Genomic DNA, 57,816 nt, shown 5'->3' on the forward strand with positions numbered 1-57,816 from the left:
GAAGGGATGGCAGGAGGGATGGCAGGAAGGGATGGCAGGAAGGGATGGCAGGAAGGGATGGCAGGAGTTGGGATGGCAGGAGGGATGGCAGGAGGGATGGCAGGAGTTGGGATGGCAGGAGGGATGGCAGGAAGGGATGGCAGGAGTTGGGATGGCAGGAGTTGGGATGGCAGGAAGGGATGGCAGGAGGGATGGCAGGAGGGATGGCAGGAAGGGATGGCAGGAAGGGATGGCAGGAAGGGATGGCAGGAGTTGGGATGGCAGGAGGGATGGCAGGAGGGATGGCAGGAGTTGGGATGGCAGGAGGGATGGCAGGAGTTGGGATGGCAGGAGGGATGGCAGGAGTTGGGATGGCAGGAGGGATGGCAGGAGCGGCTGCCTGGCGCTGCAGCCAGGGCTGCCAGGTTGCTAAGCAGAGCTCTTGGAGAACTCCACGCAGGCAGGAGCTGGAGCGGGGCAGGACGTGGGAGAGCACAAAGAGGAGCTCAGGCGCTGTTGCTAAATTTGCAGCTGGGGCTGTGGGGAAAGCAGGAGCAGCAGAGCCCTCCCTGCCTGCCTGCCTCCCTCCCTGGCAGCACGAGTGACAGCAGTGACATCCCCGGGCTGCCCACGTGGAGCTCGTGCTGGCTGCTCATCCTGCAGGATGAGCCAAGGGCAAATCCTGCTTTAAAGCCCCCTTGGAAATACAGCCCTAAGATGGATCACAGCACGAGGAGGTTCTTTCTTTCTTCTTTTTTGTTTTTTTCCCTAATGAAGTCAGAATTGGATTTTTATTAATGATTCTTCCTTTCAGGTTTCATTTTTATCAGGGGGAAATGCAGTTCTTGGAGGAGTTCCTGCTGCTCGCAGTGCTTCAGCAGCAGAATTTTGCTTAAGGCGGGGAGAAAATCAGAGTTTGGGTTTTCCTAGAGGAGCCCAAGGGAAGGGCCTTTGTGGGAATGGGACCTGAAAATCAGAGAGGGACAATTGAGAGCTCCTCCAGCCACCAGCTGGGCCAGATCCTGGCCCTGCGTGACAAAAGGTGGAAATCTGCTGTTAATGGGTCATTAATTATTAATTATCTTCTGTCCATGGCCACTGAGTGTCCCTGCATGGCTGATCCAATTCCAGCATCCCATGGGAGATGCTCCGCCCAGGGGAGGAGCCAAGCATTCCTACCTGGATACAATCTGAGGTTTGGGACACCAGCACAGCCTCTGCCCCCTGCATTCCCACAGGAGCAGCTTTCTCCTGCCCCGCATTCCCACAGGAGCAGCTTTCTGCTGCCCCGCATTCCCAGAGGAGCAGCTTTCCCCTGCCCCGCATTCCCACGGGAGCAGCTTTCCCCTGCCCTGCATTCCCACAGGAGCAGCTTTCCCCTGCCCCGCATTCCCACAGGAGCAGCTTTCTCCTGCCCCGCATTCCCACAGGAGCAGCTTTCTCCTGCCCCCATTCCCACAGGAGCAGCTTTCTCCTGCCCTGCATTCCCACAGGAGCAGCTTTCCCCTGCCCCGCATTCCCAGAGGAGCAGCTTTCTCCTGCCCTGCATTCCCACAGGAGCAGCTTTCTCCTGCCCCGCATTCCCACAGGAGCAGCTTTCTCCCGCCCTGCATTCCCACAGGAGCAGCTTTCTCCTGCCCCGCATTCCCAGAGGAGCAGCTTTCTCCTGCCCTGCATTCCCAGAGGAACACCAGGCCCATCCCAGCAGCGCTGGAGCTCCAGAGGAAAACTCCCCCCTTGTGCAGGATCCCTGCTGCAGCAGAAGCACAGCTGGCACTGCAGGAGGCTGAGCCACCATGGGATGGGGCTGTGCCACCCCCTGACCCCAGGGGCAGCTCCTAAACTGACTCTGGCAGGGTTGTTTTTTGGGTTTTTGTTTGCACTACTGCATTTGTATTTTAATTTTCCTAGTAAAGAATTCTTATTCCTTCTCCCATACCTTTGCCTGAGAGCCCCTTAATTTCAAATTTATAACAATTCAGAGGGAGGGGGTTTGCATTTCCCATTTCAGGGGAGGCTCCTGCCTTCCTTAGCAGAACCTGGCTGTGCAAACCAAGACACCCCAGGCTCACCTTCTGGATCTTGGGCTGCTCCTCTTCTGACTCTGGCAGGGCTTTGTTTTCTTTTTTTTTGCACTATTGCGTTTGTATTTTAATTTTCCCACTAAAGAACTGTTATTCCTGCTCCCGTACCTTTGCCTGAGAGCCCCTTAATTTCAAATTTATAACAATTCAGAGGGAGGGGGTTTGCATTTCCCATTTCAGGGGGTCTCCTGCCTCCCTCAGCAGAAGCTGGCTGTGCAAACCAAGACACAGTTCCACGTGCTGGAGCAGGGCCCTGGCGGGCTGGGATCGGCTGCTGCAGAATGTTCTGGCTTTCCCTGTGCTTCCCATTCCCTCCTGCCCCCCTCTCCAGCCAAAGGCCGTGCAGGGAGGGTTGGGAAAAGTTTTGGAATTCTCGGTGCTCCCCTGCTCTGTGTTTTCCTAGAACTGGGGGCTCTGTATCCCTTCAGGATTCTGTCCTTGCCTCGGAAATTGCAAAATCCATTTTCCAAGTGCTGCCACCTGATTAACATTCACCAGAAATCCCCAATTAAATATGTTTATTTTCCCTTTTCTGCTGCCTCTTCCCCGTTAAAATGGGAGCTGTTTACACGGGAGCCGCTTTCCTAAAATCTCTTTGCACATGAGCTTTTTGTCTTTTTTTTTCTGCCTCGTTCCCTGCTTGATTTTTATTCCATCCCTTTGTCTGTCCTATATTTTTTCCCCTGGCTGATGCTGTCTAAGATAGGAACAAGCCCACGTTGAATTGCAAACACCCGGCAGTGGGAGCAGAACAAAATGGGAGTTGCACGAAGTAGGAAATTTCTTATCCCCCTAAAATAAAAAAAGGTTGATTGTCACTGCAGCCACCCCCGTGATGCAGCTTTAGGAGCCTGGGGTTGATTTTTGGGTGCTGCCCCTCTCTGTGCTCCTTTTTTTGGTGGGGGTTCAGCTCCTGTATTTTTTCCCCTGAGTGCCAAAATTTTGGGTGGTGCTGGTGGGGAGCGGAGACAAATCCAGGAGAGGATCTGGAATGGTGGAGATTTTTCCCAGAGGAGATTTTTCCGTCCCCAGGGAGCTCCTGGAGGAACCAGCTGGATTTGGGAGCGAGCTGAGCACAGCCAGGTGCTGGAGCTGTCCCAAAAAAATGGGATTGAGCTGGAGGTGCTGGCAGAGCTCCCACCTGTGACTCGACAGGAAGAGCCTGGGAGGGCTTTGCTTCATTTCCCTCTTTGTTCTGGGCTTTGCTGGGGGAAAAGGGACCCCAGGGGCGGCAGAAAAGAGGGGTGGGCACGGGGAAAAGCCTGGGGGGTTCCTCAGCAGGGGAAGGGGGGGCTGGGGAGGAGCCCCCGGAGCTCCGGATGTTCCTGGCTCGGGCATTCCCCTGGGAAAAGCAGCTCTGATCATGTGGAAATACTGCCTGATGCTTTCCACAGGAAAAAGGGAAAAGGGAAAATGTCCAGGCTTTCACTTCAGAGGGGTTTCACTAGTTTGAAAGCTGAGGAAACTGATTCTGGAGGAATTTTTGTTTCTTTTCCTCCTTTCATTCTCCTCCCTGCCTGGTCCCTTTCAGGGTTTATTTTATTTTATTTTATTTTATTTTATTTTATTTTATTTTATTTTATTTTATTTTATTTTATTTTATTTTAGGTTGTTTTGTTTGGTTGTTGTTTGGGTTTGTTGTTTTTTGGTTTTTTTTTTTACAGTGGGGCTAGGAAAAACACAAAAAGCTCTCTTAACTCTGCTGCATTTTAAAAGAAAACGAGCTTCTGTAAATGAATAACCAATGGTCAGCCTGGCTGAAAATTTCCTCTCTCCCTGTGACAACATGCTTTGGGGGAAACCCTTGTCCTTCGTCAAATCCTAAATTCTCTGTCTTTCCTTGTTCTTATCTCCCTCCTGCTTTTTTTGTGCAGAAAGTTGTGACCAAGGAGAGCTGGAGAGCAGCTTTGGACGAGGGCCTGCAGTGCCAGGACACAGGGAATGGCTTCCCACAGAGAGGGCAGGGAGAGGTGGGATTTTGGGAAGGAATTCCTGGCTGGATGGAACTCCCAGAGAATCTCTGGCTGCCCCTGGATCCCTGGGAGTGCCCCAGGCCAGGCTGGCGCAGCCTGGGATGGTGGCAGGGGTGGCACTGGGGGTCTTTAGGGACCCCAAACCTCCCCAGGGCAGTGCAGGGGCAGCTGAGATGAGCTCCAGCATCACCAGCTCTCCTGAGGCTTGGGAAGGCTGAGCTGGAACAGGGACCAGGAGAGCGAAAGAATAAAGCAGGGATTTATTAGGAGGCCTCAATGGATCCAACTTGGGCAGCACAACCCAAAATGGCCACAAAATTAACCCAAGATGAACCCAAATGGCCACAAAATTAACCCAAGATGAACCAAAATGATCAAAAAATGAACCCAAGATGAACCAAAATGGTCAAAAAATGAACCCAAGATGAACCAAAATGGTCAAAAAATGAACCCAAGATGGACCCAAAATGGGCACAAACTGAACCCAAGGTGAACCAAAATGGTCACAAAATGAACCCAAGATGGACCAAAAAGGCCACAAAATGAACCCAAAATGGTCACAAAATGGACAATGGTCACGGGGTCTCTCACTTTTATAATTTCTGTTCCATTTGCATATTGGAGTTAATTGTCCAATTCCATCTCCAGCCCATGCAATCCCATCCTTGTTTCTCTCTCTTCATTTCACGCTGTTTGTGCTCTTGGGCTGAGATTTGCATCATTTGTCCTTGGTGCCCAGCTAGAGCAGGAATTGTTTTGACTCCCTGCTCTGTGAGGAGCGCTCACACCATGTATTTCCTAATAAAACACAGAGGTTTATTTTAAAATTTTGAACCATTTTGACGTGCTGAGCCCTGTTCTCCCTCAACACTGCGTGAGGGGAGCGAGAAGAGCCTGAGGGCTTTCCCCAGAGCCGCTGAGGGCAGCCGGGAGCTGGGGGGCGGCGGGGCCGCTCGGGGCCGTTCGGAGCCGGTTCGGGACCACTCGGGACCGGTTCGGGGTCACTCGGGACTATTCGGGATCGGTTCGGGAGCATTCGGGACCAGTTCGGGAACACTCGGGACTTTTCGGGATCGGTTCGGGGACTATTCGGGATCGGTTCGGGGTCACTCGGAACTATTCGGGATCGGTTCGGGGGCACTCGGGACCATTGGGGGCCGCTTCGGGACCACTCGGGGCTGGTTCGGAGCCGGTTCCGGAGCCGTTCAGGGCCCGTACGGGGCCATTCGGGGCCGGTTCGGGGCCGGTTCCGGAGCCGTTCAGGGCCCGTACGGGGCCATTCGAGGCCGGTTCGGGCCGGGCCCGCGCACATGGCCCGACCCGGGCACCGGGACCGCGCGTCCCGCCCGCGCCCCAAGCCCCGCCCCTAACCCCGCCTCGCGCCCGCAGCGCGCCCTCCCATTGGCCCGCTGCCTCTCGGTGCCGCGCTCCGATTGGCCGCCTCCCTGGAGCTCGGCGGGCCCGTGGGCGGAAGCGGCGGTACGGCGGCCGCCGAGGCCCCCCCCGCGCGCGCGCCCCCGGCCGTGTGGAAGGCGGCCGCCCGCGCGCTGCCCGCCCGGGATGCGGCCCCGGCGGCCGGGCCGGGCATGAGGGACGGCGGGGGGGCCGCGCCCAGCACCGGCACCCGACGGCACCCGGGCACCGGCGGGGCTCCTCCTCGGTGAGCGGGGGAGGGGAGCGGCGGGCGGTGCCCCCGGCGCGGCCCCTCAGGGCTGGGAGCGGGCACGGGGAGCGGCGGGGCCGGGCCCGGCCCGGGGCTGCCTGGGATCCCGGCTGGAGCGGCTTCCTCGGTCCCGGGGGTGGCTGGAGGGACCCTGGGGATCTTTGGGTCCAGGAATTGGCTTTTTGGGGTTCAGGGGGTGTTTGGGGTCAGAGCTTGGTTGGTGGCGTCCTGAGGATTTTGGGTTCCTGGGGATGTTTGGGTGCGGGAATCGGTTTTTGGCTCCGGGGGTTGTTTGGAGGCAGAGGTTGATCCGTGGGATCCCGGAGATTTTGGCATCCAGGAATTGTTTATTTGGGTCCAGGGGTTGTTTGGAGTTAGAGGTTGCTTGGTGGGATCCCGAGGTTGGTTCGCGGGACCCCGGAGATTTTGGGGTCCAGGAATTGGTTTTTGGGGTCTAGGGGTTGTTTGGAGCCAGAGGTTGGTTGGGATCCAGGAGATTTTGGGCTCCAGAGGTTGATCCGTGGGATCCTGGAGATTTTGGCAACCAGGAATTGTTTATTTGTGTCCAGGGGTTGTTTGGAGTTAGAGGTTGCTTGGTGGGGTCCTGAGGATTTTGGGATCCTGACGTTGGTTCGTGGGATCCCGGAGATTTTGGGGTCCAGGAGTTGGTTTGTGGGGTCCAGGGGTTGTTGGAAGTCACAGGTTGGTGGGATCCAGGAGATTTTGGGGTCCAGGAATTGGTTTTTGGGGTCCAGGGGTTGTTTGGATCCAGGAGCTGTTTGGATCCAGGGGTTGCTCGCTGGAATCCCGAGTTTCTTTGGGTGCAGGGCTTGCGTGGTGAGATCCAGGATGTTTTTGATGCAGGAATTGGCTGTCTGCATGCAGATCTTCCTTGGTGGGCTGCAGGCAGTCTCTGGGGGCAGGAGATTTTTGGGTGCAGGGCTTTGCAGGCTGAGCCCAGCCGTTGTTTGCATCCAGGCTTTGCTTCTTTGGCTCCTTGGATCCAATGGCTGCTGGGGTTTTTTTTTTTTTTTGGGGGTTTTATTTTTTTAATTCCTCACCACTATTATATTTTTTTTTTCATCCTCCCGCACTCCCCTGTCTGAACTGGGTGGATTCCTGCCCACATCAATCGGGGAGGCAGAGGAGAAAGTATGCAAATCCTGCAGATCCTGCTTTTTATTTGCTGTTCCCTGGTGCACACACACACACATCCCGTACCTGGGTTCCACCTCCAGCTCCCTCCCTCCCTCTCCATCCCAAAAATCCCCAGCAGGGCTGGACAGCCTCCGGAGCTGGCCTGGATTTGTGGCTGCTGAATGAATATTTTATCTGGATTTTCAGAGGAGCAGCTCCTGAGCGAGGCAGGGCTTTGCTTTGGAGGCTCCAGCCCTTCTCCACTAAGGGAGTGTAAAATTCTGCATCTCTGGTTTCAATTTGTTGTTTAATTCCTTTATTTTACACTTGTGAGAGGCTTTTAGCTGGCATTTCACCTGTGTGTGCTCTGGAAAAGGTTTTGAACAGCAGGTTTGTGGATTTTTTGTTGGTTTTTTTTTTTGACAGCAGGCTCTTTTTTCAATTAAATTTAAAATTATTTATTCAATTTTTTTTTTGACAGCAGGCTCTTTTTTCAATTAAATTTAAAATTATTTATTCAATATTTTTTTTTTACAGCAGGCTCTTTTTTCAATTAAATTTAAAATTATTTATTCAAATTTTTTTTACAGCAGGCTCTTTTTTCAATTAAATTTAAAATTATTTATTCAATTTTAATTCAATTCAAAAAAAATTTATTCAATTAAATTTAAAATAATAATAAAATTATTATTAAAAAATATTAAAATTGATAAAATCCTAAAAGTGCCAATTCAGGTGGGTCACAGCCCTGGGGGCTGGAAAAGCTTTTAGTGAAGGTTTATTGGGAATTGGGGTTTCTCTCCCACCCCGTCCCCACTCATGCCTGACACGGGGATTTCGCCTGGGCTCTTTATTTTTAGGGTCTCTGTGCCTGTTTGCAGGGAATAGTTGTTCCATCGCCATGGCAACGGGGCTGCGTGTACCACAAACATCCTTCAGGGGAGCTTTTCCAGCTCTCATCACGTTCCCTTTCCCCAGCCGGGAGGAATTTCAACCTGGGATTTTTGGTTTTTTGGGGTTGTTCTTGCTGTGAACGGGATGTTTTTCCTTGTGCCTGTGCAAGGCAGTTTAATCTGCTGTTGGTAAACACGGCCAGATGAGGAGGAAGTGAGTGTAATCTCCTTAGGAGCTTCCAGGAAATCAGATTTTTTTTTCTGGCTCTCTGGGGAACAATCCCAGCAGGGTCACAAACCCATCAAAGGCTTTTTGGTTTTGAAGTTTCCCATCCCCTCTGTGTGTCCCAAACCTTCCCTGGGCTCTCATATCCTAAAAATAAAAATATTTAGGGAAGGAATAATGCTGATCCAAGTGTGGAAAATCAGGGAAATTTGGGCTGTCCATGATCAGTGGTGCCTAGGCAGGGATGGAGGAGCAGAGGGATTGCAGCAGGAATTACACAAAACCTGCTTTAAAATCCCCTTTTCCCCCTGTTTTCCATCAGGTTGAACATTAAAAGCCATGTGTGATGATCCAAGCTGGTTTTGATAACAAAAGGGGCCCCTTTTGTCAGGATGAAAACCCCCAGAAATGTGCTTGGCTCCTCTGCTGCCAACCTGAGGCTGCAGCGAGCCCGTGGAAATCCTGATGTCATTGTTGTCCTTCATGGTGTGTTCCTGCTCTTGGCCAGTTCACAAGGGCCAGAAAACACCGAGGAAAAACTGGAAAATGCAAAGAAAAAGAAATATTTCTTTCTCAGGACTCAGAAGCTGAAACAGTTGGTTCCTAACCCCCCAAATTTTTGCTAAAACACCTAAATTTCGTCTCAAGCAACTCAATTTTTGAGCCAGCGAGACAAAATTTATTGCAACATTTGTTTTGAGTTAAAAAAAAAAATAAAAGAGAGGCTTGGAGTGGGATTAGGCAATGAAAGCTCTGGAGCAGCTCTTATCATGAGGACATCCTTCAGCATTTCCTTCCAAGGAACTTCCTGCCTTGATAACCACGGCTTCTCCTGCACAATAATCTGATTTTCCTGCCTGGGTTGGGAGCCACGGTGCAGGGAATGCCAGAGGCAAGGGGAAAGCAAGAATTTCTTAGAGGTTGGGCTGCTTTTTCCTTATTTTTCCTTGATTTTTGGTGCTTATCACAGATGGTTTGGTTGGATTACTACTTGGAAAGCTGCCAGGGGTTGGGATTTTTTAAGGGAGTGTAGAATTCTGCATGTCTAGTTTGAATTTGTTGTTTAATTCCTTTATTTTACACATTTAAGAGGTTTTTACCTGGCATTTCACCTGTGTGTGCTCTGGAAAAGGCCTCAGTTCACATCAGGTTTTGGACAGCAGGTTTGTGGGTTTTTTTGGGATTTTTTTTCACAGTAGGCTCTTTCTGAAATTAATTAAAATTGATACAATCCTAAAAGTACCAGTTCAGGTGAGTCACAACCCTGGGAGGTGGAAAAGTTTTTGGGAAAGGTTTATTAGGGATGGAATATTGCTGATAAAACTGTTGCTTGGTTTTATTTTGATATCCATTTTCACTGGACACTTATCAACCATATCCCACAACAAAAAAAAAGGATGAGGATGATTTATTTACTCATTTATTAATTGAACAAAGAGGGGGGAAAATCCTGCTAGATTTTGATGTTTTCACTGTGGCTTTGGGCCTGTGACCTCCAAAGTTCTCCTTCAGCCAGGAGTGTTGTTTTCCTGGGGCAGCCCCCAAGGCCCTGTGTGCAGAGCAGGGTGCACAAGGAGCAGGGACAGCGGCTGCTCAGTTCCTGCTGCGCTCCTGCGCTGCCCCGAGTGCTGAAACCCTGGCGTGCCTGCGAAGGGCTGCAGTCACAGCGGGTCTGCTCTCCTGCCTTCCTCCTGCCTTCCTCCTGCCTTCTTGCTGCCTTCCTCCTGCCTTCTTCCTGCCTTCTTCCTGCCTTCTTCCTGCCTTCTTCCTGCCTTTTCCCTGCCTTCCTCCTGCCTTCCTCCTGCCTTCCTCCTGCCTTCCTCCTGCCTTCCTCCTGCCTTCCTCCTGCCTTCCTCCTGCCTTCTTGCTGCCTTCTTCCTGCCTTCCTCCTGCCTTCCTCCTGCCTTCCTCCTGCCTTCCTCCTGCCTTCTTCCTGCCTTCTTCCCGCCTTCTTGCTGCCTTCCTCCTGCCTTCTTCCTGCCTTTTCCCTGCCTTCCTCCTGCCTTCCTCCTGCCTTCCTCCTGCCTTCTTCCCGCCTTCTTCCCGCCTTCTTCCCGCCTTCTTCCCGCCTTCTTCCCGCCTTCTTCCCGCCTTCCTCCTGCCTTTTCCCTGCATTCTTCCCGCCTTCCTCCTGCCTTTTCCCTGCATTCTTCCTGCCTTCCTCCTGCCTTTTCCCTGCCTTCTTGCTGCCTTCTTGCTGCCTTCTTGCTGCCTTCTTGCTGCCTTCTTCCTGCCTTCTTCCTGCCTTCTTCCTGCCTTCTTCCTGCCTTCTTCCTGCCTTTTCCCTGCCTTTTCCCTGCCTTTTCCCTGCCTTTTCCCTGCCTTTTCCCTGCCTTTTCCCTGCCTTTTCCCTGCCTTTTTCCTGTTTTTTTTCTTTCCTGTTTTTTTTTTTCCTGTTTTTTTTCCCTGTTTTTTTTCCTGGTTTTTTTTTTTGTTTTTTTTTTGTTTTTTTTTTTCCCTGGGTTTTTTCCTGGATTTTTCCTGGAACTTATCCTGAATTTTTTTTCCCCCCCTGAATTTCTTCCCCCCCCCCCCCCCCCCCCCGAATTTCCCCCCCCCTCCCCTGGATTTTTTTTCCCCCCCCCCGGATTATTTTTCCCCCCTTGGACTTTTTCCCCCCCCCTGGATTTCCCCCCCCCCCCCGGATTATTTTTTCCCCCCCTCTGGATTTTTTTTTCTCCCCCTGGATTTTCTTTCTGGATTTTTCACTTGGATTTTTTTTTTCCTGGAAGTTTTTTCCCTTGGATTTTTTCCCTGAATTTTTCCTGTATTTTCCTATGATTTCCTGGCATCTAAGCCTTGATTTTCTCACCTGCACCACGAGCTTCCCCAGACCTGTACCTGCCTCTGTCCCAGTTTTTATTGCGGGGCTGGAAGCCCTTTCTGTGTCCCCAGGGCCCTTTCTGGGCTGTCCCCTGGCTGTCACCCTGCCAGCCCAGCCCTGCTGGGGGTGCTTTTGCTCCGTGCCTGGGACATCCTTTCCCTTTCCCTTTCCCTTTCCCTTTCCCTTTCCCTTTCCCTTTCCCTTTCCCTTTCCCTTTCCCTTTCCTGTTTTCCTTTTCCTTTCCTTTCCTTTCCTTTCCTTCCTTTCCTTTCCTTTCCTTTCCTTTCCTTTCCTTTCCTTTCCTTTCCTTTCCTTTCTTCCTTTCCTTTCCTTTCCTTTCCTTTCCTTTTTCCTTTCCTTTTTCCTTTCCTTTTTCCTTTCCTTTTTCCTTTCCTTTTTCCTTTCCTTTTTCCTTTCCTTTTTCCTTTCCTTTTTCCTTTCCTTTTTCCTTTCCTTTTTCCTTTCCTTTTTCCTTCCTTTCCTTCCTTTTCCTTTCCTTTTTCCTTTCCTTTTTCCTTTCCTTTTTTCCTTTCCTTTTTCCTTTCCTTTCCTTTTTCCTTTCCTCGGGGCTTTCTTCCTGCCTGGGGGCCTGACAAGGATTTTTTAGTTCAGCCCATCTGCAGAAGTCATCAGGCTGCAGATGCTTCAGCAGAGGCTGCTGCAACAAATGGAGGTGAAAGATTCTTGGAGATTATTTGGGGTTGAGTCAAAGCACAGGAAACGTGCCAGGAGACCTCGAAGGAGGGGGTTAGGACAGGCCTAACCCCTAATCCTGCCTTTAGTCCCTTCCCAGGCCATACAGAGGGTGAATATTTGGATTTTTTGTGCCGCTTCCTCACATTGCCAGGAAAAGCCAAACCTGCAGGCCCTGTAATCCCACAGAGGGGAAGAGGCAAATCCCAAATGCTGCTTTTTCTGGATAAACTCCTGCGAAGGCCCGGCCTCCAGCAGAGCTGCAGCAGCAGGGCAGGCTCAGGTTTTTTGGGAGCTCTGTGCCAAACCTGGCAGCTCCTGCTGAGCTCCCAGGGGTCACCCGTAGGCGTCGGAGAAGATCTCAAGACAATAATAGTGCTCTATTTTAGCTCCCTCATTACAAAGCAGAGCTGCCCTCTGCCTCTAGCAACTATTTTTTCCTCCTGCTCACACGGTGCAGGGAGGGAAAGGCTCTCAGCTTCATTCCCTTTTCCTCTTAGGAGGGAAAAGCACCTTCACAAAAGGATGGTTTTAGCAGGTTTGGTAATTTGTTTGTAATTAGCGGTGTGCTCGTCCTGGAGGAAATGCACTTGGGCTTGGGAGGGGATTTTGTGCTGCTGGGAGCTGTGAGGGGAGCAGAGTGGGGCTGTTGAGGAAATGTAAAAGTTGAAATGCTGTTTACAGACTGAGTCGTGTGGGGCAGGGGGTTCTTGAGCCGTTTCTCATCCCTGGTGCCAGGGGGAGGCTCAGGAAAGGCAGAGCTGCCTCCTGCCCTGGCTGCTGGAGGAGCAAAAACCTTTTCCTCACGTTGGTGGTGCTCAGCTCACCCGTGCTGGTTTTCATTTTACATCTTGTGTGATGGGTTTTTTTTTTATATTCTGCTTTTCCTGGGAAACAAGAGGTTTTTAATGTATTTTTCTAGTTTGGTACTAAAGTTAATGAGACACAACATTGTCTCCTGGTACACATTGGACTTTGCCAGGTGACAGCTCTCTGCTGGACTCTGAAGGGGCAAAATCCACCTGTGATCCCCTGGCTGTGACCAAGGTTGTTTTCTGGCCATCCCTTTGGACAGAACCTCCAGAAAAACTCCACCTTTCCATTTCTTTGAAGTCTCCATGAGGTTCCACTGCGGGATCTCCATCATTCCCTGCAGATGAATGCAGTGAACATTTAATAAAGGGGAATATTCCTTCTGTTTTGTGCAGTAAACCCATCCATGAACAATTCCAGAGTACTCTGTGCTCCTGTTCAGTGACAGCCAGGGATCAGTGAGGCCTCTCCACCCTTTTAATGTTTCTCAGCCAAGACTTTTCCAAGCTGGGGATGTGCCATGTGTCCTCTGGGTGATGGACAGAATCGTGACACGCCTGGGGCTGCAAATGCCAGGAACATCAGGAGGAACTTGATCAGAATTGCTCTCCAGTACAGTCTGTAGCTCTGAGGATCCTTCCAGCTGGAAAATGCAGGATTTGAGCAGCATGAACTCTTTAACTTTGGTAAACGCTCCTCACAGGGCTTAGCTCATCTCTGGGAAAGGTGCTGGGTGTTTTTTTTCTGTTTGTTTTTTAATATCTAGTATTTTCCATCATTTTGGCCTCTCTTTGTGTGCTGTTTTACAGAACTTTGTGCTGCTCTGGGCTTCTCCAGCTGGATTCCAGACCAGCTGTGACCTGGGCAGCAACGCCTGGCTTGGGTCAGCTTGGAATTAACAGCAAGGTGCAACTTCCTAAGGGAAGCAGCCCCATGAAATAACACCAGTTCAGTTCTGGGGTGAAAGCTGAGTGGATTTTTAGCAGGAGGGGTGGGGAAAAACAACAAAAAAAAAAATCCTTTGCCACTGTGAAATCCTGTTGCTAATCTGATTTCCACGTTGCATCAGTTTGGTGCAGTGCTCCCAGAGCGCTGGAGATAAACGCAGCGTGGGAATAAATCACTCAGCTTGGTTTGCCTGCTCTCTCTTAGCACATCTCCGTGCTCCTGACAGCTCTGCTGGGTGGCAGAACCAAGTCCTCGTGCTCTCCACCACGTGTGGCTGCATCATCCCCCCGGAGAGCGGGGCCCTGGCGTTCCCAGCCTGGCGTGTTGGGGGTAAATGGCAGCACCAGGCGGTCCTGGAAGGGTTTTAAAGTGTTTTCCTGGCCCCTAAATCCTGTAGGGATCAGCTGGCAGAGCACAGAGCAGTGTGGGAAGAGTCTGGAAGCACAGCCTCCAGTTTCTTCGAGTGCCGAGCAATTAATTTGGGCAAGCAGGGAGTTGTACGTGTGCAGTAATTAACAGGGAAAGCACCTCGGGCCAGCCTGACAGGGGGTGTGGGTGTCCTTCACTTGCACATTGTTCCCTGTAATTGCAGCACTTCACCTGCCTGGATCAATGTCACATCAGCCCGTGTGCCACGAGGCAGGGATTCTGCAGAAGGGCTGCAGTGCCACGGGCTGTGCCCACAAAGGTGCCCACGAAGGTGCCATGGCCTGGGCACCTCGTTTCCCCCAGAGCTGGGTGTGAGCTCAGCTCTAATCCTGTCCCTGGGCTCCCTGAGTGCTCAGCTCTCCCCTGGCCACAGTTCCCTTCCTTATATAGGGCTGGCTAAGTGCTGGCCACTAATGAGATTGGAATAAAAGGCTTTGGGAGCAAGGAGGAGCTGGCAGGGCAGGCTGAGCCCGGGGGCACGGGGACAGCACCCAGCACCAGCCTGGCTCCTGCTCCCCAGCCTGGGCTTGGTGCTTTTGGAGCTTGGGATTAGTGTTTGAATACCAAACTCACCCAGATGGAGCCCCTGGACCCCCTTTCCTAGGGGGAAAAATACAGTGCTTATGAATATCCAGAATTATTTATGTTATTGACTATCCCAGAGCATTTTTCCTCTGTTTTTATTTCACAGGAAAAAGTTTAAGCTGTGTTATTTGAACAGTTCTGGACTAAGAGAATCGATAGGAGGTGCTGAATTAATATTTTGTCTGGCTTAATCCACACTGTCTCTTATCCAGAATGATGAGTGTTCTGCTGAAAAATATTTGTGGAAATACTGTTTGGTGTAGTCAGAAATGGTCGAGGTAAAATGTTATCTGCCTGATCTGTCCTTGATGAATTTATGCATCAACAACTTCAGAGCAGGAATCAACTGGCAGATATCAGGCCTAGAAAGTCCCAGCCTAAATCATTGACGTGGGTAAGACGTGGCAGGAATTAAGAACCGAGCACAGGCAGTGTTGGTAATAATTTTAATTTAGTTCTGTGTTTACTCTCATTAAAAAAATCTGGGGTGATACCTGGAAAACAAAGATTTGAAGGGAGATTGGGGTGATTGAGAGGCTGGAATGGAAACTGAGGGGAAAATTGAGTTGTTTTGGCTCTGGCATCTTCTGGAGCTTTGCGGTTCCTGGTTGTGCCGTGCTCCCTCTGAGGTGGGAGCAGGAGGGAAAGGAGGAGCTGAGGGGGTGCTTTGAGCCCTACCTGGCTGTACCTGAGCTCTCTCTCACAGAGCAGCACAAGCCAGAGTGGGGGAACATGGAACAACTTGGAAACATTTTTTTTGGGGGTAGTGACTCACTGCAACTTACCCAAAGTGACCTGATTTAGTTAAATGAGGCTAAATATAACCCATGTGAAAAGTACTGACATGTGGGAGGAGACGCCAGAGTTGGCACTCAGCCCCTCAGTTCTGCAGGGAACATCTTTCACGACTGGTGACTAATAGTTTTTTACTCTTGCTGGCTTTGGAAATAACAATCCCTGCTCCATTCCCCCCCCCTTGTAGGGAGAGAGAAGGGAAATGCTCCGGCCTTAACCTGCCTTTGTGACTTGCAGCTCTCTGCTATGGACAGTGCCATCACCCTGTGGCAGTTCCTCCTCCAGCTGCTCCAAGAGCCCCAGAACAAGAACATCATCTGCTGGACCTCCAACGACGGGGAATTCAAGCTGCTGCAGGCAGAGGAGGTGGCCAGGCTCTGGGGGATCCGCAAGAACAAGCCCAGCATGAACTATGATAAACTCAGCCGCGCGCTGCGCTACTACTACGTGAAGGTAGGGTGGAAATCCTGCTCCAGTCCTCATCCCTCTCAGCTAAGGAGCTTTGTGCCCTCCTCCTCCCGGGGAGGGGTGGCACTGCTGTGCCTCTGCCAGGTTGAAGGCAGTTGGGCTGCTTTGTTTAAAGGTGTTGGGTTGGTTTTTCCTTCCGTTTGTTGCTGCGCTGTTTCGTCCTCGCCGGTTGTTTTGGGATGTTCTGGTGGCTTGGTGTCTTTGCTAATACAAATTTGCCTTTGGATCCTCATCCCCCTTCCAAAAATACACACCCTTGCAAGGGTTAAAACCCAGGTAAAGCACAGAGAGAGAGGATGATGATGGAGGGCGTGAATATTGCACCACTTCCAGATCTTTTTTCTCTTTACGTTTCTTTCTTTCAAAAGAAACATTTTCCATCCCTAAGTATTTTTATTTTCTCTGTGCATTCAGAATTTCACCTTCACTTTGACCATTGTTTTCAGCCCAGCAGAGTAAGAAGCTTTTGTTTATCCAACATCTTGGAGTCTCACCTTTGTTTCCCTTTATCCCACGGCTGCTGGTGTGTGAGTGGAGCAGATAAAAATAACCCCCAGTTTCTGAGGAGCCTCAGCCCGCAGCAGGTGGGAGGTGCTGCTGTTCATTCCTGGGTGCCACAAATCTGCCTCGGTGCTGAGAGATCTCAGCAACAATCAGGGGATGATAAATAAGGATAATTCCAAGTCCAAAGTGTGTGTGGCATTTCGCTGAGGAGCAAAACAAGTTTGACAGATGCTGTTCTGTGGTATTGAAATAACTGATTAGCCTGCATTCTGCTGACGAGTTCAGCTGCTTATTTTCCTTTATTATCATCTTATTAAGAATAAAGGTGGTTTGATTTGAAGTGCAAGCTCTCAGTTCTGCACTCCTGGAGAAACCCTTTAGCAAGTTCTTCTATTAAATTATCCCTAGTGTTCCCAGCTGAGTGATCCTTGCTGGGGGTAATGGGCATTTTTTGATGTTAAACAGGATTTCTTGGCAGTTTTTAGGCTGTTTTTAGTATGTTTAATGTCAGGTTAAGCTCACCTGTTGCACTGTTTTGTCTGCCAGCTCCGAGAACAGAACTGGAACACGCAGGGTGTTTTTAAAACAGGAAAAGAAGAAACATTCTTTTTTTTTTGGCTGAAAGATTACAGACTTTAATTCCTCTGCCTATTTTAGGCAGTGTTTGTAGGAAGAAAATTAATCTGAAGAAAGGTCTAAATATACTTTGTCTTCTTCCCCCCAGAATATCATTAAGAAGGTGAACGGGAAGAAGTTTGTGTACAAATTCGTGTCGTACCCAGAGATCCTGAACATGGATCCCCTCGTGGTGGGCCGGATCGAGGGGGACCCCGAAATGCCCGGCTTTGGGGAGGTCACCAGCACCCCCAAGGACGTGGAAAACTGTGGCAAGGAGAAATCCCAGTCCTGTGCTAAGTCCTCCAGCCGTAATGACTACATCCACTCAGGCCTGTACTCCTCCTTCACCCTCAACTCCCTCAACTCCTCCAGCGTGAAGCTCTTCAGGTCCATCAAGATCGAGAACCCTGCCGAGAAGCTGACGGAGAAGAAACCTCAGGACCCCACCCCTTCTGTCATCAAGTTTGTCACCATGCCCTCCAAAAAGCCTCCCTCTGCCCCCCTGGTCTCCACCACTTCAGCAGTGGCTGTCACCTCCACGGCTTCTGCCACCCCCAGCGTGACCTCCTCGCTCCCCCTGGGCTCTGAGGAGACTCTGCAGACCCTGGAGACGCTGGTCCTGCCCAAGCTGAGCGTCCCTGAAGCCCCTCCAGCCCCTTTGCCAAACCTGAGCACCAGCTTCACCCCGACCCCGCCCATGTCCTCGGTTTCCCCCAGCCTGCAGGTGCCCTCCACGCCGCCCTCGCCGCCCCTGAGCTCCAACCCCGACCTGGACATTGACACGGACATCGAATCTGTGGCTTCCCAGCAGCTGGAGCAGGCCCAGAGCCTCCAGCAGCAGTCCCCAGAGCCCAAAGAGCAGCAGGATTCAGCTGGGCTGGAGAAGGAGTTTGCCAATCACCTCTCCAGATCGAAAAAACCCAAAGGGCTGGAGCTGGCTCCCACTCTGGTCATCACAGGCAGTGATCCCAGTCCTCTGGGCATCCTGAGTCCTTCTCTGCCAACTGCTTCTCTTACTCCAGCACTTTTCTCTCAGGTGACCAAATCCCCTTTAAATTCCCTTCCTGGTTTCTTTTTTTTTTTTTTTTTTTGTTTAAACTAACAATAGTGATGATGTTATGCTTGAAAACAGCAAGTGGGAAGTGAATGGTTCATTGTATGCAGAGATTTGAAACTCAGGATGTCACTCCCTGGTTGTTGTGTTTTGGGTTTGTTTTTTTTTTAATTAAACACAAGTTTGGTGTTAATTCACCCCAAAGTGTGCCCAGGTGCTGGGCATGCACACAGGGCTGGCATGTGGAGGCAGAACCCAAACCAGCTCCAGCAGGATCTTTGTAAACATTGCTAGGGGAATGCTGAATTATTCCTAAATCCTTCAGCTGGGCCTGCAAACCCTTCAAAACCAGACCCACAGAGGTGTCTGCTGAGCTGTTTTTACTCAGTTTGTAGCATTTAGCTACAGCCAAAGTCTTGTGAGCAAGCAGCAATAAGAGCAGCTGCTTAATTTGGTTGTTATCTTTGTGTGGGAAAGGAAAGCTTTCATGTCTCATGGAAAACTTGGAAGGGAACTGAATCCAGCAGGGCTGTTCAATCATTCTGTATCTGTGTGATCTCTCCCCTGCAATAAATTGGAATTAAAATGAAACCGTGGGGAAGCTGCTGGTTGAAAACTGAAGTGGCTGAAGACAGGGGAGAAGTAAAAAAAACCAAAATCCAAGTGGAATTGTTCTTTTGGCACCCTGGGAAGTGCTTGGCTGGTGAACCTGGAATATTCAGGAGCTGGATGGAAACTCCTTTTGTTGTGCTGGCATTGGTGGCACCAGGAGCGGGCTTGTGCCCAGTGGGTTTTTCCTTTTGAAATCCAGAATCCCACTTTTCCAGAGGGCTGGATTGGAGGAGGAGCTGCTCTGCTGTGGCTGCCAGCAGGATTTGGGGAGAAAAAAAGGGATGGATTGCTCAGGCAGGGGAGAGAGAGAGAGCTGGATGGGGCTGGCAGGGAGGAGGGGGAAGGAGGGCATGGGAGTGCTGGCAGCTGTGGCTGGAATTCCAGGGAAAGGCTGGAATTCTGTGGGAAAAGCTGGGATTTCCCTGCTGGAATTCCAGGGTAAAGGCTGGAATTCCATGGGGAAGGCTGGAATTCTGTGGGAAAAGCTGGGATTTCCCTGCTGGAATTCCAGGGTAAAGGCTGGAATATCCCTGCTGGAATTCTGTGGGGAAGGCTGGAATTGCCCTGCTGGATTCCACAGGGAAAGGCTGGAATTCCACAGGAAAATCTGGAATTTTCTCTGCTGGAATTCCACAGGAGAAGCTGGAATTCTGTGGGAAGGGCTGGAATTCCAGGGGGAAAGGCTGGAATTTCCCTGCTGGAATTCCACAGTAAAGGCTGGAAAAGCTGGATTTCCGTGGGGAAAAGCTGGATTTCCGTGGGGAAAAGCTGGATTTCTGTGGGGAAAAGCTGGATTTCCGTGGCGAAAAGCTGGAATTCCATGGGGAAAAGCTGGATTTCTGTGGGGAAAAGCTGGCATTCCATGGGGAAAAGCTGGATTTCCATGGGGAAAAGCTGGATTTCCATGGGGAAAGGCTGGATTTCTGTGGGGAAAAGCTGGAATTTTGTGGGGAAAGGCTGGAATTCCGTGGGGAAAAGCTGGATTTCTGTGGGGAAAAGCTGGATTTCTGTGGGGAAAAGCTGGAATTCCGTGGGGAAAAGCTGGATTTCCGTGGGGAAAAGCTGGATTTCCGTGGGGAAAAGCTGGATTTCCGTGGGGAAAAGCTGGAATCCCGTGGGGAAAAGCTGGAATTCCATGGAAAAAGCTGGATTTCTGTGGGGAAAGGCTGGATTTCTGTGGGGAAAAGCTGGAATTCCGTGGGAAAAACTGGAATTTCCCTGCTGGAATTCCACAGTAAAGGCTGGAAAATCTGGAATTCCGTGGGGAAAATCTGGAATTCCGTGGGGAAAAGCTGGAATTCCATGGGGAAAAGCTGGATTTCTGTGGGGAAAAGCTGGAATTCCGTGGGGAAAAGCTGGAATTCCGTGGGGAAAAGCTGGAATTCCGTGGGGAAAAGCTGGATTTCTGTGGGGAAAAGCTGGAATTCCGTGGGGAAAAGCTGGAATTCCGTGGGGAAAAGCTGGATTTCTGTGGGGAAAAGCTGGAATTCCGTGGGGAAAAGCTGGAATTTTGTGGGGAAAGGCTGGAATTCCGTGGGGAAAAGCTGGATTTCTGTGGGGAAAAGCTGGATTTCTGTGGGGAAAAGCTGGAATTCCGTGGGGAAAAGCTGGAATTCCGTGGGGAAAAGCTGGAATTCCGTGGGGAAAAGCTGGAATTCCGTGGGGAAAAGCTGGATTTCTGTGGGGAAAAGCTGGATTTCTGTGGGGAAAAGCTGGATTTCTGTGGGGAAAAGCTGGAATTCCATGGGAAAAACTGGAATTTCCCTGCTGGAATTCCACAGTAAAGGCTGGAAAAGCTGGAATTCCGTGGGGAAAAGCTGGAATTCCATGGGGAAAAGCTGGAATTCCATGGGGAAAAGCTGGAATTCCCTGGAATGCCTCTGACAGCCCTTGTGGTGCCCTTGCAGACGCCCATCCTGCTGACCCCCAGCCCCCTGCTGTCCAGCATCCACTTCTGGAGCACGCTGAGCCCCGTGGCCCCGCTCAGCCCTGCCCGCCTGCAAGGTGCTAACACCCTCTTCCAGGTGAGTCCCAGCTCTCCAGGGATGGTTTTTTTCCAATCCCTTCCCAGCACACCCGCAGGGATCATTTATTCCCAATGTTTGCAGCAGAAATCAAGCAGGAGTTGTTGGTTCCGACCCCCTCTTGTAGCTTCTGAGGGCGTTAATTTTATTTTTTTTACCTGGTTTTGTTTCAGGATGTTGTAAATGTTGGTGTTTTAGGGATGACTGCAGCACAGGCTGCTTTAGAGAGAGATTATTTTTCTTTTTTAAATCTGTTCTTCCTGTAAAAATTTCCTCCCTGTACCTTTTTTTGGTTGGGATTTTTCTGAATTTTAGAAATTTTCTACTCTATTCATTGCTGCAATCACTCCTGATGAGAAACAGTAATTAATCTCACAACTAATGAGGAGAAATAGTGTGTGTTTGATCTCTGTGGTGATGTGTGGCACAGTTTTTGATGATTTTTATGGAGGAAATCCATAAAATTCTGCCCTGTGAGGGTGGAGAGGCCCTGGCACAGTTGCCCAGAGAAGCTGTGGCTGCTCCTGGATCCCTGGAAGTGCCCAAGGCCAGGATATTTTTTGCTATATAGGAAAAAAATCCACTCTATTTGAAAAAAAAAAAAAACCTCCTTTAGTTGTAATTCTCATGTTTTTCCCTCACACTTCCACTCTGGCCCTGGAATTACTACTCTGGCCCTGGAATTACCACATTTGCTGCCTGAATTTGCTGAGGCAAAGGGTAGAATTTAATCAATTTAATTATTTTTTATTTAATTTCTTTGAAATTAAAGAATTTAATGAAATCTTCTGGGTTGGGATCTGTCATCTCCATGGAGATGAAGGAAGTTCCTCATCTGTACCATGAGCACAGGGAATAAACAAGGAGGGCTGAAATGACACTGGATATTTCAGCCTGGAAACAGCTGATAATTAACTGAGGGGCAATTTAGACCCTGTTTTCCTCAGAACCTGGATTAAAATCACATTTTAATGGGGATATAGGGTCACTGTGACACCTCTTGGCATTAAAAAATAAATTAAAAGTGAGAAGCCAAGAGCATCCTTGACATCTGGGGTGGTTTTGCTTTGTTTTGTTGCTGCATTTTGGTTTTTTTTTCCCTCCTTTGTGCACAGATATGGGAGGAACATTGAATTAAAGTGGTTTTTTTTGCTGATCCTTGTTTTATCTCCTAGTTTCCATCCGTGCTGAACAGTCATGGCCCATTTACACTCTCTGGACTGGATGGACCCTCCACCCCTGGCCCCTTTTCCCCGGATCTGCAGAAGACATAGCACATGGAATTCCTGCAGAAGGACACAGTGGGCAAGGCAAACATGGGACACTTCCCTTCTGCCACCTTTTTGTAAAACAAGCAGTTTGTAATTCCACAGAGATTCTCAACAGTTGGAGTTGTTGCCATTCCCGAATCAAAAAAAAAAAAAAAAAAAGCCTTTTTTTGTGCAAAAATTCCCCCTTTTTTTGGAAGAACCCAGGTTGGGAATGTATATGCAAACGCCTTAATAGGAGCTGCAGCTCCAGTCTCTTCTCCTCCTCAATTTGGAAGATTTTTCCCCATTCCAAAAGGAATTTTGGGTGGTGTTGCAGCAACTGAGTCTGCACTGACTGCAGCAAACAGCACCAGAGGAGGCTTTTCTCTGTGACTCTTGAAAAACAAACAAACAGAACCCTCTGTTCTTCTGCTTCCCGTGCTCAGCAAGGAGAACCCTGAATCCTGATGGAAGCTGGCATTCCAGGAGAAGCTTGGGAATGGGGTGTGTGCTGCCAGCTGTGCCCTGGGGCACCACGACTTGAGCAGCAACAAAAGCACCGGGGCTTTTCTGCTGCCCTTGTCTCCATTTTTTTCTTTTTGTTATGTTTTTTGCAGGGAGAAATTTTTTTTTTTCAAGGATTTATTCCAAGTTTATGTCCAGGACAATTCTGTGGAGCCCCTGGGAGAAGAGGTGGGGCTGGATTTGGGATGTTTCCCTGCCCTCCTTCCCTTCCCAGGAATGGTTGGGATGAGCTCCTTCCACTTCTCACAGAGTTTGAATGCTGGAGTCCAAACATTTCTTGTGCCACAGCCTGGGAGCTCCCTGCTGGCTCAGCAGGATGGGAGGATTTTCCCTGCAGTTTTGGGGGATTTTCCCTGCAGTTCTGGGGGGTTTTCCTGCAGTTTTGGGGGATTTCCCCTGGGTTTTTGGGGGATTTTCCCTGGGTTTCTATCAGGGAAGTTGCTGCCTGACCTGCAGTTCCAGAGCCCAGCAGGGTGAGTGAGAACAGCAGCATCCCAGAATTAGTGTTGCTGTTCTTTCCCCACAGCTCTGGAAAAGCTTCCTGCTTTTCCCCACGTGGAAAAGCTCCTCTTTTGCCAGCTCTGATCCCAGGTTCTGCAGTGGAGCTGTTGATTTTGGGGTTTTTTTGGAGGGAGCACTGACCCAAACCAGGTTGAGGGGATTCCATGGGGTTTAAGCTCGTGGTAAATCTGCTTTCACCTCCTTGGTGTCCTGGATTCATGATGCAGGATTGTTTCCCAGAGCCGTTGGAGGCGAGATGGAATTTCTAGGTGGATTTTTACACCTCAGGAGGCCTTTTAAGAAAACTGAGGGGTGAAACAATGAGAGCTGCTCCTCTCTCAGCCCCTCAGCCTGGGAGTGTTGGGCTGTGGCTCTGTGTCCTTCCAGTCTGGGGCATCTGATGTCAGGCAGCAACTTCTGGCTTTGAGTTGGGGGTGTCAGAGGATCTTCCCCACCAAATATTCCCAGAAAACAGCTGGAGACATCTCTTCCCTTCATCATCCTCCGAGCTGCCACGAGCAGAGGAAGATTTTCCCCTCTCCAGCACGAGGAGCTGACAGAGCTTGCTGTAAATACTGCACCTATTCCGTGGAAAAGTGGTGAACTCAAACTTTTCCAGAGGTTTTTTTTTGTTTTTCCTTCTGCCACTTTTGCAGGCTTGGAATTCCCTTTAAAGCCACAACACCCAGGACTTTTCTTTTCCTGCAGTGATGTTCCCTTTCTATGTCCTGACATTGAGATACAGAAAAACCACTTTTGTGTGTTCCTGACGTGACACCTGGGACAGGTGGGTGGAACAGAGTCGCTTTTTTTGGGCATTGTTCACCTGCCCAGGGGAAAAGTGGGAGAAAAAAATATTCCTTTTTCAGGTGGAGAAGCAGGGAGTGAGCTCATGGAGTGACCTGTCTTCCTGTTGGCTCCTGTCAGAGGCAAAAAATGCTTCACATTTAGACATCAGCAGATGCAGGAGGAAATTCCTGCACCAGCAGCTCTTAAAATGTGCAATATTGACCTTTTTTTTAATTTTATTTTTGTTTTTGAAATGCAGAAGCGAAGCTGCAGGTGATCATGAAGAGCAGGCATCTGGAATTTTTGTTTTTGGTTTGCATGTTTGGAGCCTGCTCTGGGAAATTTCTAGAGTTTGTATAAATAGCAGCACTTTGGTTGGTTCAGGTTGGCCAATTTTATGCCTACCAAATACTTGGACTTTGACATTTGCAGGCTGGGATTTGAATTGAAAATTCATGAATGAGCACTAAAAACTTGCAATTTAATTGCTTCCCTTCCCCCTTGTTCCCCTGTGGAGAAAAGCCAAGTTTAGCTGTTGAAAATTTGTGCACTTAATTCTTTGTGAGCTTTTATGGCTTTGGGCAGAGGGTCAAGCCCAAAAAAATGTTCTTTGTGGGCTCCTGCTCCTCTCCAAGAAGCTTCCCAAAATTGCTGTGCCACAGAGATCCAGCTTTTCCTGTGGAAACGCAGCCTGGATGGGAAGGTTTCCACCAGGAAAAAAAAGAGTGTGGACAGGATGAGAAGCTCAGGAGGCAGCTGGGGAAGGGAGAGGAGGTGGCAGAGGAGCAGCCCGTGCTGCCTTTTCTCCGCTGCAGTTTTCAGGTCACTGAAGGGAATATTTCCTTGTTGATGTGCTGCCTCTTGAGGCCCGTGGACTGACAGGGAGCTGCCAGCTCCTCCTGGGTCCCATTCCTGACTGAGCTCCCTGGGGGCTCAGCTCTGTCACCTGCTGGTTCTTTAGGTCACTTCAGGAGCACTTTTGTGCAGCTCCTCACAATTTGTTGTTAATTTAGCCTAAGGCAGGTGGGGTTAGAGTAGATTCTGGTTTAGTTCTGTACCGTGGTGATTTAAAAAAAAAAAAAAAACAACAAAAAAAAAATTAAAATGCAGCATTACAGAAGCTTTTTTTTTTTTTTTCTTAGGTTCCTGTTGCTGGAGTAGCTTTGGTTTTGTGGAATGCTTGGTAATTTTTGCATCAGTTTGTTCCTGGCTGGCTTGGGTTGTGTGGGAGGTCAAAGCATTTTGGTAGAAGACAGACAAGAACCCAGCTCCTGGAGGTGGGAATAAACCCCTGCTGTTGGTCACACCTTCCATGAAACCCAAACATTCAAATTCCCTAGGACTTAGGGAATCCTGGAAGCTGAACTCGTGTCTTGCTTCTGGAAATCTCTTTTTTTTTTGTTTATTTTTCCATGGGGAGCTGCTGCTGCTGCCTGGCTCTCTTTGGGATCCTGGATTTTCAGTTCCTGGCAGGAGCAGCTCCTGGAAGCAGAAAAATGGCCCATGGTCATGGAGCCCTGGGTGTTCTGTCTGTCCTGGGGAGGTGATCCTGGTAAAAGGGTGATGGAGGAATTTTGGGGTTGTTTTAGCAGCAGCTTTAGGTTTAGAGCTTTGTTTCAGAGCCGTCCTCAGCAGGGGATGCAGTTCCTGTGCTCAGCTTCTGGCACATTCAAGCTCTGGTTTGCAATAGGAAGGGATAGAATCCCTGGGGTTGGACAATTCCTTGTTTTCACGTGGAGCATCCCCAGGTTTTGTGTCCTGGAATCCTTGGGGTGATGGGGTGCTGTGTGAGAACAGAAGGGCTTTGCTTGGGGTCATTTCCCCCCGATGCATTTTCAGACCTCAGCTATCTCCCAGATGGAACATTTTGGGTTTTTGGTGTTGATTCAGAGGGCAGTGAAGCTGCTGAGGTGCAGATCTCCCTTGTCCAGCTTCCCCCAGGCCGGGAGCTCCATCCCTGGGGGCTGCAGCTGGGGTGGGTGGGAGTGAAGGGCCCTGCTCCCCTCCTGGAGCTTCTCCTCCAGCTGAGACCAGCTCTGCCCCTCTGGTGGGTTCATTCCTTTATTCACCTCGTTCTGCTCCTGTTTTCTGGCAGTTTTGATGTGCTCTGCAGTTGAACCTCTCCATTTTTAAGGCAGATTTGTTTCCAGTCCATCTCAGTGTCAGCTCTGAGATGGACATCCCTCAGCAGTGGGTCAGGGAACGTTGTTAAAATCCACAGGAACTTAAAAACTTCTGAGTTTTGGGTGCCTGTTTTGGTTTGTTTCCTTCCTCAGCTCTGTGAGGAATAGAATCTGGATCTGGAAGAGTAGAAATGGGGGGAAAAAAAAAAGAAAATACGAGACCTTTTGGCCTCTGAGCTGGTGGGATGAGGTGGTTTTGTCCTCAAAATCAGAGTGGGGCATTGCAAGCAGCCCCTGAGAGGAGCCCAAAATCCTTGAATATTCACTCAGGAGCTCTCCAGGGTGTTTGATGAGGGTGGTGCCGCCTAAACAGAGGTTCGTGGGTTGATTTGGAGTTAATTAAGCAGCAATTAGCAGTGGAGTGTGAGCAGATCCAGGGGAGTGGGACAGGAGCTGCTGGAATCAGAGCTGGCAGAGGAAGATTTTGGGATCAAATGCAGTTGATCCCAAAAGTGTTGTGTCCTTTTGCCTTGGGGAATGTTTATTCCCCTCAGGTTTTAGAGCTGAGAAGTTGATTTGGAATAATAAAACTGGGAAAAAAAATACAAAAGGGAGAAAAATCTAGGGAAGCACAGCAGTTGTGTGTGAGATCTGGAATTCATCTGGGGGTGAATCCTTGTCCAGCAGGAATTCTGGGAGGCCAGAATCCTGGGAATCAGCACACATCCAGCAGCAGCTGCTCCAGCTTCCCTGGGCTGGGCAGGATTTTGGTGTCTTGGGGGGATTTAAATCAATTTAAATCAGTTTTTAGCACCCCCACCCAGCTGTGTGTGTCCTGTTCATTCCTGGAGTGCACATCTGCTTTGGGAAGGTGATTTTGGCAGCTGCTCCAGCTTCCCTGGGCTGGGCTGGGCAGGTTTTTTGTGTCTTGGAGGGATTTAAATCAATTTAATTCGATTTTTAGCCACTCCAGCACCCCCATTCCCATCCAGCTGTGTGCCAGTGTTGTCCTGTTCATTCCTGAGGCATTTTTGGGGCACAGAATTCCACTGGGGAGGGGAGAGGTGGCTCTGGGCAGAGAGAAATCCTTGGGAATGGAACCAGATCTTCCTCCAGAGCCTGATTTTAGTCAGGAGGGCAGAACAGAGGAGCCACCAGGGCAGTGCTGCCCATTCCTGTCGGGATTCCCTGAAGGGCTCGGGGCAGAAAGGTGAAATTTTGGGTTTGGTGTCAGTCAATCCTGCACTGAGGGATTTTATTCCTGCCAGGAACAAGCAGGAATCAGGAGAACGTGTTCCCTGCAGGTTGTTTTTCTGTCTGACCACAGGTGGGCAAGGCCCTGTTTCTCCCTGGATATTCCAACAAAATATCTGCTTCCTATAAATTATTTTGGAACAAAACCACCCTAAAACTGGCAAAAAAATGAATTTTGTTTCCACCTCCCAAAGAAAGCAGCAGATTTTGCTTGTGGAGCTCTTCCAGGCCCTGATGAGAAGCACACTCAGAGCTGAAAATTTGTATTTTTTTTTAGATTCCTCAGTGTTTAAAGTCTGCCTGGAGCACACGTGGGTCATGCCTGGCAGGATGTGTTCCCAAAAATCCAGATAAATATCCCCATCCTCCCTCTGAGCAGATTCTGCACTCTGCAGTGGCCACTTTGAAATATTTTGCACTCCCTTGGGAGGATTTTTGGGGGTTTTTTCTTCTCTTTTAGCACTCAAATCAATCCTGCCCCAGCGTGCACTCGTGAGTTGCCAAAGGTTTATTTTTGACATTGTTGGTTGCCACATCTCCTGTTTAAAAAATGTCTTAAATGTGTTTTTGAGTAGTTTTGTGTGCATGGAACAGAAGTTTGGGCTTGATTTCAGAGATTTCTCTGCTGAGGTTGTGCTGGAGGAGGTTTTCATCTCAAACAGGAGAATCCTGAGCCTTGGAAGTCAGGGATGTGAGTGGAGACAGTGAGGAGAGGCTGCAGCTGATCCCAGCCCCATTTCAGCAGTGCTGTACCATAACTGGAAGCTGTCGTTGTTTATTTTGATTTTTTCCTTTCCTTTGGGGTGATTTCTCTGTGGTTTTGGGGCACAGGGAGGCTCTGAGGGTGGCCTGTGCATGGTTCCTGGAGTGTGCTGTGTGCTGGGGTGGGGGGCTCCAATTTTCCAATCCCTGGCTTTGCTCTCAGCTCCCTGGGATCAGTTTTGGGGCTGTATTTTTATTTTTATTTTTATTTTTATTTTTATTTTTATTTTTATTTTTATTTTTATTTTTATTTTTATTTTTATTTTATTTTTCCCTAGCATGTCCTAACCCCTCCAAGCTTTGAAACTGCTTCCTAGAATTGTGTTGACTTCTTTTTTTTTTGTTGTTATTGTGCTGTTGTTCAGTTGCACAGAGTTTTTTTTTTCTGTATAAAATATACTTTGGAAACGTTTCATTCTCTGTGAACAGGGTTGAGATTTATTCTTTGTAGCTTTGAGAAAGATCCTGAAATTCCCTTTCCCAAGCTGTTTTGTAGCCTGTTGCAGTGTTACCAGATGGCCTTATGTACGTCACAGTGCTTTGTGATGGGTACAGTAGCACATTTAATGCTTCTTCCCCTCTGTTTTTAGAGCTGAGAAGTTGATTTGGAATAATAAAGCTGGGAAAATAAGAAAAAAAAAAGGGAAAAATTCCAGGGAAACACAGTGGTTGTGTCCTCTACAGGAGATCAGGGCAGCTGGAATTCAGCATCCTTGTCCAGCAGGAATTCTGGGAGGCCAGAATCCTGGGAATCAGCAGCAGCTGCCCCAGCTTCCCTGGGCTGGGCAGGTTCTTTGTGTCTTGGAAGGATTTAAATCAATTTAAATCCATTTAAATCCATTTTTAGCCACTCCAGCACCCCCGCCCAGCTGCGTGTGTTGTCCTGTTCATTCCTGGAGTGCACATCTGCTTTGGGAAGGATTTTGGGGTGGTTCCTTGCTGGAATTTTCAGGCTGAGCCGGGTTCTTGGCAGTTTTTTGGGAGCTGGGAGCAGATCCCTCCCTCTGGAGCTCTGGGCTGGAGTTTTGCCTTTCCCAGTTTTACCTGGCTGGGATTTTCAGAACAATCAGTGGGGAAAACAACAGAAAGGGGGAACATTTCCAGTGGCTCTTTCCAGAACAGAGTTGCATTTTTCTTTTCTCTATAAATATATATAAATATATATATATATTACAAATGCAAGAGGCAAAGTTTTGTTGTAGTGAGTGTCTGAAACTTCCTACACTGGAGACTTTTCTGGACAAGACAACTGTAAAAGTCACCCCTTGTTCCAGCCAGGTGACCCTGCCTGGGACAGAATTGCTTCTCAGTCTAACTTTTTATTTTTAAATACCTTATTAGAGTATCTTAATGCCATTGTGTTTAAAAAAAAAATGCTGGTATGTAATGCAAGTACATAAATAGCCAAAGTTTTCAGTAATTGTTCAGTGTTACTAAATTTTGCTTTTATTTAACCTTCTGAGATAACATTTAGGAAGACCTTCAGCGCGTAAATCATCCTGAAAATTCAGAGTATGAGCAACTGGATTAGGGCAGGGATGGAGTTGTTTGAGCACATTTCAGGTTTGAATACAATCAGGAGGCAAAGCTTTTAAGATGCAAAAACTTCCTTTGCACTGTCCTGACACTTCAAAGTGACAAATGCTGCTTTGGCAGTGGCTCTTTGGGAATTGTTATTCAAACATCATGAAGGTCTTTCCTGAGAAATCAGGTGACTTTTTTCTATTGCTTCGATTTTTGTGCAAAAAAAAAAAAAAATACAACAAAATAAAAATAAAAATCAATGTATTGCAATCTTTTTTTTTTAAAAAAAATGGGGTGGGAATAGTTAAAGAAAACTATTTTATGTAAGAACTGACAGAGGGATTTTGCTTTGTATAATGCAAGCTGGCTTTAAAAAAAGCATTGTAGCAAATTATTCAAGTCAATCATATGTTAATAGTTATGTGCAACCAGACATGCAAAACAATTGTATTTTTTTAAATAAATATTTTTAACAAAGTTTCTGCTCATTTGACTTTTTTTTTTTACTTTTACTTTCAGTAGAGAAAATAGTTTCAGATGCAGGGGATGTGATAAGGAGAGAGTTCATCAGACCTCGAGGTAAATTGTATTTTAACGTTAAATCAGGTGCTATTCTGGTGAAAATAGGTTTTTTCCCCTCTAAGTAGCCAAAATGGAGATGGGAGTTGCCAAGCCCAAGAACTGTGGTGGTGGATTTTAACTGAGAAGAGACTGAGCTCTGTTTTACCAAAGCTGCCAGGCCAGAACGAGAGATGATTCCAGAGCTGCTGTGACACAAACTGAGGAGATTTCTTCCCAAATTTTGGTGCTCATTTCCTCCCAGCAGGGCCCAGAGATGCTCTCGTGCTGGGAGGGGCTCAAGGAAGGCCAGATTGAGGGGTTTTATTTTGCTGTAAATGGCCTTTGCAGTCTGTGGTGGTTTCATCCCGGGTGATTTATTTGGGCAGGTCCAGGAGAGGAACAGTGGCATCCTGTGGAGCTGCAGAAGAATTACAGCCTGGGCGGGTTGGAATCAAATCCCAGAAGGGTTTGGGGTGGCAGGAATTTAGAAACCTCCTCATTCCATCCCAGGGTGCTCCAGCCTGGCCTGGAATTGGGTTTGGTTTCATTATAGGATCACAGAATGGATGGGATTTGAGGCAGGAGGGTGTCCCTGAAGGTCAGGGATGAGCTAAACCCAGAATTCAGCTGCACTGACCCGATCCAAACTCACCTTGAGGGAGGAAAATGGCAATTCAACAACTCCAGCCTCTGTTCTACTGGGGTTTGTGGAGATATTTAATGGCAGGGAAGAGCTGCTGCTTGGAAAAATGGAAATTTCCCAGAGAATCCATGGCTGCCCCAACCCTGGAAGTGTCCAAGGCCAGGCTGGAGAAACCTGGGACTGTGGAAGTGTCCCTGGCCTTGGAATGAGGAGGTTTTTAAGATCCTGCCATCCCAAACCCTTCTAGGATTTGATTCCAACCCTAGCAGAGATTCCAGTTCCAACCCCAGAGCAGATCCCATCCAGGCTCTATGGGATTTAAGGGATTATGGGATTTAAGGGATTATGGGATTTAAGGTCCCTCCCAACCCAAACCATTCCACAACTCTGCAAATTCCAAAACCACTTTAATTTAAAAAAAAAAAGAAACAAAAAACTGTTAGATTTTAAGTTAATGAGTTTAAAAACTGAGAACTGGAGGTGTTGGAGTGAATCCAGTCAGCGAGCAATTAGCAATCAATCACCTTTAATTAAACACTGCTTTATATACACACGTACATATGTACATCACATACAGCAGTTCAAGCAAGGAGTTGCATCCACAGCCACTCCTGGCACGAGGAGTTTGACATTCCCCAAAATTCCAGTCCTCTCCTGGTGGCTGGGACAGGCCATGCGTGGGCTGTGGGAGTACCTTACACAAGGCACCTGGATGAGGAGATTGCACAGGTGAAGCAGCTGGAGCCTGGCTCCCAAAAATAAAATTAAAAAAGAAAAAAAAAAAATCTCTTCTCTCTTGGAGCTTGGCTTGGAAGTTGGAAATAAAACCAACATTAAAATAAGACACTGCAGCTGGAGCAGCTCGAGGAGTGACTTAAAGCAAAAGGAACCAGCACAGCTCATTCTTGACTTAAAAAAACCCAAAAAGTAAACACCCCCCCCAAAAAAAAAAAAAGAAAAAAAAGGCAAATGATAAATGATTACTTAAAATCATTTAAGAGGCCTGAGCATGCTGAGTAAGACACTGTTTAGTGTGGAATATACAGGAATTAAATGTGCAAATAGAGACAGGCCCTGCTGCCTGTGTGCACCTGGGGGCTCTGCCACTGTGGGACTTCCCCCCTTTGGAAGGATCAAGGGAGGTGGCACAGAATTAGTCACAAAAACGAATGAAAACCCAGGATTGTGCTGCAAATTCCAGGGGGTTCCTGTGCACCACGGGCCAGAAATAAAATCTATTCAAGCCAGGGAGACATTCAGTCTTGGATGAGGAGCAGAGAGCAGCTTTTCCTTTTCACCCTCTGTCCTGAGCAGGTAAAAAAAAAAAGTTCATTTGCAGGAGAAAAAAAACTTCATTTGCAGGAGAAAAAAAAAACTTCATTTGCAGGAGAAAAAAAACTTCATTTGCAGGAGAAAAAACTTCATTTGCAGGAGGAACTGCTGTGCAAATGTCCCTGCTTTTAGTCCCAGGATCAGGCTGGCAGGATTTTTGGCACAACCCCAGTGCTCAGCTCGACATTTTGGGCTGGATTTCCTCGATTCTGCCTTACCCCACCTACTGTGCTTTTGATTGCAAAGAACTTGCATGATTCAGTTCATTAAAAGTGAAATCACCCTTGGGAGAAATGCTTAATTGGGGCTGGGTTTATTGCTTGTGCGGAGCCGGGCCTCCCTCAGCGCTGGTACTGCCCCGTGTCCTCGGGCACTGCTGCTTTCTCCGGGGAGGCCTCGTCCAGCTCTGCAACAGATTAAATCGGTATTTCACCTCAATGGATGCTTTTAGTGAGATTAAAGGCGATGGGTGTGAGGTTTTCCCCTCAGGAATGTTGTTATTCAATCACCCCCCTCATCCCCACCATGTTCAGGCCTTCCCTGGGCACCTCCAGGGATGGGCACTCCAAACCCCCCTGGGCAGCCCCTTCCAGCCCTTTCCAGGAGGAAATTCCTGCTGATGTCCACCCTGAGCCTCCCCAGCCCAGCCTGAGGCTGTTCCCTCTCCTCCTGTCCCTGTTCCCTGGGACAAGATCCCAAATCCCCCCCGGCTGTCCCCTCCTGGCAGGGACTTGTGCAGAGCCACAAATTCCCCCTGAGCCTCCTTTGCTCCAGGCTGAGCCCCTTCCCAGCCCCCTCAGGACTCTCCAAACCCTTCCCAGCCCCCTCAGGAGTCTCCAAACCCTTCCCAGCTCCCTCAGGACTCTCCAAACCCTTCCCAGCCCCCTCAGGACTCTCCAAACCCTTCCCAGCCCCCTCAGGACTCTCCAAACCCTTCCCAGCTCCCTCAGGACTCTCCAAACCCTTCCCAGCCCCCTCAGGACTCTCCAGACCCTTCCCAGTTCCTTCAGGACTCTGTCCCACTCTGCTTCTTTCGTATAAAAACAACCAGCAGCTCCAGACTGAGGTGATAACTCAAAAATCCTTTATCTGTGAGGCTTTTTCCAGAGCCTGACAGCTGCCCTTGGATGGCAGCCCTGCTTATTCCCTGGATTTCAGCCAGGGAACAGCCCGGGGAAGCTGGTGCTGTCTGTGATTCCTGCTTTTTTCCCTTGCTTCTCCAGCAGAAAAGAAAGCAAACCCTGAGCTGTGGCTGCCAAGGCTTTGTGGGCAAGACAAAGCAGGAAAAGGAGAGAGGAAGCAGCAGGAAAATAAACATTTCCTTGCATTTTGCTGGGATCTCTGGAGTGAGGCTTGTGCTGCTCTCGCTCCCATCCCAAAGCAGGGCTCAGGGCTGGGGTTCCCTTACCTGGGGAGGGCTTGGGGTACATCCTGTGGAAAAACACCAGCAGGGCGTAGAAGGTGAAGGCCAAGCATCCAAAGATCATCCCACAGACCAGGAAACTGTAGCTGCCCCGATCATGGATAATCTGCAGTGGGATGGGAAACAAAAAAAGGGATCAGACATCACTCAGGTTCCTTGTGGATCATCAGGGAGGGCTTTGCTGGCTGGTAAGCCAAAGCTCAGGCAGTGCCCAGGAGCAGAACTTAGGGCTTGACTCGAAAATTCCAAATTTATTTTGGGTTTTGCCAGCTCCTGGCTACTCACCGAGCCCACCAGCAGCTGCAGCACCATCTCTCCAATGCCAGCTCCAGTCACCAGCACGGTGGTGGCACAACCTGTGAGGAAACAGGGCAGGGGTGGTGGCAGCAGGGTGACACAGCCAGTAGGGCCAGCCTGTGCGCCTTCAAAGCTTTCCTGTGGATCTCACCACACAAAAATCAAAAATACTCAGTGTGCATTCCCACTTAATGCTGAAAATGCCTCAGCAGACCTGCAGTAGCGCAGAAAAGTGAAAGTTGAAGTAAAAAAATTCAATCTCCCGTCACCTGTCTGTGCTGGCAGAGGTGATGGTGCCTCTTGCTGGGAAGGTTTTTGTGTTTCTGTCTCACTGCCCTCGAGACAGGGGCTGCCAGGGAGCTCCTGGGGGAGCTGGCCAGCTCTGGGTTTCCAGCTCAGGTAATCTGGGGATGTTTTCAGAACCAGCTCCCTCCAAAGCAGCATGCCTGCCCCTCCCTGAGCTCCCCAAGCCAGGAACCGAGGCTGGATCCCTGCCTGGGGTCTTTATTCATTAGCAAAACAGAGAATTGGACACTTCCCTGCAACAAATCTGCCTGCAAAAGCAAACCTGAACTTCCAGGCCTCTTGAGGGTGGAGGGAAGGAGCTGAAAAAAGGGGATGGGATCTAAAAATGCACCTGGCAGCTCACCTTTGTACTGCAGGATGTCCTCGGTGTAGGCCAGCATGCTGGGGAAGGTGCTGCTGAGGAACAGCCCCAGGGATGCTGTGCCCACAAACAGGAAAACCACGCTGGAGGAGAAAATCAGGAGCAGCAGGAAGGTGATGAGGACCCCGACCTGTGAGCAGCAGCCACAAAAATCAGTCAGAAAAGTGCTGAGTGCAGCAGGGTCTAGAGTTTGGTTTTAATAGGAAATGTTCTGGAAGAGAAAATATGTTTATTTCTAATGGGAAATGTTCTGGAAGAGAAAATATGTTTATTTTTAATGGGAGAGGGTCTGGAAGAGGAAATATGCTGGGAGGAAAAAAAAATTCAGTGTTTGAGAAACTGAATGGCCAAAGAAAATCCATCCGGCTTTAAAGAATTTGCTAATTTTCATTATATGATTTTGTAATCAAGTCTTAATTTCATTATGTAGAAACTTAAGGTTTTATTTGAAATATATACTTTTAAATGCAATAGTACCTTCCACAATATTTGCATGTCTTAATCATTAATAATTCTTTATTCTGCTGAGTAAGACTGAAGTCACTCTCAATAATCACAGAATTAATTCTCAATAACTGCTCAGAAAGCAGCCACAGCATTAAAGCCAAAGAGGCAACTGCATTTAAATCAACTTTCCCTCACCTCTGGCTTGTAGGGGAAATAACCAAAAACTCGGGGAAATGCCGAGTGATCCAGGGCAGAGTCAGCAGAGGGAGCTCTGATATTCCAGCTCAGCAGAAATTTGGATCCTGAAGAAGCCAAATTCGAGCTGGATTTGTTATGACAAAGCTGCAATGACTCCAGGAGCTGCTGGGTCCTACAACAGCTCCCAGCACCGCACAGGGTCAGGGTCAGCCAGGTGGATTTTTACTCAGAACACCCCAAAATCTTCTCCCCACTCTGTTAGATGGGTATTGTAACACACTGTAATGTGTTTTGTTATTAAAATATAGGCTCCAAAATCACTTCTGGTTCAAATAAATTGGCAGTTAATGCCTGCTCGTGCTTTTTCTCTCTGTAAGAAGCAGGATTGGGACCATCCCCTCCCTGTTTTCTGCCATGTCCTCACACAGATCCTCCTTACACCTCCCACAAGGACTCCTGCCCCTTTCCCGAGGTGTTTTACTGACTTCAGCAAGCCCTGCCAGCTGCTGCAGCCTAAGCAGAGAATTCACAGCGTGACCTGCCTTCCCTTGGCCATGGCCACCCCAGGATGTTCCCTGTGCATGAAGGAGTCACTGTGTAAGGTCACTAAAATGGGCAATTTTTTTAGTGCCAACTCTCCTGGTGCTTTCCCAGCTGAGGAGCAGACTCAGGAAAGCTGGGCAATCAAATTTTGAATCGTGGCTACCCCGAGGGCACCTTGCCCACCCTGCCTGTGCAAACCCCCCAGGGCTGAGAGGAGCTGCAGCCCCAAACCCATCCAAGGCATTAACCCCATCCTTACCACATTGATGAAGACCATGGTGGCTGGCTTCATCCTGTAGGACACAGGGATGGAGATGAGCCTGCCCAGGGTGATGAAGCCCCAGAAGAGGCTGGGCAGGTACCCGGCCACCTTGTGCACCACGGCCAGCGGCTCCTCCACGGCGTAGCTGTACACGAAGCCCGAGTACTCTCCCTGCAGGAAAACCCCCTCTGTCACATCCCTGTGGGGACTTCAGGCTCCTCTGCCCCTCAGCTCTTCGTGGTGGAGAGCCTGGGCATGGTGGAAGGGTTTGCAGATCCACCAGCAGCAGGATGTGGGGTTTAGTCTGTCCTAAAAGGGCAAAGCTGTCCCAGGGACAAGCCCAGCCTGCAGAGATCCTCCCTCCCCGAGGGGCTGCCCTGCCCTTTTGGAGTTCCACACTCTCCAAACATCACATTTAGAGCTCAGGGCTGCTTATCCTTGGAGATGGAGAGCTTGGGAAATTCCCATTCCTGTCTAATCCCTCTCACCATTAACCCCTGAGGAGCCCCTGGGGGTTTCACAGGGGTTTGGAAGGAAAAAAAATCCAGAGATTTGGGCACTGAACTCACCACGATCCCGTCAGTCATGAAGAGAACCAGAGCCCCGGTGATGTGCACGGCGAAATAGGTGAAGGAAACCCCTTGGAAGTTCTTGCTTTGGCAGCAGCTGAACAAATCCTCGTGACCTGGTGGAGAACAATGCAAAGCAAACCTGACCAGAACGTCCCCCCGGGGCTGGGTGGCTGCCAGCCCTCAGTGGGGTTTGCTTTGTGGGACAGCTGCAGGACAGACCCCACCAGGACCCTGAACGTGGGGCACTGCTGAGCTCGGGGGGCTCCACTTCACCTTTACCTTCCTCTAAGCTTCCAGAAGGAAATGGGAATGGGTGTGGGGTCTGCCACAGCCTGGGATCCTGGATCTGCACAGCCTGGGATCCTGGTTCTTTGGGGAACCTGCTGCCCACACCCGCAGGGATGCTGGGCTCTTCACACCCCAAAATCCTGGCTCTCCATACACCGAAATCCTGGGCTCTCCTCACCCCAAAATCCAGGCCCTCCACACTCCAAGATCCCAGCTCTTTACACCCCAAAATCCTGGGCTCTCCACACCCTGGGATCCCAGCTCTCCATACTCCAAAATCCTGACTCTTCTCACCCCAAAACCTTGGATTCTCCATACCCCAAAATCCTGGCTTTCCACACTCCCAAGATCCTGACTCTCCACATCCCAAAATCCTGGGCTCTCCATACCCTGGGATCCCAGCTCTCCACATCCCAAAATCCTGGCTCTCCATACCCCGAAATCCTGGCTCCCCAAACCCCAAAACCCTGGGCTGTGCTGCCACTTCTCTTACACACAGAAACCCTGGGCACAAAAACCCTGCAGCTGCCCATGCTCCTTTTCCCATTTTGGGGCTCCCCTGTTCTGGCCCTGCTCTCACAGGCAATGAAAACACAACCTTGGCACTCATGGCCCAAATCCCCTCATCCCTGGGGCTGCCCCACAGGACAGCCCTGCCCAGGAGAGATCCCAATCCTTGGATAAGGGATATTGCACCCCACAAGGCACCTTTGGGACAGGGGACACACACACACACAGAGCTTGGCATTACCCCTGAGCCCTCCCACATCTCAGCACCTCCTGACGTTGAAGAATCCCCTGAAATTCCCTTTTCTTGCCCAGGGGCAAAGCCATCTTTCCAGGAATAACACGGAACACTCCCCACAGTCCTAAGCCATATTTACTTCTGAGATTCACTGTTTACCCAAAGAATTGACTCTGACACGTCTCTCCTGGCTAGGAAAGAACAATGTCACCATTGTCCCCAAGGCAGGGTGCAGCCATGAGGTCAAGAGCAAACTATTGCTGGATTTCACTTTTCCCCTCAAACAAAGGAGGGGAAATTTGTTATTTCTTATTCCTTTCCTACAAAAATCAGCATCTGCAGCACAATGGCCACTTTTAAACTGAATAATCAGTAAGAAATATGACCCAAAACCAGGAGGGAATGAAGGGGCACAACTGCCACGTGTCCCTGAAGGGTTGGGGTGCCCAGGCTTGGCTTTAGGTTGGCTTGGAGAAACATGGAATGGAGAAACAGCCTGGAGGCCTCATTGGGATGGGGATACCAACATCTGTTGAAGATTCCATCGAATTTGAGGTAACTGGGCACCAAATGGATTGTTTGGGTGTTCCTGGATGAGACCCCTGCACACACTTTGCACACTTTGTTTCCTCCTCAGACAGCAGTGCTGGATCTCCCACTACACCCTGACATGCTCAAATATGGCTTTTTCTCCCCCAAATCCATATGAGAGGCAGCTCCAGCTCACCTGCGGCTGCGTGAGGTCTGTGGCCAGCGGTGCAGAGCTCGTCCTTGTCCCCAGGCCGTGTCTCCAGGGCCAGCTCGTCAGCTGACAGCAGCGGGTGGCTGCTGCCGTTGAAGCAGGGCACCATCCGCTCCTTGTAGAGCAGGAAGAACACAGCGATGGGCACCGGCAGCTGGGCAGGGGACACAGGGTGGGTGAGCAGCTGAACGTCCCAAAAACACCCCAAAACTGCCCCAAAAGCACAGCCCAGCTCCCCCAGCAGCGGCAGTTTGAGGTGCTGGGCTCAGATTCTGCAGGGGAGGTGCCTGAAGGGAATTTCAGAGCAAGGAGAGATGGGGATGGGACAGGAGATGCTGAGGGGTGGGGACAGGAGAGAGGGGAAAAGAGGGAGAACACTGGGAGAAAATGCTCCTGATCTGCTGGGGCATCCCCAGCCAGTCCCAGGCCCCAGCATTGGGGTGTATCCATCACCCCCAGTTTGGGATTCCTCAGTTCCCAGTCCCACTCTGGGGTTTTCCCTGCTCTCCACACCCTCACCTTTAAATCCACCAGGTCCTTTTTGCTTTAACCAGGCTGGGACAGTTTTAGGAGGTCCCACCCATGGCTGTGGCCACCCCATCCCATCCCTGACCATCCCTCCTGGACAGCCAGATTTTGGTGCCATTTTCTCCTAGAATTCCTTCCCAGGACATTTTTTGCTGCTTCTTTCACCTGGAAATGGGCACAGAAACCCCGGGACAAACCTCCCAAAGTGCCAGCCCTACAAACCCCAAACATTCTGGGGTCCAACCCTGGGCTGCTGCTGCCCAAAGAGTGAAACCCCAGAGCAGCTGCTGCCTGTGGGAGCGGAGCAGTTGGAATTCTGCGGGAGGGAAGAGGGAGCTGCTCGCAGCCCCGTGCCCAGCCATTAGCAGGGGTTGCTCAGCACCTCCTGAGAGAGGAGCCCGTGGTTCCCAGGCCAACAGGGCCAGCCCAGTGCCCTCCAGCAGCCCCTTGGCACAGCCTGAGTGCAGCAGGGCGGGTCCAGCCACAGCTCGGAGGTTCTCTGTGCGTCCAGGGATGCTCCAGCACTCCACGGTGCCACACCCATGGGGCAGCAGGACCCGCTGGCACGGTGACCCCAAGGGATGAGCCCGCTCCCAGCCCACACCCACGACTCCCTGGTGCCTCCAATTCCACGGGGAATGGCTTTTTTCCTTTTCTTTTTTTCTTTTTTTTTTTTTGGTGAGGAAACAGAGGGGAGCGAGCGAAGCTCTCCCGTCTCCTCCCAGCACAGCTCAGCGGTGTTTACACTGCGACCAACTGGGGGAGAAAGCCAGGAAATCCTAAGTGACAGCTCATTCCCTTGTTTTCTGCATGTCTGGGAGCAAGTGTGAGCTCCAGCTCCAAATTTCCTGCCTTTTGTTGGCTCGTGGCATGATTTAAATGTATGGAGAATTCCCCCCCATCCCTCCCACCCCACCCCTCGCGCCTGAATTCATTTATGAGGCCTGCATTGTTCTGGGAACAATGGGAATAGGAACAGTGAGTTCGGTCCCATGGAAGAAAAACGCATTTGCTTGATAGTTCTGATCCTTCCGGAGGTCAGGACCAGATTTCATTCTTCTGAATTGCAGATTTAGCAAAAATATTCCCTCCCCTCAGAGGGCCTGGCTGTGCAGATAACGGCCCTGGGCACTCCCAGCCTCGAGGACGAGGCCCCAGTTTGGGATTCCCCAGTTCCCAGTCCCCTTTTGGTTTTATCTCTGGGCCCCACTCTGGGATTCCCCAGTTCCCAGTCCCATTCTGGGTGTATCCATTGCCTTGAGTTTGGATTCCCCAGTTCCCAGTCCCATTCTGGGTTTATCCCTGGGCCCCACTTTGGGATTCCCCAGTTCCCAGTCCCAATCTGGGTTTATCCCTGGCCCCCCATTTGGGATTCCCCAGTTCCCAGTCCCATTCTGGGTTTATCCCTGGCCCCCCATTTGGGATTCCTCAGTTCCCAGTCCCACTCTGGGGTTCTCCTGCTCTCCACACCCTCACCTTTAAATCCACCAGGTCCTTTTTGCTTTAACTAGACTGGGGCATTTTTAGGAAGTCCCACTCATGGCTGTGGCCACCCCATCCCATCCCTGACCATCCCTCCTGGACAGCCAGATTTTGGTGCCATTTTGGTGCCAGAATTTCTTCCCAGGATATTTTTTGCCTTTTTTTTTTTATTTTTTTGGGCAGGAAGATTTTCTTTTCCCAAGGGAAAAAAGGACACCAGAGCATTCCCCACCAGGAGCCAAGGGCCAAGCAGAACCCCCAATTCCCTGCACCCAACACTTCCCAATTTCCCAGAGCTGCTCCCTCCCTCACCTGGCCAAGCAGAACCCCCAATTCCCTGCACCCAGCACTTCCCAAATTCCCAGAGCTGCTCCCTCCCTCACCTGGCAGCTTTCATCCATCCCCAAATCCTCCACAAGCTGCTGCATCCCCAGCTCAGCGTGGGGATATTCCAGCTCCCTCCTTCCCTCCGCTGCTATTTCTGTCTGCTCCCCCCAGGAACCCGGGATCCTTCCCTGCCATTGTATCCCCGGCTCCCGTGGAGCACAATGCAGTGTCCCACACCTCCCCTGGGAAAGCACCTTCCTGACAAACACCTCCCTCTCCACCAACATTTCCCTGATTTCCAGCCCTTGCACCGGGCTGGGTGATGAAATTTCCGTTCTGTGGGAGAACTGAACTCTAAAATATGGAGGTTTTGTTCCAAAATCGGGATGAAAAGGCAAAAAAATTTTCTTGTCGAGTGAAAGATTTTGGCTGGGAGTGATCCAAGTGCTTTGTTTTGATTATGCTGAGCTGCTTCATTTTCCCAAAGCAAACCCATTTTGCTTCAAAAACATCGGCACAGCTCCGCTGTCAGCTCTGCACTGAGCACTTGTGCCAGAGTCAGATTGAGACATTTCCACTCTAAACAAAAGCAAGAGCTCGAAATGAATCATTTCAGCTCGTGCCTTGTCAGAATCCACACAAAAACCGGGCTGGAAATGTGGGATTTGGCCATTTTATAAGCAAGCTGCTGCTCCTGGTTTCCATTTCTGTTGTTAACTCTTTTCATCCATGTCCCTGGAGGTTTAAAAATCCCTTCCCATCATCTTCCTCTGCTGGAAAAGGGTCAGCGCTTTGGAGCTGAGCTGCTCCCAGCATCACCAGCAGGTTGGGGTGGTTTAAATAAAATAAAATAAAATAAAATAAAATAAAATAAAATAAAATAAAATAAAATAAAATAAAATAAAATAAAATCAAATCAGTTTTCTCCATGAGGATTTGGGAAAGGCAATCACAGCTTGGCTCGGGAGCTGAGCACATCCAACTCCCCACTGAGTGTTTGTTATTTAACCCTTATCCCAAAACCTCTGAGGCTCCCAGCCTCCCTTCCACGTTCCTGGTGTTCCTCCACAGCCTGTGGGAGTCCTGGGAATTCTGTATTCCACCCACCCACCCTGCGTGCAGCACTTGAGCGTGTCCTGAGGCACAAACCCACAGCCTGTGGTGCCGTCCTACCCCAAAAACACCCTCAGGACGCTGCTGGGGACAGAGAGGGCTCTGGAAATTCCCAAATCAGACACACCATCGGGTTCAAAGCAGGTGTGAAACTCCTTCCAAACTCAAGGGGTTTGCTCGGGATCTGCTGGCTCTGGAGTAATTAAAGGCACATTTCCCGTGGCACAGACAGAGCTGGAGGTAATTAAAGCTGTGTCTCCTCCCAGGCTGGGTCTTTTTTGGGTAATTCTACCCAGAAACTCATCCCCGCACCTGCCCAAGCTCCTCCCACAGGGAGCTGGGAGGGCCTGGAAACCCCTGGATGGGGAAAATGGGGATATTTAAATAATTTAACAAATGGAGAGAGCCCAAGGAAAGGAAGTGCAGCCCCCCTAGCCCGGTGCTGGTGGAGGGGTGGCAAAGCAGGGACAGGAGAAGGGGAATGTGCTCATCCTCAAGCTCTGAGAGCTGAATTCCAGAGGGAAGGAGCTGCCAGGCAGCATCACCCATTTCACTGCTCCTCAGCTGGGCAAAAGGGACTCCAGATCCCTCCTCTCCCCCGCAGAGGAAGGACTTTTACACCTGCTGTGATCTCTGGGGAAAATAATAACTGGAGAGAGGCCCTGATCACTTCTGTCCCCTCATCCAGGTCACTGATGGGCGCTTTCCTGGGAATATTTCCAAACCCCCTCCTGCCAGGCCATCCCCAGCTGAGCATGAAGGAAAAACTCTGCATCTGAGCAGAGTTTGCTGGCCCAGCTCCCAGAGAGCTCGGACAGACCCCTGAATCATTCCCAGCACATCCAGCAGGGAAGTGCCCTGATAAAAACAGGATTTGGCAACAAATGACCCTTTCCCTGCTTCTCACCTCCATTCCAGGACCCCCCAAACACCAGAAACCCCAAACCCCCAGAGCAGGGATGATCCCAGCTGGATGGATATTCCCGGGATGATCCCAGCTGGATTCTCCTGGGATGATCCCAGCTGGATATTCCCGGGATGATCCCAGCTGGATTATCCTGGGACGATCCCAGCTGGATGGATATTCCCGGGATGATCCCAGCTGGATTCTCCCGGGACGATCCCAGCTGGATATTCCCGGGATGATCCCAGCTGGATTCTCCCGGGACGATCCCAGCAGGATTCTCCCAGGACGATCCCAGCCGGATTCTCCCGGGACGATCCCAGCAGGATTCTCCCAGGACGATCCCAGCTGGATTCTCCCGGGACAATCCCAGCTGGATTCTCCTGGGACGATCCCAGCCGGATTCTCCTGGGACAATCCCAGCTGGATTCTCCCGGGACGATCCCAGCTGGATTATCCTGGGATGATCCCAGCTGGATTCTCCCAGGACAATCCCAGCTGGATTCTCCCGGGACGATCCCAGCCGGATGTCCAGCTGCAGCACTCACATTGATGAGGGCCATGATCCAGAAGGCGTAGGACACGCGTGTCACCACCATGCCCTTCATGGGCAGGTCGTAGTGGGACAGGTTGCCGGGGTGGTGCGGCACCAGGGACTTGCGGATGTGCGGCAGGTTGCTGGAGGCGTTGGCCGTGCCGTTGGCCAGGATGCAGTTGGTGTCCGACAGGAAGGGGTCGGCGATCAGGGGGCTCAGCAGCGCCCCGAAACCCACGAAGAAGTGCAGGGCCTGCAGGAGAGGACACGCTGCAGCAGGAGGGTGGCACAGCCCCCCCAGCTCCTCCTCAGAATCACGGAATTAATTCGGTTGGAAAAGAATTTTCGTGATCGAGTCCAACCTGTGACCTGACACCACTGTGTCACCAGAGCTGAGTGCCACTTGCCACCAACACCTCCAGGGATGGTGATGCCACCCTCCCAGTGCCCAGCCACCCTTTCTGGGGAGAAATTCCTCCTAAACTCCATCCTAAACCTGCCTTGGTTGATGAGGAACCCACAGTGCCACAGCCAGGCTTTCCACCACCACCTCCAGGGATGGTGATGCTGCCCTCCCAATGCCCAACCACCCCTTCTGGAAAGAAATTCCTCCTAAGCCCAGGGCAGTGAGGGCATCACAGTGCCACAGCCAGGCTTTCCACCACCACCTCCAGGGATGGTGATGCTGCCCTCCCAATGCCCAACCACCCTTTCTGGGGAGAAATTCCTCCTAAACTCCATCCTAAACCTGCCCGGGGCATCCTAAACCTGCCATGGTGCCACAGCCAGGCTTTCCTCAGACACCCCCAGGGATGGTGCCTCCACCCTCCCAATGCCCAACCACCCTTTCTGGGGAGAATTCCCTCCATCCTAGAGCTGCCCAGGGGGTTGAGGAGCCCGCTCTCACCTGCAGGAAGATGGCAGAGTCCTTCTGGTAGATCTTGACCAGCTGCATGTTGGAGATGGTGTCGATGCAGCCCATGGCCAGCCCGGCCACGGCCATGACCACGGCCAGCACCACCACGTTGTGGCACAGGGGGATGATGGCAAACACCAGCGAGATGGCCAGGGACGAGGCAAACAGCGCCAGCAGGGACTGGGCCAGCCTGGGGAGGGAGAGGCAGGACAGAATCAGGGCCACCACCACCAGAGCAGGGTCACACGTGGGAAATGGATTTATAGAAAATTGGCTTTAAGGCATTCACAGCATGGGGTGGCTAAAGCTGATAAACCAAGAACTTGTAGTGCATTGTAACCAGGAAATAGCTTCTGATTGTGGTGGAGTGAATTGTAACACCTGCATTGTCTCACCCTTCTCATGAGACTGAAAATGGCATAAAAGGTTTTAAAACACCTCATCTCTAGGTCAGAAAAAGATACAATCCAACAGCCACGCTGCCCCCACCTCCTGTTCCCAGCCCTGGAATTGCAGCTCCAGCTCCTGCAGCCCCAGATTTCCTGGAGAGAGGAGGGAGATGCTCCACAGCCCTTGTCCCAGTGTCACCCACCCCTGCAGCCAGCCCGGGACACTGCCCGGTGTCACCCACCCCTGCAGCCAGCCTGGGACACTGCCTGGTGTCACCCACCCCTGCAGCCAGCCCGGGGCACTGCCTGGTGTCACCCACCCCTGCAGCCAGCCCGGGACACTGCCCGGTGTCACCCACCCCTGCAGCCAGCCCGGGACACTGCCTGGTGTCACCCACCCCGGGACACTGCCACCTCCTCCTGCAGAGTGATGACTCTGAGATGCAGAGAAGAGCAACCACCCCTTCAAACTTGTATTCCAGGAGGAATAACAACCTGTCCCCTCTGAGGGTCAGGATCTGTCCCTTTCCAGGGCTGGGATCTGTCCCTTTCCAGGGCCGGGATCTGTCCCCTCCCAGGGCCGGGATCTGTCCCCTCCCAGGGTGGGATCTGTCCCTTTCCAGGGCTGGGATCTGTCCCTTTCCAGGGCCGGGATCTGTCCCCTCCCAGGGTGGGATCTGTCCCCTCCCAGGGCCGGGATCTGTCCCCTCCCAGGATGGGATCTGTCCCCTCCCAGGATGGGATCTGTCCCTTTCCATGGCCGGGATCTGTCCCTTTCCAGGGCTGGGATCTGTCCCTTTCCAGGGCTGGGATCTGTCCCCTCCCAGCTCTGGCAGTGAGCAGTGCCCGGGCTGGCACCGCGCGGCCCCAGAGCTGCCAAGAGGAAAGGCAGGAAGGAAAGAGGGAAGGAAGGAGGGAGGGAAGGAAGGAGAAGCAGGAGCAGACAGTGAAGCACTGGAACGAGCAGAGAGATGGGGCTGGAGTGGCACAGCAGACAGCGAGTGGCACCAGGTCCCTGTCACAGCCTGGGGTGGTGGCAGCTGGTAATTAGCAGTAATTGGGGGATGTGGGTCTGAGCAGCGCCCAGCAAGGAAAACCCCCCATCCCTGCTCTACTCCCCAGCCAGGCTGGAGAGGGCTCTGAGGAGGAGGAGACCCAGCTGCCAGCCAGACCCCCCTGCCCTGCCAGGACAGCCTGGCCATGGCCTTGTCACTGCCCCTGGGGCCCTGTCACTGCTGTGGCCATGTCACTGTCCCTGGCCATGTCCCTGTCCCTGTCACAGCCCTGGCCCTGTCACTGCCCTCCTCCACCTGCAGCCCCACAGTGACCTGACCCTCCATGTCCTGTTGGCAGCTGGGCCAAGGGCACCTCCTGCCCCTCTCCTTCCCTCTCCTGCCCCTCTCGTGCCCCTCCCGGCCTCTCTGGCCGTGCCAGAGCTTCCCGGTACCCAGCCCAGGGCAGGAGCAGACAATATTTTGCAAGCTGTGACTGCTGATGGTCCTCTGACAGCGGAGCCGTGGGATGTCTGGGGGAGGGAGGGAGGGAGGGAGGGAGGGAGGGAGGGAGGGAGGGAGGGAGGGAGGGAGGGAGGGAGGGAGGGAGGGAGGGAGGGAGGGAGGGAGGGAGGGAGGGAGGGAGGGAGGGAGGGAGGGAGGGAGGGAGGGAGCCGGGCGAGATGTGCACAGTCACGGCAGGAAAAGCGCCTGGCAAATGGGAGAGGAGCAGCTCCGAGCCGGGAGAGCCGAGGCTGCTCCCTGCAGGGTGCAGGGCAGGGGGAGAGGGGCAGAGGCACCAGAGCTGGGCAATCCCAGGCCGGGAGCGATGGGGAAACCTCCCAGAGCATCCCCAGAACGCCTCCAGTGCAGAACCCCCCTGGGGAGCAGGGGCATCACCAGTGAAACACTGACTGGGGGCTGTTGTGTCCTTAATGAGCACTAAAAATGTCACCCCGGGTAAAAATTCCTGCCTCCAGCCGTGGCTTAATGACACAACTGTGCCCCCTGCAAATGCCACCAGCCCAGGGTGGCACCCAGCCCTGCTGGCCCTGGCACAAGGGGGGACCAAGGAATTGCTGCTGCCAGTGCCAGGCGCCCAGGTGGAGTTGGGGCGCTCAGCTCAGCACCCAGGGGTGATTTCCTGAGACACAAAACCCTTGGGGGGCACCCAAAGCAAGGCACCCCGTGAGCTCAGCCTGTCCTGATGATGCCAAGCCCCTCCGAGGGGCTGGAAAAGCAGCCCTGATGTCACAGCCTGGTCTGTGTGTGCCCAGCACAGCTCTGGCACAGCCCAGGGCAGGCTCGCCTCCAGCAGGGTGTGAAACGAGCCTCGCCGTGTCCCAAATTTCATTTCAGAGCGCTCAGAGCACGCCCTGGCTCCATCCCAAGCCCGCAGCTGCCCAGGAGAGGCTGGGGCTGATCCATAGGATCGGGGTGGGCAATTCCAGAGCCAGTCCTGCAACCAAGGCCGGCACAGCTTCCCCCGTCCCTTCCACACGGATTTAGGAGCCCCCACCTCCCGTTCCCTTGCTGCAGGATCTCTCCAGCTCCCAGCACAGGTTGGTTTTTTTTTCCCCACCTCAGGGAGTGTTTTCCAAATCCCTCACATCAAGAGGAAAAATGATAATCAGGCCAGCTCAGCCTCGCAAAACTGATCATTAGAAACCCAAAGCCCCGAGGGGACAAGGTGAGGATGGGGAGGAGGCGAGGATCATCCCCTTGTCCCTGCGGGAACGGGGCGTGCTGCGGCCCCAAGGGGCTCATCCTGTGCTGCTCTCTGGCAGTGACAAGTGAAGTGTCCCGAGAGCTCCAGGAACCTCCCGGAGGTGGAATGTGGGGGCAGGGACAGAGCAGGGCTGTCCCTGGGAGCTGGTGACACACACAGGGGCTGTGACAGGAGAATAAAAGGGTCCCGTCTCCCCAGCCCTGCAGGAATGGGGTGGATCACGCTGAGAGGAGCCTGCTCAGGGCAGGTTCCCCAGTGCCCTCCTCATCTCTGCCCACACCACTGGGATCAGCCCCTGGGAGCAAAAGCAGCTTTTCAACAAGACACAAAAACGCCGTTTCTGAATTTTAAAATATTCCCAGCACCAATCTGGGGCACTCTGGTGCTTCTGCCAGCAGCGTGTGCAGGGCTTTAACCTCACAGCCCAAGCCTGAAATGCAACAAAACGGGGAAGGGAAGTGAAATGCAGGTGCACAGAGCTGCCCGCTGGAGCTGGCAGTGCCAGGAGTGGGAATTCCCCAAAATTTCACCTCCCCTCGTGTGTCTGAGCCCAGGCTGGTCCCATCCCACCTCCATCACTGGGGCTGGAGTCCCACACCCCATCAGGGGCTCCTGGGAATCCTTTCCAGCTGATCCCAGGCCAGAGGAGCCCTTGGGGTGCTCAGAGGAGCTCAGGGCTCCTTTTGGGGGGCTCTCTGTGCTCCTGGAGCCCCCCAGCAGCAGCAGCAGGGGCTCAGGAGGGCTCCAGCCCAGCCCCGGGGATGCCCCCCCTGGGAAAAGCTGCATTTCCTGGGCACACATCCCACACACGGACCTGAGAGCTCAAACCCCATTTCCTGGGGGGCTGCTCGCCCAGCCCTGCCTCTGCACCCCCAAAAAGCTCAGGGAGGGACCAGCAGCAATGCAGGGCTGCAGGACAGAGCAGCAGCGTCGTTCCTCCGTCCCCTGGCCGTGGCAAACTTTGTATTTCCTTGAAATCCTGGAGCTGGGTCGTGCTGAAGGGACAGAGCAGCACTGAAATCCCTCCTCCCAGAGCTCCAGGAGCAGCAGCCAGCAGCTCCTCTGGGGATGGGAGAGCCGGGGTTCAGGTGCCACCACCCATTCCTGCCCCAGACCCCGGCACTGCTGTCCCTCAGGGGTCACCCAGACTGATTTCTCCCAAAGGAAGCAGCAAATTCTGCATCCCTCGGGCACCAGGAATCACACTCAGCTCGCAGCCAGGCTCAGGGATGCTCCCCAGCAGCTTTCCACCTCCTAACTGGAAAAGATGACCTGTCCAGTGCTCCTCCCTGCGCGGCACCGAGGCCCTGAGGGCAGCGTAATTTGATTTATAAAGCCTTGGCAGGACGGCTCAATCCATCCATCCCTGAAGAAGGGATTGTACCCGAGCTCCTGGAGCCTGAACAATCCTTATTCCCACTCATCTGGAGGCTGCAAGGCTCTGAGTAACCTCCCCACAACACTCCCAAGCTCCAAATATCCCAAATATTCCCTCCTGCCTGCCTGGCAGGGCTGTCAGTCCCCACTGGCGACTCCACAAATCCCCTTTTCTCCAAAATCCCAAACACATCCTGCTTCCCAAACACACTCTTTCCCCCCAAAATGCAGCTGTGGAGCTCAGAGTTTGGGAATGCCCAAAAAAAAAAGCCCCGATGGGCTCTGCGCAGCCGAGAGCCGGAGCCTGGGGAAGGAGCTGGCAGCAGGAATTCTGCATTTCCCTCCCAAACATATGCGAGGCAGCCCGGGGGCTGGCAGAGGCTCTGCTGCTGACCCAGCGCCGTGGCAGGGTCCCCAGTGCTGTCCCCAATCCCGCACTTGTCCCCTCCTCCCGCAGCTCCCAGCACAGCTCCACGTCCCACGGAGGCGATTCCCGGGGGCTCCAGGAGCCAGGGCTCCCCTCGATCCACAAATATTGAACACCAATCCAGGTTTTTCAGGGATTCCTGGGGAATTCTCCCTGCTCAGCCCCACTCGGGTGCGTGGATGTCACACACACGGGGCTGCCACGTTACATCAGCCCCGGGAGCGGTGACAGCGTAAATAATCAGCTGATCCCGAGCTGTCACCCAGCCCCAAATCAAACGCCTCCCTGGCAATCCTCAGCCCTGAGCCAGCCTGGGTGTTTATTAGCAGCACATCCCGGACACCGGGCTGGCTGGGAGTCCCTGTCTGGGCTCTCTGGGGGCCCCTCAAGGTCCCCCCGGCCCCGGTGTCGCCCCCTCCCCTCGGCCACACCACGAGGACCGCTCGCATCCCTCCACGTGCTCGCCCAAACTCCTGCAAAACGCGGCGCTGCCACCATTCCCGACGCCGAGGTTGTTAAAACGCGCTTCCAAATATATTCCTGGGCGATAAACAGCCAAGGTTAAGGAGGAAAAAAAACCCCAAAACAAGAGAACAAAACCCTCGCGGGAAGTTGTGGCTGGAGCTCGGCGCTCAGGCTGTGGCTGCGCGGGGCTCGGGGAGCGATGCTGCTCCGGGGATGGAACCGCGCCGGGACCGAGCGGGGCTGCCGGGGGGAACCCCCTCCCCTCCGAGGCTGCGGACCCTCCGCGACGCCCCCCGCGCTCGCTTCCACTCGGGAATGGTTTTCCCACGCAGCATCATCCCACGGCCCGGCTCAGCCCCGCAGAGCCGGCTCAGAAAAATCCGGCTCAGCCCCCAAGCCCGGCTCAGCCTCCTAAACCCGGCTCAAACCCGGCTCAGAAAAATCCGGCTCAAGCTCCCAAACCCGGCTGAGCCCCCCAAGCCCGGCTCAGCCAAATCTGGCTCAGCCCCCAAGCCCGGCTCATTCCCCAAGCCCGGCTCAGCCCCCCAAGCCCGGCTCATTCCCCCAAGCCCGGCTCAGCCCCCAAGCCCGGCTCAGCCCCCCAAGCCGGGCTCAGCCCCCCAAGCCCGGCTCAGCCCCCCAAGCCCGGCTCAGCCCCCCAAGCCCGGCTCGGGGCGGCCGGCGCTGCCCACCCGCGATCCGCGCTAAGGGAGGGGGCTCTGCGGGGACCCCCGGGGGAGCAGCGCTGAGTTTGCCAGGCTCTTACGTCCTCTTGAAGACCCCTCCGAGGCAGCTGCCGAGCAGGAGGCAGAACTGCTGCGAGAAGAACACCCAGGTGATCTGCGAGAGCGAGCTCTGGGTCTGGCAGCGCAGGTCCAGCAGCGTGGGCCCCAGGAAGGCGATGCAGAGGCCGAAGCTGAAGAAGACGCTCCAGTAGGTGAGGGTGGGCTGCAGGTTCCTCCGGAACCGCGCCGACACCCGCTCGTCCCACCACATCCTGCGGGGCGGCCCCGCTGCTGGAGCTCGGGCGCTGGGCTCGGGCCCCGCCGCCGCCGCCCCGCTGCCGTGCCCGGCCCCGCTCCTCCTTTGCGGGATGTGGCTCCCGATCCCGCCGCGCCGGGCGCTGGCTCCGCCTCCGGGCCGGGCGGAGCGGGGCTCCTCTCCATCCCCATCCCCATCCCCGCCGCCCCCGGAGCCGCCCCGCCGGACCCCGCCGCATCCCTCGGGCGCTGGAAGCGGCGTCGTGTGCCCGCCTTCCTCCTCCTCACCCTCCTCCTCCTCCTCACCCTCCTCCTCCTCCCCACCCTCACCCCTCCCAGCTGCCCCCCGCGGGGGTCGCATCCTCCCCCCAAAAGTGGGGCGACCCCTCCGCGCCCTCCCCGGCATTAACGCGCAGCCACAGCGGCTGGAACAGAGCACAGCTCGGGCAGGAAATACAGAAATTCTCTTTTTTTTCCCTGCTGCCAGCCCTCCCCGCGGCCCTGGAAAGGTGCCACCGTGCCAGACAAACGCAATTAAAGTTGCCCCTTCCCCGGGTAAGCAGCACAAGCTGCCTCGGGGCGGGGGGAGGGCGCGGGTTTTGAAGCCGGAGCGGTTGATGCTTACGCAAAAGGTCTTCTCTAGAGGATGGGTTTATAAATATTTCACCTACTTTAGCTGGGGGAAGGCTGGCAATTTTTAGAACACTCTTTCCAGGCAGAGCCGAGCCGGTGGAACTCTGCCGTGACGGAGAGCCGGCTGCAGGTGGCCGGCCGGGCACGGGACTCGCCCATCCTGTGACCCGCGCCTCTGGAATGCCGCTCCGGGGCCGCAGGTGCTCGTTCGCACCTGGCCGGAGCTTAATCTTTAGCCAGCCCCAAATGACATGCCAGCCCTTGTTCTGCCGTGCCATCCCGCCCGCAGAACACGGTCACAGCCCCCGCCACCACCGCAGGGGACAAAGGGGCTGGGACAGCGAGGGACGGGCGATAACCGCGCCCCAAACCCCCCAAACCGCCCCAAACTCGGGGCTCCTGCGGCTGCCGGGCGCCTGGGGCCGTGAAACAATCAAAGAGCCGCCTCGGGGCCCCAGCGGTGTCCTTGTGCTGCGTGACCGATGGGGACAGCCAGGGCCGGGCTGGAATGAGGCTCAGGGACGGCGATGAGTCAACGGCACGGCGGAAATCGGGTGTTATCGTCAGGCATCAAACGCCTCCCGAACCAGCCTGGATGGGGACGCGGAGCCACCGCCTGGGGCTCTCCCTGCCAGGCAAAAACTCGATTTGAGGCCGTGCTGCTGCTGCAGCCTCTGCTTCCCTTTCCCTCCAGGAGAGAGAGAGGACTGGGATAACAAAGCCTTTCCACCTAAAGGATTGGGATAACAAAGCTTTTCCACCTAAAGGATTGGGATAACAAAGCCTTTCCACCTAAAGGATTGGGATAACAAAGCCTTTCCACCTAAAGGATTGGGATAACAAAGCCTTTCCACCTAAAGGATTGGGATAACAAAACCTTTCCACCTAAAGGATTGGGATAACAAAGCTTTCCCACCTAAAGGATTGGGATGACAAAGCCTTTTCCATCAAACTCTGCCGGGAAAGGCAGCCAGGAGCACCAGTGCAGCCACCTGGGTGTGCTCCTGTGTCCCCTCTCCAGGTGACCCTGGCTGGGTGATCTCCAGAGGTCTTTTCCAACCCAAACAATTCCAGGATTCTGCCATCTCCCTTTTCCCATCCATCTCCCTGCACTGATGGAAGAGCTGATCCTCATCTCCCACACTCCAGGGGCTCTGCCCCAAGACTGACAAAGCTTTCCCTGGGGGACATTCCAGATCTTTATCTGGAGATAAGGGAGATCCAGGGGGCTGGCAGGCCTGAATTCCTGCTCCACCCCCCTCTCTGGTGGCATCAGCTCTCCAGGGCTTGAATTCCCAGCCCTGAAACGGCCCAGCAGTGCCCTCCCCACTCTGGAGCTCCTCTGCACCACCCCAGACACAGAGGCAGCATCCAGGGGTGATAAATATCAGCCCAGCCCTACCCAGAGCCGAGTGACCTGGGCGCTCCTGGGAATACCAGAGTGCCAGATGCTGGGAATACCAGGGTGCCAGCTCCCAGGAATATCGGAGTGCCAGCTCCCAGGAATACCAGAGTGCCAGATGCTGGGAATACCAGGGTGCCAGCTCCCAGGAATACCAGAGTGCCAGATGCTGGGAATACCAGGGTGCCAGCTCCCAGGAATACCAGAGTGCCAGATGCTGGGAATACCAGGGTGCCAGCTCCCGGGAATATCGGAGTGCCAGCTCCTAGGAATATCAGAATGCCCTCTCCCAGGAATAGCAGAGTACCAGCTCCTGGGAATATCACTGCCAGCTCCCGGGAATACCAGAGTGGCAGCTACCAGGAATATCACTGCCAGCTCCTGAGAATATCAGAGTGCCAGCTCCCGGGAATACCAGACTGTCAGCTCCTGGGAATATCAGTGCCATCTCCCAGGAATATCAGAGTGCCAGCTCCCAGGAATACCAGGGTGCCAGCTCCTGGGAATACCAGAATGCCAGCTCCCAGGAATATCAGAGTACCATCTCTCAGGAATATCAGTGCTATCTCTCAGGAATATCAGAGTACCAGCCCTTGGGATTATCAGAATTCCAGCACTTGGGAATATCAGAGTGCCAGCTCCTGGGAATATCAGAATTCCAGCTCCCAGGAATATCAGAGTGCCAGCTCCCAGGAATACCAGAGTGCCAGCTCCCAGGAACACCAGGCCCTTCCACCAGGGCTGACACAAGCCATGCAGGATCTGCTTGCAAATAAGCCCCGAGGCGTGGGTGGGTTTAGTCAGCACAAGAACACCCAGATCCCTCCTGGTTCCACAGAAATGCAGCTCCCCTCCCCGGAGGGAGCTCATCAAAATGCGAGCCACAGGGCTCCGAGGAGATGCAAGCCCCGAATTAGCTCCACGAGGAGGCACTTCCAGGCTGTTTTCCAAACTGGAATCAATGTTGTGCTTGCGCTGAATTAAAACACCCCCAGTTCTGCCCTTGCTGCAGAGTGAAACCATGAATGGAGGGAGGGCAGGGCTGCAGCCACAGCGTCCCTGGTGAGCTCCAGAGGGTCCAAGTGGCCTTTGGGAAACACCTTCCTTTGGTTTCTCCATGGCCTTGCACATTCCTGGGGCAGAAGGGATTTTTTTAGGTATGTAAATTGTTCTTTTCAACCGGAGGAGCAGTGTTTTATGCAGTGACTGCAGAGCTCCAGTCCTGATTTGTTGTGCTGCTGGATCACCTCTCTCAGCCCAGGCTCAACACAGTGTGGAAATCCAGCTCTAAAAGTAAATTTTCTGAGGGTTTCCTTGGGGTGGAACCACCTGAGGCCCCACAGGACAGCAGATTCCTGGAGCTCCTCCCAGGCTCTCCCCAGTGTTTGGGTTGGCAGCTTGGCCAAGGACTTGGAGCTCAGATGTTGGGGAAGTTTTCCCTGTCCCCCTTTAGGGAAAATTGGGGCTGAGAGACCCCTAAGACCCCAAGAATTACCCCAGCAGACACATGTGATGGGTCCATGTGTATTTGGAGATGGGATCAAACAAAATCCCAGCACCACCCAAAGCCTGAGATGATCAGAAAATAACTCTGAACCACTGAACCTGCTTGAGAAATTCCTGAGGACACAGAAAACTCCGTGTCTGAGGGGCTGGCAGCAGGAAAGATGCTCAGCAGAGCAGACAGAGAGAGAGGGAGTGTCCACCTCGTGTGTTTCGGGGTCAGGAGCTCCCAGAAGGGCAGGTTTGGGCAGCTTGGCTCCAATTCTAGGTCAAACACGAGCCCCGAGTCCCGGCCTGGTTGTGGCAGAGCTCGTCAGCCGTGGCTGGAGGAGGAAGTGCTGCCCTCCGGATCCTCCCTCCCAGCTGGAATAACTCCCACCCCCGCTGCCCTGCGGCTGCCACCCGCTGCTCCCTCCTCTGCAGCCCCAGATCCCTGCAGGGAGGGACCCCAAAAATGGGAGGGAAGGGAGGGTGGAAGGGCAGGGATGGATGGATGGATGGATGGAAGGAAGGAAGGAAGGAAGGAAGGAAGGAAGGAAGGAAGGAAGGAAGGAAGGAAGGAAGGAAGGAAGGAAGGAAGGAAGGAAGGAAGGAAGGAAGGAAGGAAGGAAGAACAGGGATGGATGGATGGATGGGGATGAAGAACAGGGACAGAAGGACAGGGATGAAGGACAGGGATGGATGGATGAATGGATGGATGAATGGATGATGGATGGATGATGGATGGATGATGGATGGATGATAGATGGATGGATGGATGGATGGATGATGGATGGATGGATGGATGGATGGATGGATGGATGGATGATGGATGGATGGATGGATGGATGGATGGATGGATGATGGATGGATGGATGGATGGATGGATGGATGGATGGATGGATGGAAGGACAGGAATTAAGGACAGGAATGAAGGACAGGGATGAAAGGGCCGAAATGGATGGACAGGGATGGATGGACAGGGATGGAAGGACAAGGACACAAGGATTTAGTATCAAAGGCATCCCAGAAAGTTGGGGAGAGAATGATGTACCTGGCTCCATCCTATTAGAAGGCTAATTAATTATTTTTATACTATATTACATACATTAAACTGAATTTGTAAGTGCTTGCCCTGCCCACAGCCTCACGTGCTGCTCTCAGTCCTGTGGCTGTTCTGTGCCTCTCCACACACACACACACACTCCTGGCCCTGACAGGCCCAGGGCACAGAGCACCATCACTCCGGGTAAATCATTCCCATATCCAGTTTGCTTTGGTACAGCACAGGCCCAGCAAATGATAAGAATTGTGTTTTCCCTTTCTCTGAGCTTCAGAGAATGTGAAACCCAGAAGTATTCTTGGGAAAAATTGTGCCTTGCTTTTCTCTGTGAGGAGAAATGTGGCAACAGAAGGAGCCCCAAATCACCCTGCTGTGGGAGATGGAGGACTCCTGTGCAATTCACCAGTATGGTTAAGCAGAAGCTGTTTATTGTTTACATTACACACACTTCTATGGATTCTACAAATTACCGGGTACACAATTCCTGATTGGTGATTTTTTTTCTTTTTCTCTCGTTTCCTGCCTCTGTTTCTCAGTGTCTGTGGGTGCGGTCTAGGTGTTTTCCAGTCTTCTGCAATCCAGTTTTTGTGGTCTTGGTATTTGGCTTCTCAGCTTCTTGGTTCTTATTTTAGCACAGTTGATGTCTTGGTAACTTTGATGGATTTTACAGAGAGAAAATTCTGAGAAATTCTGAGAGAATTCTGCTAAAAACAATTACAAGCGGCATGGCTGGTGCTCTCTGAGGCCTGAGTTGTTCAGACACAACGTCCCACAATTCCTGCAGTATCCCACAATTCCTGCAGTATCCCACAATTCCTGCAAGATCCCACAATTCCTGCAAGATCCCAGAATTCCTACAACATCCCACAACTCCTACAACATCCCACAACTCCTGCAAGATCCCACAATTCCTGAAAGATCCCACAATTCCTGCAAGATCCCACAATTCCTGAAAGATCCCACAATTCCTGCAAGATCCCACAATTCCTGAAAGATCCCACAATTCCTGCAAGATCCCACAATTCCTGAAAGATCCCACAATTCCTGCAAGATCCCACAATTCCTGCAACATCCCATAACTCCTTCAAGATTCCACAATTCCTACGACATCCCACAGTTCCCACAACATCCCACAATTGTTACAACATCCCACAACTCCTGCAAGATCCCACAATTCCCACAAGACCCCACAGCTGCCACATCACCCCACGGAGGGCAGCCGGTGTCACGCCAGGGACCCCGCAGCATCCCTGCAGCACAGCTGGGGACATTTGGGGACATCTGGGAGGCAGGAGGGGCAGGGGGCGCGGGGCAGATCCGGCCCTGCCAGCTGCAGGAGCGAGGGTGGCAGATGGAAGAACTGGTTTGGCAAACAGCTCCTTCCTGGGACCTGCCCTGGGCAGCCGGAGGTGACTCAGCTGGGCGGGGGGGAGGGGATGCAGGGCATTGTCCCCGTCCCAAATCCCCGCTGGCTCCGGCCCCAAAAACCCTACAGATCCTTCAAAGACCCCAGAGATCCCTCAAAGACCTCACAGATCCTTCAAAGACCCCGCAGATCCCCTAAAGACCCTAAAAATGCCCCAAAGACCTCACAGATCCACCAAAGACCACACAAATGCCCCCAAAACCCCACAAATCCCTCAAAGACCCCAAAGACCACACAGATCCCCCAAAGATCTCACAGACCCTTCTAAGACCCCACAGATCCCCTAAAGGCCCCACAAATGCCTCGAAGACCCCCCCAGATCCCTCAAAGACCCCACAGATCCTTCAAAGACCCCACAGATCCTTCAAAGACCCCACAGATCCCCTGAAGTCCCTAAAAATGCCCCAAAGACCTTACAGAGCCACCAAAGACCCCACAGAGCTACCAAAGATCTCCTAAAGATCTCACAGACCCTTCAAAGACCCCACAGATCCCCTAAAGACCCCACAAATGCCTCGAAGACCCCCCAGATCCCTCAAAGACCTCACAGATCCTCCAAAACCCCCACAGATCCACCAAAGATCCCACAGATCCCTCAAAGACCTCACAGATCCACCAAAGCCCCTGTCACCCTGTTTTCTTTAAGTTCCTTTAAGCCTTCTGATGTTTACATTCCTGTCATGAACTTTTAAACGCACTCTGTGTAAATAATTCATTGTTTTGCATTCTTTCATGGAGAAGGAGAAGTTTGCTGGGCTGTTGGTTTGTCCGGGGTCACTGGGGAGGTGGCACTGTCACCCTCCAAGCCACTGTCACCTTTGGAAATCGAGAAATGTTGGAGTCCAAAATGAAACCTCTTTCTTTTTTACCTTGGAGAGTCCAGTGTCCACGTTGTTTTATTTTGTGTCCTAAAGCAACAAGACCCCACAGATCCACCAAAAACCCTCCAAAGACCCCACAGATGCCCCAAAGACCCCAAAGACCCCACAAATCCCCCAAAGACCCCTCAGGTCCCCCCGAGCCCAGCCTGGCTCTCCCACCCCTGCAGTGCTGGGGGTTCTCCCCAGGAATGCTGCACCACAGGAATATCCCAAAGGGGTCCCCAGCTGGGTGTCCCCGATCCCGGGGGATTTCAGCAGCTGGATTTGTGGGAAAAGGGAATTTTTTCCCCCCCAAAATTAGTGGGAGCAGTTTGTCCCTCGTTTCTTCCCCAGCTCTGCCCCGCAAGCCGGGGCAGGGCCTGGCAGCTTTGGCTTTATTTGCCCGACAGGGCTGTGCCAATATTTATTCTGGGCCTTGGGATCCCTGCAAGGACACCAGGGACGTTCTCCCCGCTCCTGGCTTCCTTGAAACGCTGCTTTTGCCTGGCATTCCCATTCCCTGAAATAATCCCTTTGCCCGGGGTTTCTCTCCTGGGAAGATGAGAAGCCTCAGAGAAAAAGAAAACAATTCTTGTCTCATTTGCTTCTCCTCTGTTTGCTCATGTGGGATGTGTTTGGGGATGGTTCACCCACAGGTGATTGTTTCTTTGGTTTCGTGTGAGGTGTTTTCTCTCCTTGGCCAATTGGGGCCAGGCTGTGTCAGGGCTCTGGAAAGAGTCACGAGTTTTCATTATTATATTCTTATTTATTATTATTATTATTATTATTATTATTATTATTATTATTATTATTATTATTATTATTATTATTGCTATTATCATTATTATTACTATTATTATTACTAATATAATATAATATAATATAATATAATATAATATAATATAATATACAATATGATATGATATGATATAATAATATAATATAATATAATATAATATAATAATATAATATAATATAATATAATATAATATAATATAATATAATATAATATAATA

The 57,816-nt window shown here is 51.9% G+C and overlaps 2 protein-coding genes across 3 annotated transcripts; one reads left to right on the forward strand and one right to left on the reverse strand.

The window, feature by feature from the left end:
- The first annotated feature begins 5,525 nt into the window (after positions 1–5,525).
- Positions 5,526–25,706, forward strand: ELK4 (ETS transcription factor ELK4). 2 transcript variants are annotated; one of them, XR_010350614.1, is made up of 6 exons: positions 5,563–5,696; positions 15,280–15,495; positions 16,739–17,668; positions 20,206–20,322; positions 21,498–23,385; positions 24,530–25,706. XR_010350614.1 is itself a non-coding variant. In XM_064399131.1 (5 exons), the coding sequence occupies exons 2-5, from the start codon at positions 15,289–15,291 to the stop codon at positions 21,594–21,596; spliced, it is 1,353 nt and encodes a 450-aa protein (XP_064255201.1). In that variant the 5' UTR covers positions 5,526–5,696; positions 15,280–15,288; the 3' UTR covers positions 21,597–25,706. The 2 variants fall into 2 exon arrangements, 1 of the variants encoding a protein (XP_064255201.1); XM_064399131.1 differs by having other exon boundaries at positions 5,526–5,696; positions 21,498–25,706.
- A 3,565-nt stretch (positions 25,707–29,271) lies between these two features.
- MFSD4A (major facilitator superfamily domain containing 4A) lies at positions 29,272–50,100 on the reverse strand. The gene is made up of 10 exons (XM_064399129.1): positions 49,721–50,100; positions 43,567–43,765; positions 42,673–42,912; positions 37,756–37,924; positions 35,993–36,108; positions 35,421–35,594; positions 33,956–34,103; positions 33,295–33,365; positions 32,995–33,115; positions 29,272–31,992 (listed from the first exon to the last, which is right to left on the reverse strand). The coding sequence occupies exons 1-10, from the start codon at positions 49,948–49,950 to the stop codon at positions 31,928–31,930; spliced, it is 1,533 nt and encodes a 510-aa protein (XP_064255199.1). The 5' UTR covers positions 49,951–50,100; the 3' UTR covers positions 29,272–31,927.
- Positions 50,101–57,816: the final 7,716 nt, after the last annotated feature.

This window comes from Passer domesticus, chromosome 25, assembly GCF_036417665.1.
Source record: "Passer domesticus isolate bPasDom1 chromosome 25, bPasDom1.hap1, whole genome shotgun sequence".
Classification (NCBI taxonomy): Eukaryota; Metazoa; Chordata; class Aves; order Passeriformes; family Passeridae; genus Passer; species Passer domesticus.

What these genes read in the sequence shown, in the direction of transcription:
- ELK4 (XM_064399131.1), top strand. Translation starts at nt 15,289, where the DNA reads ATGGACAGTGCCATCACCCTGTGGCAGTTCCTCCTCCAGCTGCTCCAA. An exon ending in TGCGCTACTACTACGTGAAG is followed by an intron (nt 15,496 to 16,738) that starts GTAGGGTGGAAA and finishes TCTTCCCCCCAG; the next exon opens with AATATCATTAAGAAGGTGAA. An exon ending in GTGCTAACACCCTCTTCCAG is followed by an intron (nt 20,323 to 21,497) that starts GTGAGTCCCAGC and finishes TTTATCTCCTAG; the next exon opens with TTTCCATCCGTGCTGAACAG.
- MFSD4A (XM_064399129.1), bottom strand. Translation starts at nt 49,950, where the DNA reads ATGTGGTGGGACGAGCGGGTGTCGGCGCGGTTCCGGAGGAACCTGCAG. An exon ending in ACTCTGCCATCTTCCTGCAG is followed by an intron (nt 42,913 to 43,566) that starts GTGAGAGCGGGC and finishes CCTCTCCTGCAG; the next exon opens with GCCCTGCACTTCTTCGTGGG. An exon ending in CAGACCTCACGCAGCCGCAG is followed by an intron (nt 36,109 to 37,755) that starts GTGAGCTGGAGC and finishes GTTCTCCACCAG; the next exon opens with GTCACGAGGATTTGTTCAGC.